General features: G+C 34.8%; 2 protein-coding genes and 3 long non-coding RNA genes across 9 annotated transcripts; all 5 read left to right on the top strand.

Annotated features, from left to right (window-relative positions):
- Window positions 1-38,197: 38,197 nt before the first annotated feature.
- LOC141667204 (uncharacterized protein At2g34160-like) lies at window positions 38,198-44,121 on the top strand. Its single transcript, XM_074473604.1, has 5 exons — window positions 38,198-38,468; window positions 40,123-40,171; window positions 42,297-42,359; window positions 43,250-43,314; window positions 43,644-44,121. Exons 1-5 carry the CDS (start codon window positions 38,352-38,354, stop codon window positions 43,740-43,742), a joined length of 393 nt encoding a protein of 130 aa, XP_074329705.1. The 5' UTR covers window positions 38,198-38,351; the 3' UTR covers window positions 43,743-44,121.
- Window positions 44,122-46,392: 2,271 nt separating this feature from the next.
- On the top strand, window positions 46,393-47,471 carry LOC141664158 (uncharacterized). Of its 2 annotated transcripts, XR_012551861.1 has the most exons (4): window positions 46,393-46,528; window positions 46,650-46,702; window positions 46,824-46,978; window positions 47,068-47,471. It is a non-coding gene; the product is annotated as an uncharacterized LOC141664158 (long non-coding RNA). The 2 variants fall into 2 exon arrangements; XR_012551860.1 differs by having other exon boundaries at window positions 46,395-46,702.
- A 659-nt stretch (window positions 47,472-48,130) lies between these two features.
- Window positions 48,131-49,350, top strand: LOC141665927 (uncharacterized). Its single transcript, XM_074471914.1, has 2 exons — window positions 48,131-48,511; window positions 49,147-49,350. Exons 1-2 carry the CDS (start codon window positions 48,131-48,133, stop codon window positions 49,348-49,350), a joined length of 585 nt encoding a protein of 194 aa, XP_074328015.1.
- Window positions 49,351-49,811: 461 nt separating this feature from the next.
- On the top strand, window positions 49,812-51,501 carry LOC141663983 (uncharacterized). The gene is made up of 3 exons (XR_012551767.1): window positions 49,812-49,955; window positions 50,060-50,973; window positions 51,070-51,501. It is a non-coding gene; the product is annotated as an uncharacterized LOC141663983 (long non-coding RNA).
- Window positions 51,502-53,985: 2,484 nt separating this feature from the next.
- Window positions 53,986-58,866, top strand: LOC141668606 (uncharacterized). Of its 4 annotated transcripts, none has more exons than XR_012553113.1 (6): window positions 53,988-54,258; window positions 54,708-54,758; window positions 54,860-54,979; window positions 55,510-55,660; window positions 56,722-56,866; window positions 58,464-58,866. It is a non-coding gene; the product is annotated as an uncharacterized LOC141668606 (long non-coding RNA). The 4 variants fall into 4 exon arrangements; XR_012553112.1 differs by lacking the exon at window positions 58,464-58,866 and adding an exon at window positions 57,436-57,647; XR_012553111.1 differs by lacking the exon at window positions 58,464-58,866 and having other exon boundaries at window positions 53,986-54,258; window positions 55,510-55,870; window positions 56,722-57,647.
- Window positions 58,867-72,089: the final 13,223 nt, after the last annotated feature.

The following is a 72,089-nucleotide window of genomic DNA, read 5'->3' as shown; positions in this document are numbered from 1 at the left end:
ACAGAACTCCCAGTTCCTTGCAAAGGACCAATAACTCAGGGGGAGTTTCAACCAATCAACACTCTATCTCACATCATGACAATACTGAGGCCACCTCATCTAGAGTTAATCTACCACCTCAAAGGAAATGGACCAAGAATCATCCCTTCGACCTAATCATTGGTGATGCAACATCTAAGGTGCAAACTAGAAGGGCTACTCAAGATGAATGTCTATACAGTAGTTTCCTATCACAGGAGGAACCTAAGAGAGTGGAAGAAGCTCTATTGGATCCAGATTGGATTTTAGCTATGCAAGAGGAGCTAAATCAATTTGAGAGGAACAAACTATGGAAGCTGGTACCCAAGCAAAAGAACAAGAGTTATATTGACACAAAATGGGTATTCAGAAACAAGATGGATGAAAATGGCATTGTCATAAGGAATAAAGCTAGATTGGTTGCCAAGGGCTACTCTCAACAAGAGGGAATAGATTTTGATGAGACATTTGCAAGACAGGACTTGAAGCCATCATAATTTTTCTATCCTATGCAGCCCATGCCAATTTCAAAGTCTATCAAATGGATGTTAAGAGTGCATTTTTGAATGGTGAATTGGAGGAAGAAGTCTATGTGAGCCAACCTCCAGGGTTTGAAGATCCAAAGTTTCCAGACCATGTGTATTATCTGTTGAAAGCACTCTATGGACTAAAGCAAGCACCTAGAGCCTGGTATGAGACTTTGTCAAAATTTCTCCTAGATAATTACTTCACAAGAGGTACTGTTGACAAAACTCTTTTCTTTAGAAATGTTAATGGCTCTACAATACTTGTTCAAATTTATGTAGATGATATTATATTTGGTTCTACAGATGATAAACTTTGTAAAAAGTTTGCTAAGTTAATGCAAAGTAAATATGAAATGAGCATGATGTTGGATTTTTAATCGCAGCGGGGCGTGGAAAAACACTTTTACACATACAAAATCCAAATAAAAGCATATAAATCGTGAATAAAAATTCGAGGGATCGAATCTAACCTTTTAAAATTAATTCGGAGATAACGATCAGAGATCCTTAGCAGTTGCTCCTCAAGTGTGAAGCACTCCACCGGTATCCACCAAGAAAACGACTTTTAGGAGGAGGAGGAGGTGGAGAGAATTTGGTTTTCTAAAACTTTTGGGTTTCTGGGGTTAGAATAAAATAGGGTCTATAATAGTGTATTTATAGGCAAAATTTTCAGCTGAAATTTTCCCATAAATATTATTATTATTATCCCATTTATTATTCTCATTAATAATTAAAACACCTTTTAATTATTAATCCTTTTTCTAAACACTTTAGAAATAATTCTCTCTCTTGATTTAATTTCCAAAAATTAAATCCTTAATTAATAATATTAAGAACTTTTCTTAATTAATTTATAATCAATTAAATCTCATTTAATCAATTATTAAATTTGCCAATTAATTATTTATTTCACAAATAAATAATTATTTAGCCATTATTAATTAATTCCTCCACCATTAAATCATTCTCTTTTTATGGTGTGACCCTGTAGGTTCAATATTAAGCCGGTAGTAGAAATAAATAATAATAAAACTATTTTATCATTATTTATATAAATTCTCTAATTTATTAAATATGATTAATTAATTAATCACATTTATTCTACATCGTGAGTGATGCTTCTCAACATATCGCGACTATCCGGATAATATGAATTCACTGCTTAGAATACCAAGAACTTGTGAGTGAATAGTTACCGTACAATAAACTCCTTCTACCCTACAATGTCCCGATTAAATACAAGGCATGGATCTCGTGTCAAGCCTATCTAATTCAATCACTTGCTTACCATTTACTATGCGTAGTTCTATGCAAATTAGAAACTCTTTTCTAATTTCATTTACTCTGGCCAGAGATTCCTGAACTAGCATAAGTGGATCAGCCTTGAACATTCGCTTCCTTCACTGGAAGGGGTAGATCCTTTATTGATCATACACTATCTTCGTGTACAAATTCCTATATCCAGAAGAGCCCTAATAATTGTCCCTGGAGACTAAGAACTAAACCAAAGCATAGTTCAGTGTACACAAGATGACTATGATGACCTCAAGTCTAAGGATACTTGTACAACTATCACTAGGTGAACAACTGCTGACACGTGAGTGAACTCCATCAGTTGTTCAGCTGTGCGAGTCATGTTCAGTGAACTTATTCTATAATAAGCACCTACATACTAGCTATAGTGTCACCACACAAATGTCTATGAGAACAGACATCCTTCATAATGAAGCAAGCATAGTATGTACCGATCTTTGCGGATTATTAATTACCAGTTAGTAATCCTATGACCAGGAACTATTTAAGTTTAGAGTTATCATCTTTTTAGGTCTCACTATTATGATCTCATCATAATCCATAAAAAGCTTTACTCTAAACTATGGTATATCTTATTTAAACACTTAAATAGATAAAGTCCGTAATAAAAACAAAACAAGTCTTTTATTAATATCAATGAAATCAAAACAGATTACATAAAAGTTATTCCTAAATCCTCATACATGATTGGACTTAGGACATATTCCTTTCAATCTCCCACTTGTACTAAAGCCAATCACTCTGGTATCTAATACCCATCCTGTCATTATGACGATCAAAGTGACTTTCAAAAAGTAGCTTTGTGAGTGGGTCTGCTATGTTGTTATGTGTGTCAACTATAATTCAATACAATACAAGAAATGTTACCGCGCTCCCACTAACCCTTTTGTAGACGCATGGTTCATCTTCGTTTTTTATAAAATCAAACTCTTTGATTGTCTCATCAAAATAAATGTTCCATCTTTCGAGAAGCCTGCTTTAAACCACATATGGTTCGCAGCAGCTTACACACTAGGTTTTCATTTCCCTTGGAAAGAAAACCATCTGGCCATCTGCCAGATTTCATAGTCGTAGTAAGCAGCAATCGCAAGCAAAATCCGAACTGATTTTAACAGGGCTACAGGTAAAAGGTTTCATCAAAGTCAATCCATTGCCTTTGTTTGAATCCTTTTGCCACAAGCCTGGCCTTAAAGGTCTCCACCTGGCCATCTGCTATAATCTATCTCTTGTATACCGTATACATAGATTCCATTCTGGATTTCATGGCACTATGCCATTTCTCTGAGTCAACACTACTCATAGCCTCATTATAGGTCACAGGGTCGTCATCATCAATGATCGATAACTCATTGTCATTCTTAATGACAAGGCCATATTACCTCTCAGGTTGGTGAGACACTCTCCCTGTTCTATGAATGGGCTGTTCCACAAAAGGTTGTTCAGTCAGAACAGGTATTTCCACTTGATCCGTAGTAGTTTGTGCTTCTTGAACTTCATCAAGTTCAATTTTGCTCCCACTGTTTCCTTCAAGGATAAACTCCTTTTCCAAGAAGGTAGCATGTCTGGAGACAAACACCCGATGATCGGTGCAAAAGTAATACCCTAAAGTCTCTTTAGGATATCCCACAAAACTACATTTTCCGGATCGATATTCCAGCTTATTTGGGTCAACTTTCTTGACATAAGCTGGACATCCCCAAATCTTAACGTGTTTAAGACTCGGTTTCCTTTCTTTTCATATCTCATACGAAGTTTGAGGAACAGATTTTGGAAATCACCTTATTCAGTAAATATGCTGAGGTTTCCAATGCATCACCCCATAGGAATACTGGAAGATTTGCATAGCTCATCATGGACCGAACTATGTCTAACAAAGTTCGATTTCTCCTTTCAGATACCAATCTGGAGGAGTTTACTGGGAGACTATACCATTTACTTTGAGATAATCTAGAAACTCTCCGTTCAAGTATTCACCACCTCGATCTAATCGAAGAGTTATAATACTATGTTTGGTTGTTTCTCCACTTCATACTTATATTCTTTGAACTTTTCAAAGGCCTCAGACTTGTGTTTCATCAAACACATATCCGAATCCAGATCTATCATCTATGAAAGTAATGAAGTATGAAAATCCACCCATGGCTTGCTTAGACATTGGTCCACATACATCTGTGTGTACCATTCCTAGCAAATTTGCAGCCCTCTCTCCATGTCCACTAAATGGAGACTGCAGTGCCACTATAAAGTGAGATTTTCATCATCCCTTTTCTTATATTAGTTTGTTCAATCTGAAGTAAATTATGTCACATATATTCAGACCATTATTTAAAGTACCACATCCATAAAGAATATTATCTCTAAGAATAGAACATTCATTATTCTCAATAATAAATGAAATTCCACCCAAGTCTAACATGGGAATAATATTCCTCACAATCGAGGGAACAAAATAACAATTATTTCAAACAATAGTCTTGCCCGTAGGCATATGTAAATGAAATGATTCTACATCTTCAGCAGCAACTCTTGCTCCATTTCCCATCAGTAGAATCACCTCCTCTTCCTCAAGAGTCCTACTTCTCCTTGGTCCCTGCAACAAATTGCAGATATGAGAACCACAGGCGGTATCTAATACCCAAGTAGAAATGAGATATTCACTTCTATCATGAACATACCTGAATCAGAAGCGGTAGTCTCACTACCCTTCTTCTTCAATTCTGCAAGGTAAACCTTGCAGTTCCTCTTCCAGTGCCCCACCTTGTTACAGTGAAAGCAAACAACTTTGCTCTTGGGGTCTTCAGCTTTTGGTGGAACCGGCGTTTTCTCACCTACTTTCTTCTTCTTGGAAGAGTTCCTCTTCCTTTTCTTAGGATTGGAACCTTCACCAATTAGAAGAACAGAACTCTTCTTAGGGGAAAAATTCGATTCCGCAGTCTTCAACATGTTGTGGAGTTCAGGCAGGCTGACATCCAACTTATTCATGTGAAAGTTCACAACAAACTGCGAGAACGAACTCGGAAGCGATTGCAAGACCAAGTCTTGGCTCAGCTCCCCATCCATGGCAAAACCAAGTTGTCCAAGACGTTCAATCAAATTGATCATCTTAAGTACATGGTCATTCACAGATGATCCCTCAGACATCCTACAACCGAACAGCTCCTTCGATATCTCATATCGAGCTGTCCTCCCTGCCACATCATACAACTCTTGTAGATGCATGAGGATAGTGTGAGCATCCATATGCTCATGTTGCTTCTGTAGCTCAATGTTCATGGAAGCTAGCATGATGCATTGAGCAACATTTGCATCATCTATCCACTTACGATACACAACATGTTCATCATTATGCGCATCGCTAGCAGGTTCAGTAGGCTTAGGTGAGTCAATCACGTATTCCAGCTTCTCAATCCTGAGAACAATTCTCAAGTTTCGAAGCCAATCAGCATAATTAGGACCAGTCAATTTATGAGCATCTAGTATGCTCCTGAGTGATAGTGCAGAAGACATAATGTACAAAGTAAATCTGTAAATGATAAACACATAACAACACTTAGCAAATATTCGATTTCATTTCAAAACACTATATGAATCGGGTCTTTATTCATAAGTGGCTCCCACTAGTTTTCCTAATTTATTCAACCCCCTACATGAAAAATTAAGCATTCATAATGCTAGTGGGAATAGGGATCCTACATTCCATTGCACAACCCCGGCTGTGGCACGAAACGCCATGTAATGTTCAATAGGCAGATAACTCTTGTCAATTACATCTAATGTTATTCCCTAATCAAACTTTAGCCTCTTGAATAATTCAGTCACGGCTGTGGCACGACAAACTCAATATTCTAAGTCAAGTCTAACCCAACATTCCGTACAATTGAATCAGTCCCCAAAGGCCCACGGCTGTGGCACGTAACGACCTTTAGATTCTTATTCAATGTACACATCTCTATGTAATAGACAAGTATTTCTTATTTTGAAATCAAAGCCCTCGGCTGTGGTACGAAATGACAATGATTCAAAAATAAGAACTACTTTCTACCATGTTGGAAGGCTATGACCGACACAAGCCCGTTGTGTCATTGGCTAATTACTACTTGATATTATTTAATTTTAGAGGGATTATATTACGTTACAATCATAATCATATTATAAAGAGATTCTTCCTTTTAAATTAAATATTTCAAATCAATAATCAATAATCAGACGATTCCCAGATCGGGTGGAGCATTGTCAAGAGGCGTCACTTAATAACCCTTTCTTACAGATAGAAATCTGTTGTTGACAGAATCATCCTTTCTCTCATATCGAAAATTCATATTCAATTACGTGTTTCACAAACACAAGAATCTCATGATTGTATTCATAATATTATTATTAAGGTTATGAAACAATTTCACTATACTAGGTTGTCTAACAAACGCCTTATGTTCATTTAAGTTCACCAAAATCTATCATCGCATGATAAACTAAGCATATATCACATATATAAACATGAATAAACATCAAGGTAGGCATGTTACATCATCTAGCACATTAGTCTAAGCATTATACATCTCTACGTATCACATGAAGCATTTAAAAGCAATTAAAACAGTCAAAAACAGCTTTAAAACACTTCATGGAAATATAAACAGTTCAAAACTTTTATATAAACTAAAATTGATCACTCCATTAGATCCGTCTCAGAAAAACGAATCCAACGGTATATTGCACGCCCAAAACGGAGTTACGAAACTCCCAGAAAATCAATTTTAATATCAACAGACGGGCTGTAACGCATTACCGGAATGCGTTACAAGCCCTGTAACGCATTCCGGTGATGCGTTACACCCCTTTTCAGCCATTAAAGGCTGTAACGCATTCCGCGAATGCGCCATAGGTAATGTGTTACACCCCTATATTTTTTTTTTAATTCAGCCACCGCAGTCCTTTCTCGATCAGCGTGCCAGACAACTGTTGACAGCCGTACTTGCTTCTCTTTACTCCCATGCCTCACAGACAACAAGCAACAGAGGCACAGCATATATATATATAGCAGATAATATATATATATACAACATATTATATATATATATGATTAATTACGAATTTAATTTTAAGAACTTCAAAAATTCATAATAAAAAATCTATACATCCTAAAATTATGAAAAAAAAACCCAGACGATCTACAACACTTGTAGAACCCAGATCAACATTCAAAATTATTCTGAGAAACGATTTATCATCAGACAAAATTAATCCATAATATAACTTGTAAAAATCATAATTAATTCATACAAGCATATAAAATTCTGAAATTTTTACCACAGATCTATATGCATACAACCTATGCTCTGATACCATTGTTGGATTTTTAATCGCAGCGGGGCGTGGAAAAACACTTTTACACATACAAAATCCAAATAAAAGCATATAAATCGTGAATAAAAATTCGAGGGATCGAATCTAACCTTTTAAAATTAATTCGGAGACAACGATCAGAGATCCTTAGCAGTTGCTCCTCAAGTGTGAAGCACTCCACCGGTATCCACCAAGAAAACGACTTTTAGGAGGAGGAGGAGGTGGAGAGAATTTGGTTTTCTAAAACTTTTGGGTTTCTGGGGTTAGAATAAAATAGGGTCTATAATAGTGTATTTATAGGCAAAATTTTCAGCTGAAATTTTCCCATAAATATTATTATTATTATCCCATTTATTATTCTCATTAATAATTAAAACACCTTTTAATTATTAATCCTTTTTCTAAACACTTTAGAAATAATTCTCTCTCTTGATTTAATTTCCAAAAATTAAATCCTTAATTAATAATATTAAGAACTTTTCTTAATTAATTTATAATCAATTAAATCTCATTTAATCAATTATTAAATTTGCCAATTAATTATTTATTTCACAAATAAATAATTATTTAGCCATTATTAATTAATTCCTCCACCATTAAATCATTCTCTTTTTATGGTGTGACCCTGTAGGTTCAATATTAAGCCGGTAGTAGAAATAAATAATAATAAAACTATTTTATCATTATTTATATAAATTCTCTAATTTATTAAATATGATTAATTAATTAATCACATTTATTCTACATCGTGAGTGATGCTTCTCAACATATCGCGACTATCCGGATAATATGAATTCACTGCTTAGAATACCAAGCACCTGTCAGTGAATAGTTACCGTACAATAAACTCCTTCTACCCTACAATGTCCCGATTAAATACAAGGCATGGATCTCGTGTCAAGCCTATCTAATTCAATCACTTGCTTACCATTTACTATGCGTAGTTCTATGCAAATTAGAAACTCCTTTCTAATTTCATTTACTCTGGCCAGAGATTCCTGAACTAGCATAAGTGGATCAGCCTTGAACATTCGCTTCCTTCACTGGAAGGGGTAGATCCTTTATTGATCATACACTATCTTCGTGTACAAATTCCTATACCCAGAAGAGCCCTAATAATTGTCCCTGGAGACTAAGAACTAAACCAAAGCATAGTTCAGTGTACACAAGATGACTATGATGACCTCAAGTCTAAGGATACTTGTACAACTATCACTAGGTGAACAACTGCTGACACGTGAGTGAACTCCATCAGTTGTTCAGCTGTGCGAGTCATGTTCAGTGAACTTATTCTATAATAAGCACCTACATACTAGCTATAGTGTCACCACACAAATGTCTATGAGAACAGACATCCTTCATAATGAAGCAAGCATAGTATGTACCGATCTTTGCGGATTATTAATTACCAGTTAGTAATCCTATGACCAGGAACTATTTAAGTTTAGAGTTATCATCTTTTTAGGTCTCACTATTATGATCTCATCATAATCCATAAAAAGCTTTACTCTAAACTATGGTATATCTTATTTAAACACTTAAATAGATAAAGTCCGTAATAAAAACAAAACAAGTCTTTTATTAATATCAATGAAATCAAAACAGATTACATAAAAGTTATTCCTAAATCCTCATACATGATTGGACTTAGGACATATTCCTTTCACATGATGGGAGAGCTAACTTATTTTCTTGGTTTACAAGTTAAACAAGTTAGTGGTGGAATTTTCATTAGTCAAACTAAATACATTTATGATCTTTTAAAGAAGTTTGACTTAATGGAATGTTCATCTGTAAAAACTCCCATGGCCACTGCCACTAAACTTGAATTAAACAAGGCTGAAAAGTCTGTGGACATTACAAGCTATAGAGGCATGGTTGGTTCACTTCTATATTTAACTGTCAGTAGACCTGATATAATGTTTTCTACATGTCTTTGTGCTAGATTTCAAGCTGATCCTAGAGAATCTCACTTAGTTGGTATTAAAAGAATTTTCAGATTTCTCAAAGGGACTCCAAATCTAGGAATTTGGTACCCTAGAGAGTCTGGTTTTGATCTAATTGGCTACTCAGATGCAGATTATGCAGGTTGCAAAATAAACAGGAAAAGTACAACCGACACCTGTCAATTACTAGGGAATGAGCTTGTGTCATGGTTCAATAAGAAGCAAAATTTTGTTTCTACATCAACAGCTGAGGCTGAGTACATTACTGCTGGTAGTTGCTGTGCACAGATATTATGGATGAGGAATCAACTATTTGACTATGGGCTAAATGTCAATATTCTGTGACAACACAAGTGTCATTGCCATTACTGAAAATCTAGTGCAGCATTCAAGAACCAAGCACATTGACATCAAGTACAACTTCATAAGGGAACATGTGATGAATGGTACAGTGGAACTTCATTTTGTTCTAAGTAAAAAACAAATTGCAGACATATTTACCAAGCCACTTGATGAATCAACATTCACAAGATTGGTAAGTGAACTATGTATGCTTAATTATTCCTAAATTCATGTCCTAATTATAATTTGTTTTGTAGCCTGAAATGAATTTGTTGCAAGAACAAAGTTGGCTTTAAGTAAAGTTTATTCTATCAATGGATATTCCCTATCCGTTGAAAGTCAAAATTGTTCTATCAACGGATGTCCATTATCCATTGAAAGACAAATACATTTCTGATAATTTTATCCTTCAACGGATAAAACTGTGTTAATCTTCAACGGATAACTGTTTACCTCATCCGTTGAAGTGCCACATTAGTCGTTTTGAGTGAGTCACAGCCGTTGATTCTATTTTCTTAACCGTTGATACATATATATATACAGTTGTATGTATTTGTATTAAAGGTAGTTTTTAGAATACATACAGTTTTTCTTTTATTCTCAAATGGCTGTAATTCACTTAAAAATATATTGTTTAATCATTCTCTTTATGTTTTAATTTGTGAAAGTATACAAGCCCCTTTGAATTCTTATTTTCACTTTACGCTTTCTTGCAATTTTCAAAAGCTTTTACTCTCTTTCTCTCCCAAAACTCTCAACTTTTCTCTACAACTTCTACCCACAATAATGGCACCAGTAGTAAAGATAATGTCCCAATCTGGGTTTGTCTATGAGAAAAATAAATTCGTAGCTTTGGTGGAAAAGAATGAAGCCCACTCAGATTATCACAAGATGATGGACTTCATCAAAAACTGCAAACTGAGCTATGCAATGCTGGAAGCCCCAATGATTTACTGTGAGGTAGTTGAGGAAATTTGGACAACTGCTGAGTTCAACCCCACTGATATGACCATCTCTTTCTCTCTCAAAGGTAAGGATTACTGTATTAACTGTGATGATATACAATCCTATTTTTAAATTACCTGAAAACAATGTCATGACACCACACACTGATAATGATGTATCTAGCATGTTAGATTCCATAGGCTATTTCCTTGATTCTACTAGTTTAGGCAATATTAAGAGAAAAGGCCTTGGAAAAGAATGAAGTTTTCTCAGTGATGCCTTTATCAAGGTTTTCTCAGGGAAAATTAGTAATTTTGATGCAATAACTTCATCTCTTGTTAATATGCTCTATATGTTGGTTTCTGATAGGTACTACAATTTTAGCAACTATGTTATGCTAGAATTGGGTATTAGGTTAGGTAACAAGGCTAATAGACCTCATAACATCTACTATGCTAGATTCTTTATGTTATTGGCTAACCATGTTGCTGAAGGTGGTCATAAATAATGAGAGTAATAAACTCAAATGCTGGGCACAAGAGAAGAGGGTCCTTGCAGACCTTTTAAGAATTAACCTCAATAGTCAGGTGCCATTGGTATACTTACCAATCATGGATGCACCTCAGGTAAGTGAGGTAAATACTTCTTCAACTCCTACTACTTCTAACCCCATAATTTCTTTGTCTTCAAGTGTGGCCATGGAATCTATGTTAATGCCCCAACAGGTTCCTATCAAAGCCACTAAACCTAAAGTTTCAAAATCCAAGTCAAAGAAAACCACCTCTGTTGTCTCTCAAAAGACAACAGTTGTAACACCTTCCATAAACCTTGAGGGGAGTGAACAGGGTGTTAGTGGTGAGGGGAGGGGTGAACATCAAGAAAACCCCCAGAATAAGGTAGGAGAGGTGAGTGGTACCCAAGCTAGCCAAGCCACAGTTTCTTAAAAGACTGTGGTGGTTGAAAAGGATTCAAACTCATCCCTAGTTGCATCCTCCCAAAAGGGTGCAGCTATTAAAAATAGTCCCCAACCAGGGACACAGAACAAAAGAGGGAGGGACACTGAAACCACACACTCACCTGTAAAAGCCTTCGCAAGAAGAAAGAAGGTCAAAACCCTAGTTTCAACACAGGGTGCATACACTGCACAGATACAACCACCTGTATCTATGCCTTCACAAATTCAGCTTGATGTGACTCCAACAAATGTGGAGTCACAACCCCATTCTCTCAAAATTGACACACACCAACCACCAAATTCTCCATCACCATCTCTGGATGTGGACATGATTTTCACATCAATTCCTGATTCTCCCTCTTTACAACTCAGGGAGGAGCCCCACTCAAATACTGGTGATCATCATCTTTTAGATGATTTGTTGTATCATCAGCCAATTCTTTCAGACTTAGTTGAAGAATCTGTGTCACCTAAATTAAAATTAATCCACACAGATTCAACAATTATGTCACTTTCAATTTCTACTTATTTTCCTTCTTCAACGGATATCCCTCATCCGTTGACAAGTGGTTGTTCTTCAACGGATAAGCTCAACAACAATTATCCGTTGATACCTTCAGTTTCAACTTCAACGGATATTCCTTATTCGTTGATGGTCTCTACACATACAACTGAATTAACTCCAAGTGTAGAAGATATGGTTACTGTACAATAACTTCTAGGGTTGAGGGAAGGGAGTGAAAACTTGAGTGAGAGGCTGGGTTGCTCCTAGGCAAAAGGAGAGCTTGAGAGTCTAAATATGCATGCTATTTCTTCCAGCATGGCAAAAGAAAGTGAGAGGAGTACCACCTTAGTAGGTGAAAGTGAGGGTGTAAGGAGTGTGAGCCAGGGGGAGCCCCTGATGCAAGAAAAGAGAGAAATTGAGAGAAAAGCAGGTACAAGAGATATAAGGGTGGATCCAGCCATTGCTAGTGAGTCAATAATTGTGGATGATGCTGAAAAGGAAAGACAATTTCAGGAACATTACAAAGCTGTAATTGATAACATTTCCTTGGATGCTGACACTTTTACTCATCCTGTGTCAGCCTATCAACTGTTGGCTACTCAGGGCAATGAGGAGGCAGAAAAGACTTTAAATCTAGTAAATACTTCAGAATCTCTACAAAGGGATAAAGCTGCTGTCAATATGATGCCTTCTACAGCTGGTGAGCCATATGAAGAATTTGGAGTAAATTCTAATGATGATGACTCTGATTCTTTTGATGGAAGCATGAACTTAGGGGGAGATGAAGGCCCAAGTTCTATTCCAGAGTTACCTGAATGGGCATTGACAAAGGAGTCTACACCAGGGCATTTCAATGTATCCTTAGTCAAACAAGTCATGGCTATCCAAAAGGCAATTCAGGAAACTTCAAATGCTTGCTATTATTCAATCCCACTTAGATTCTCTACATCTCATGAAGCTACAACAATTAAGACAGAATCTAAGTGTGGATGAACTCAAGAAGGATATAGCTGACTTGAAGTCCTACAATACTGAGAAGCTGGATTCAATCATGCCCTTTGGTACAATGCAGAAATTGTTACTGAGACTTAGAAGAGAATCAGATGCTGAAAAGAAGATGGCCAAATTGGAGGAAAGAGTTCAAGTTATTGAAAACTCTATGGTCACCATTCTTCACAATTAACAGTCTCATACTAGTCTTCTAATGCAACTGGCTAAAGCACAGGGCTTGACCCCTCTCCTTGATGATAAAAAAAGGGGGAGAATAAAGGGGAAGGGGAAGGGGAGCCATCTACACATATACAAATATCAAAAGTGCTAGTTCCAGCCATCACTACTTCTCCAACACTTTAAATCAAAGGAAAGCTTGATGGAATTGATCTAATCCAGCTAGTAGCAGCTGTGATGAAGGTGAAAGAGCAAAGGAGAAGAATTGATGAAAGGATGCAACAAGTGTTTGGCTCTACAACTACAAAATCCTTATCTGTGAAACATAGCACAAAAGTTGAGCCAATCATTATGGAGCACAAGCCAGTAAGGAGGAATAAGGTTGGAGAAACTTCTTTAAGGAACCTGAAGGTACTCAAGCCAACCACTAGATTTAACAAGGACTCTACAAAGAACCCTCTAAGATTTGCTCAACTAAAAGAAGTGGATTTTCCTCTTCCAAAGCCTGATGAAGACAAAGTTTTGGGTGGTAACATCATAAAGCACAAAGAGACCAAGGATGTAGTGGAAAGAATGAATATGGCTATCATCTATAGAGAGGGAAAGAGTATCTGTGTGATACAAGGACATCCCAAATTCTCAATAGCCAAGAGGGAAGAAACCATGAGGTTAAAGGAAGAAGCTAAAAAGCTGAAGGCGGACAAAAGAGCACAAGCAAAGCTTGAAAAATAGCTAAAGTCAAGTCAAATTGAAGAAACGAAGAAGATTGAAGACAAGAGTGAAGAAGACAAAACTGAAAGCATAAATGTGGATATGGGGAATATGGTTGGTGAGAGTGTGGAGGAAAGATGTGAGGAAAGAAAGGAATGGCAGAAAGGGAACAAAAAGAAGGTCAAGGCAAAAAGGAAGAGTGGAGATGACACTGAGGAAACCCAATCAAAATCTAAACCACTACCTTCTATTCCTGAACCTGTTGTGGCTGATCCCAGTATAAATATCCATGGTGAAACAATCATCCCAAAAGAGGAACCTATTGATTGGGACACCATCAAATTGCCTACCTTCTTAACTACTTCTCCACCACCAAAGAAACTGAAAAGAAAATCCAAATCAACACCCCCCTAACCTCAAGTAAATTCACTCAAAAACATAAACCTAAGCCTAAGCCACAAGCCTCAAAGGATGATTATATTCATATTTGTGACATAAAAGAACATACAGATATTGAACTCTTCCTGGATGAGCTGGAGGAAGTAAGGGGAATAAATGCCTATAGATAGCTACCAGAAAGGCTAGTGTTCAGGTATAAAGGAAGTGTGGAAAGGACTTGGCCTCTTCAAAGAATTCTAAGTGAGGGCTATTCTACCTTGATTAGAGTCTACTCAGCTATCAAAAGGGATACTGGCTTTACCAGGACTGCCAAAACTGAGATTCTCAACAAGATTGCCAGCATAAAGAAGAATCGGTGGGAGTCAAATTCCTTGCCTAGAACTTTACTCATCCCTGAGCATGGAATTACAATTCATAAATCACCTCATTGGTTGATGGAGTTCAGAGACAATAAAGGAGTCGAAAGATTTTTCAGACTTGAAGACCAGCTTAAAATTGCCAGTAATGAAACTCTCAAGGACATGCAATCTAAGTTGGATATCAGTGAAGAAGATGAAGCTGAATTCTACAGACAACTCCAACTCCAAGTAGAGGAAAATGATAGGAGGCTAGGGAAGAAAACAAGAGAACAAAGGAAAAGAAAATGATTTGCTCAGACTAAAGGAGCACCCTTGGAAACACTGTAAATCTTCAATTCTATCTCAGTACATACACTTTTGCAGCACTTTTGAATTTCTACTTGGTTTCAACTCATATATTTGTTAAATGTTTTGTTATCATCAAGTTAACCCTGAATTTATGCCTATAATTCTAGTAGACATAAATAGGGGAGATTGTTAGGAATATATGTATTAGTTTGATGATAAGTTAAACAAAATACTTAAGTACAAATCTAGTGTTTATAGCCTCAACGGATAAGACCATCTTGGTTATCCGTTGATGAAGTAGCATTACTTAGAAATAAGTTTAGTATTGTAGCACATTTCAGTCTCTGTATTTAAGTTATAATTCTTAGAAGTTGTGGGAAATTATAAGTCATGTTGACTACTAGTGGATATGCAAATAGGAGGGCTAATTGTAAATATTTCATGTCTTGTAATTTTGTATAAATGAAGTAGTTGTTAGGTCCCAATTTGTTTGTAGAAGGGGGGGTTGAATGCAAACAATACCGTTTCGTCGAATAAAATGCGGAATAAAATTGTGAAACAAAATTCAAGTTAAATAAAACTTTTATTAAACTTGAAAGGTGTTACAACTACGGTATCGGTTACAAGGGATTAATCTCAAATCAATTATTACAAATTTAGAATAAATTCGACATGAACTTTTTCTATTTTTGTAATTAAAAGATCAAATGCTAAAAGCGATTTGAGATTAAGTTCTAGGGATTTTAATCCGCTAGATAGATATACAAGAACAAGATAAGTATTTCTAGTTGATTGGATTTAACTTTACAATCTAGAAAATTGATCTTGAAGTTGCAGAATAGATGAAATATTTTTCTGCTGCTTTTTCTTTTGTTCTTGTGGTGTGTTCTGTTTGATTGCTGCATAAACAAAAAGTCTTCTGCTTCTTTTATCAAACAGCCGAGATGAATGAACTGCAATGACAATTCTTTGAACCAGCATGACTTTCGGTATGACAATTGATTGTCATACCGATTGTTACATAAGTACAATTCAGATTGTCTTGCAAAGATTAATAACAGATTTTTAATCTAATAAAAATTCTAACAAGACAATTAAATGAATTAGCATGACTTTCGGTATGACTATTGATTGTCATACCGATTTTCATATTAATACAATCCAGATTGTCTTGCAAAGATTAATAACAGATTTTTAATCTAATAAAAATTCTAACAAGACAATTAAATGAATTAGCATGACTTTCGGTATGACTATTGATTGTCATACTGTAACGGCCTCAACCCCGGGTTAGGAGTTGACGTCACTAACAAAATGAAACTATAATTATAAGACAACTACTTACTTTATTTCAATATAAACAACTCTTCCACAAGACCTTTTCCAGGTTCAAGTATAACTTAGGTTACACACTTATTACAAACCATCTTATTAAAAACAACCTGCCATCTGTGACTATTATTCTATAGCAACTCACAGACCACACTTCCCAGACACAACCTATTCAGAGGAGCTCGACACAGGAGGAGTTGGAAACTGGCCCTTAGCAAAACAGCAACATCCCCTAAGCATCTGCAATGCGAAAATATACAAACACATTTGCAAGAGTGAGCGATCAACCGCTCAGCAGTACCACTATATGATTACTAACTAAAACAGTTTATAATAAACAATTGTAGGAACAGAAATTACAACTTGATAGTGGAAAACTAGTAAAACAAGTGTAAATAGATAAAAACTGATAAACTGTTGAAACTGGATCTTTAATAGCTAGCATGCTCTCTAAACATTTTATTAATAGTGCTGTGTAAATAGCAGGATTAAATTTAGCATGCTACTTACATTTCCAAATTATTTGTCCCATCGCAGGACCTATAAAACTAATTGTTCCTTTACGGAAACCATAAAACTTGTCCCTTTTCGGGAACCTCAAAATCGCTTGCTCAGATATACATGCATTGGATGATTCCTGGTGAGACAGCTGATCAGGCTATCATATGAAACTTGTTCCGGAACTCAGAGACTAGCTAGGTCTCTGTCACGCTGGGCTGGTGGTTATAATAGGGTGCGCAACCACTTCGCCTCTTACGCTAACTTCCAGGCCGTTACGGGCCTTCTGCGCACACTCATCCAATTATCTGATCATTTTTTATCCAGTTTTCCAATTCACTTACCTATCTCTTGTTAAAACAATTATAATACAGCACATTTTCCCAAAACATTTCCATTTTATTCAAAGCTTAGAGATAGGTATTTTCAGAAGTTACTTTTTCCCCAAAACACAAGTTAATAAAATAATTTGAAACCCAGGGAATACGTAACTTAAATCATTCTGTTCCAGTACGAGAATAAGACAACATTATATTCATATATACTGAACCACAAAGATATGATCAGGGGTACTTGCATAATATGAATCAAATTAAACGTCACTTGAATGATAAGTGAGGTTAGGGTACTTGCCTTAATACGCTTTAACACTAATTTCTGACTGGCTTTGCACTGACCGGGATGCTAAGGATTTCAACTGGAATCTACAGGAACCAAAATACCCTAAATTAGACGTCCGAATAAGCTTGACTATCCTTGCTAACAATCTACCCATATGTTAACAAACCCAACTCGTAACATTTTCAATATAATAATACACGTATCAATTAGGGTTCACGTCTTCAAAAGCCGGTTCAGTGCTCATGTTCGTAATATAGGTATATTTGTCCTTTTACGAAATTAGGGTTATCGGTTTCGAAAAGTATTCCATCGCAACACATAATCAGGTTTTGTACAAAATAGTTACATATAATCGATCGACGTTCCGATAGCCATTGGGTACGACCTCGTATTTCCGTAATTTAATTTTCCGAAAATCGGGCAGCACCCCTTTATTTATCGGACTACCCGTCGAACATCCCGACGTCCAAACAAACACAACTACAATCAATCGCAATTTAAACCCAACCACCGATTTCAGTCATCAATATCAGTCCAAAATTCTCAGTTACCAATTAAATATAATTATTAATTATTAGCCGTGTTTTTATGGTTTAATAGTATTTTATTCGTAATTCGCACCTTAGATCGTATTTTGTATTTTAAATTGTAGGACTCAGATCGAATCATCATAGTCCACCGTCGGCTCGCCGAAGCTCATCGCCGACGGCGATAAAATTTACGGGTTCCCGTTTATACCGGGTATCCTACGTAAATTCCATCGATTAATCTATAATCCTCGCATATAAATTATTTATTTCACGAAATCAATCAAATAATCTTTCCTGCAAAGAAGAAAAAAAATAAAATAAAATTTTTAATCAGAATAATTCGAACCAAGGCAACACAGGGCAACACACTCGCGTGCTAAGCACGCGCCACCACAACAGAAACGGGGAAGAACACGGCCAGAACATGCCAGAAAATATCACACAACACACACACTCTGACAGCCTGAAACACACACGATTTCACACACACAGAAACGTATACATACAGCAAGTATGTATATACATAAACATGAAGCAATCGGTGAATCAATAGAAAGGAGGGCGACGATCTCGCCGGAAAACAGAACGGCGCGGTGACTTACCGGAAGCAAGCAGCGAGAGGAAGAAAATAAATCGAGGAGAACAAAGAACGAAAGGGATTAAGGGAGGAAAGAAATTCAGAAGAGAAGAGATTAGAGACGGAGTGAAATCGAGAGGCGAGAGAGACAAGAAGCTGATGTTTAGAAAGAGAGGAACTAGGGATTAACTGGGAAAGGGAATGAAATCGGGTTTATTTACCCGGTTTCTTTTCCTTAATACCGCAACTGACACACCGATCTATATAATCACGATACACTTCCCGAACAGAACGAATTGAAATAGTCTTAAAATAAACCTCAAAATTCCAACAATATTTAAAATTGATAATACACAACATTTTTATAATTTTTTTTTTTTAAAATCATTTTGAAATCGCACACCAGACCCGCATTTAACAATCTAACGAGTTCACGCACGGTTAAATAAAAGCCAAAAATTTACCGGAATAATTTTAAAATTCTTGAAATAATTAAAAAGTAATAAAATAAAATTTTCATAATTTTTGAAGAATTCAAAAATTATAAACTGATTTTTACAATTAAAAATATTCATAAAATCATTTAAGGGTAAATAATCAATAAAATATTGATTTCTAAATTTTAAAAACTCCTAGAAATAATTAATAAAGTTATGAAGCCATAAAAATAATTTTAGAGATAATCCCCATATTTATGAAAATAAATCTTGAATATAACCACTTTTAACCATAAAACAAATAACACAACGCCACAACTAATTACACCAACGATCCTCGAACACCCATAATCACACATAATTAATAAAATATTAATAAAAATAATATTCAACTGACAGATCCCATACACATAACTTATTTAATAATTACACATTTAAATATTACAAAAATGTACGAGTCGTTATATTCTTTCCCCCTTAAAAAGATTATGTCCTCAGAATCTGATCTAATTAAACAAATGAGGATGTTTGTCAAGCATATCTGACTCTAATTCCCAAGTGGACTCTTCTACTCGAGGATTCCGCCACAGTACTTTAACTATAGGAATAGACTTATTTCTAAGAACTCGCTCTTTACGATCTAGGATCTGGATCGGCCGTTCCTCGTAGGATAAATCTGGTTGAAGATCGATTGGTTCATATTCAATAACTTGATTTGAATCAGGGATATAACGCTTCAGCATGGACACATGGAATACATTGTGGATATGTTGTAATTGTGGTGGCAATGCCAACTCATAGGCAACCTTACCAACTTTCCTCAGTATTTCAAAAGGTCCAATATATCTAGGACTTAACTTACCTTTCTGTCCAAATCTAACCAATCCTTTCCAGGGCGACACTTTTAGCAATACCAACGATCCTATTTCCATCTCCACATCTTTTCGATGAAGGTCTGCGTTCTTTTTCTGTCTATCTTGAGCTGCTTCTAACCTTTTTCGAATTAATATAATTGCAGCCTTAGTCTGTTGAACCAATTCAGGGCCTAATAATTTCTTTTCTCCTACTTCATCCCAATAAAGAGGGGACCTACACTTACGTCCATACAGGGCTTCGTAGGGCGGCATTCTTATACTGGCATGATAACTGTTATTATAAGAGAACTCAATCAGGGGCAAGTGTTCGTCCCAATTTCCTTTAAAATCCAAAGCACAAACCCTTAACATGTCTTCTATCGTCTGAATGGTTCTTTCACTTTGGCCATCTGTCTGGGGATGGTAGGCGGTACTCATTTTCAATTTAGTCCCTAAACACTCCTGAAATTTCGTCCAAAATCTGGAATTAAATCTTGGATCTCGATCCGATACGATTGAAACAGGAACTCCATGCTTGGTAACAATTTCATCCAAATATAATTTAACTAGCCTGTCCAAAGAATACTTTTCATTGATCGGAAGAAAATGTGCAGACTTGGTCAATCTATCAATAATTACCCAAATTGCATCATGGTTCGATTTCGTCTTTGGTAGTCCTACTACAAAATCCATCGCGAGTTCTTCCCATTTCCACTGTGGAACATCCAACGGTTGTAACAATCCACTTGGTCTTTGATGTTCCGCCTTCACTGTCTGACATACATGGCATTTGTTAACCCAACTTGCAATTTCCTTTTTCATTCCTGGCCACCAAAAGTGCATCTTCAAATCTTGATACATTTTAGTGCTTCCCGGGTGAATGGAAAACTTGGAATTATGAGCTTCCCGCAATATCGCATTTCTTAGTTCAGTTACATTGGGAATCCATATCCTCGAGGAAAACCTATACATACCCTTGCTATCCTTTTGTGTGCAGAGTTCTTCTCCAGTTAAACTATCTAACTCTCGATTCATCATTTCTTCCTGACACTTCTGGATCTTGTCCATCAATTCTGGCCGAAAAGTGATCTCATACAATTGTCCTTGATTTTCGTCTGTTACTCGAACCTCAATTTCCAGCTTCTCCAATTCTCTGGCGAGGTCCTCGGAAATTTTGATTGCATTCAATCTTTCCTTCCTGCTTAGGGCATCTGCCACTACGTTGGCCTTGCCTGGGTGGTAATTAATAGAACAATCGTAATCCTTAATCAGTTCTAGCCATCTCCGTTGTCGCATGTTTAGATCCTTCTGAGTGAATATATACTTTAAACTTTTGTGATCTGTATAAATTTCACATTTTTCTCCGTATAAGTAATGTCTCCACAGCTTCAACGCGAACACGATTGCGGCTAATTCCAAATCATGCACTGGATACTTTTGCTCATGAGGCTTTAGCTGTCTGGAAGCGTAGGCAATGACTTTATCATGTTGCATTAATACACAACCCAAACCTTTCAAGGAAGCATCACTATAGATCACGAAGTTTCCTGTCTCATCTGGCAATGCTAATACTGGAGCTGTTACTAACCTCTTTTTCAATTCTTGGAAGCTTTCCTCGCACTTCTCTGTCCAATTAAACTTCTCATTCTTCCGGGTCAACTTGGTCAATGGAGTTGCAATCTTGGCGAAATCCTTTACAAATCTTCGATAATAACCTGCTAACCCAAGAAAGCTTCTGACTTCTGTTGGAGTCTTTGGTTGTTCCCATTTGGATATAGCTTCAATCTTTACGGGATCCACTTTAATTCCATCTTTTCCTACTACGTGACCTAAGAATTGAACTTCCTCCAACCAAAATTCACACTTCGAAAACTTTGCGTACAACTGCTTCTCTCTTAGCCTTTGCAGGGAAATCTTCAAATGATTAGCATGATCTTCTCTAGTCTTCGAATAAATGAGGATGTCATCAATAAATACAATCACAAACTTATCCAAGTATTCTTTATACACCCGATTCATTAAATCCATGAAGGCAGCTGGTGCATTGGTCAATCCAAATGACATTACTAAGAACTCATAATGTCCGTATCGGGTCCTGAATGCAGTCTTTGGTATGTCTTCAGGCTTAATCTTTAACTGATGGTAGCCTGATCTCAAGTCAATCTTCGAGAAACAACACGCTCCCTTAAGTTGGTCAAACAGGTCATCTATCCTTGGCAGGGGATACTTGTTTTTAATGGTTAACTTGTTTAATTCCCGATAATCAATACACAATCTCATACTTCCATCCTTCTTCTTTACGAATAACACTGGAGCACCCCACGGGGATATACTTGGCCTAATCACGCCTTTGTCCAATAATTCCTGGAGTTGCTTAGCTAGTTCTTTCATTTCCACTGGAGCCATGCGATAGGGTGCCTTTGAAACTGGTTCTGCTCCGGGAACTAAGTCTATGGAAAACTCAATTTCACGATCTGGTGGCAATCCGGGCAATTCATTTGGAAAAACATCTGGGAATTCCCTTACTATTGGAATCTTATCTAAATCAAGTACTTCCTTCTCCACATCCACCACATGTGCTAAGTAAGCTTCACATCCTTGTCTTAACAATTTCTTCGTCTGGAGTATCGAGAGAAATTTCTTTTCTTGCCTTTGTCCTTGATAAGTCACCTTAATATTATCCTCAGTAACCATCAAAATTTTCTTCTTCTTACAATCAATGTTAGCCTTATACTGGGACAACCAATCCATTCCCAAAATCACGTCGAACTCTCCTAGCTCGAAGGGTATTAGATCAGCCGAAAAAGAGTATCCGTGGATTTCCAATTGACACTTAGGGCAAAACTGACTCACTGAAACTTTATCCTGATTGGCTACTTCTATAGTCAAAGGTTCAACCAAATCTTCTAACATTAAGTCCATCTTAACCACACAATTCTTTGATATAAAAGACTTAGATGCTCCTGAATCAAATAAAACTTTAACAGGTACGGAGTTGAGAGAGAGCGTACCTGCCACTACGTCCGAGTCCTGAGCATTGGACTTTTTTGTCATTTTGAAAGTTCTGGCTTTAGCTGTGCTGGATGCCGGTCCTTGAGATGCAGTACCTTGAGTAGCTGTCTTACAATACCGAGCAACATGTCCCACCTTCCCACAGTTGTAGCAAGTAACTGCGGGTTTCTCTATATTACATTCAGATGCGTAATGACCCTTTTGATGACATTTGAAGCACTGAACATCCCTTTTGCACGGGCCACTATGTCTCTTCCCACATACCTTACAATCTCTTACGGAATTTGATGACTGAGCTGGAGTGGAGGCAACTGAGGTGGTAGCAGGCCTAACCTGAGAAAAATTCTGTCTTCTAAATCTTTGATTTCTGTTCTGGCCAAACCTCTTCTGAAACCTCTGACCGAACCCCCCTGGATTCGTTTCACCAGTGATGCTTTCAGATTTCCGCTTTTTATCGCCCTTTTCCTTGGCAGCCAACTTCTGGTCACTTTCAATTACCAGCGCGGCCTGAACTACGGAGGAATATGTCTTGAGCTGCAAGGCTACAACCCCACTGCGAATTTCTGGCTTCAGTCCCTGCTGGAACCTCTTTGCTTTCTGAGCTTCAGTATTCACATACACAGGCACCAATCGGGCCAATTCCGTAAACTTTGCCTCATACTCAGCCACACTCTTTTCATCCTGCTTCAATTCCAAAAACTCAACTTCTAACTGGTTCTGCAAACAGTCCGGAAAATATTTTTCCAAGAACAACTCTATAAACCTGGCCCACAAGACAGGGCCTTCTCCCTCCATGGCACGGGTGGATTCCCACCAATAATTCGCTTCACCCTTGAGAAAATAGCTCGCATAGTCTGATCTAAGATTATCACTTACTTGCGTAAGGGTGAAAGCTTTCTCTATTTCCTTTAGCCAAATCCTAGCAGCAACTGGGTCCACCTCGCCCTTAAATTCTGGAGGCTTTACCGACTGAAAAGATTTAAAACTCACAGTTTGGTTCACTTCTCTTTGCTGAGGTTGCTGCTGAAGCTGCAGCTGTTGTTGTTGAATTTGTTGTTGCTGCTGCTGTATGAACTGCTGCTGTTGTTGCTGTTGTTGTAGAAATAGCTGTTGTTGCTGCTGAAATTGTTCTTGCTGCTGAGCCATTTGATTAGACTGTTGGCGCAGCAAATCTAGAAACTCACCCATAACTGGGCCCCCTTCAGAAGCTCTGCTAGAGGAATTGGGTGGGATATTCTTCTTGGGTGGCATTCTCCTGAATATAGCAAATGATTTTTAGTTTAAAAGAATTGCCCCCGGGTAGCAACATTTTCATGTGCCAAGAGAATACTGCCGCAAAAAAAAAATATTCCCACCCTCATTGAGTTGGGGTCCGACTGTAATGAGTGGCTAGATTTAACAAAATCAGCAACAATTGCAACAATAAAATAACAACAGTAATAACAAAACGACACTAGCAGCATGCAACAACACCTATAATATAACACTAACTAAATTCACATGGTCGAACTCGTTCTGGTGGAAAACTATCTAGGAATCCTTATTGGCTACTACCAATGGTACATATACCAGGGAAAACACACTAAAGATTAGGGCAGTTCCAAAATCCTCAAAATATGCCAGGGTTACGCCTTCGAACCCTCAACTAGACTTTTAAACTTGCTCCTTTAGATGTGAGTTGCTGATTCACTCCCTATATACCAATATTACCCCTTTCCGACTCTACTCCTAACCTAAATCAGGGACTCAAACCTGTAGCTCTGATACCAACCTGTAACGGCCTCAACCCCGGGTTAGGAGTTGACGTCACTAACAAAATGAAACTATAATTATAAGACAACTACTTACTTTATTTCAATATAAACAACTCTTCCACAAGACCTTTTCCAGGTTCAAGTATAACTTAGGTTACACACTTATTACAAACCATCTTATTAAAAACAACCTGCCATCTGTGACTATTATTCTATAGCAACTCATAGACCACACTTCCCAGACACAACCTATTCAGAGGAGCTCGACACAGGAGGAGTTGGAAACTGGCCCTTAGCAAAACAGCAACATCCCCTAAGCATCTGCCATGCGAAAATATACAAACACATTTGCAAGAGTGAGCGATCAACCGCTCAGCAGTACCACTATATGATTACTAACTAAAACAGTTTATAATAAACAATTGTAGGAACAGAAATTACAACTTGATAGTGGAAAACTAGTAAAACAAGTGTAAATAGATAAAAACTGATAAACTGTTGAAACTGGATCTTTAATAGCTAGCATGCTCTCTAAACATTTTATTAATAGTGTTGTGTAAATAGCAGGATTAAATTTAGCATGCTACTTACATTTCCAAATTATTTGTCCCATCGCAGGACCTATAAAACTAATTGTTCCTTTACGGAAACCATAAAACTTGTCCCTTTTCGGGAACCTCAAAATCGCTTGCTCAGATATACATGCATTGGATGATTCCTGGTGAGACAGCTGATCAGGCTATCATATGAAACTTGTTCCGGAACTCAGAGACTAGCTAGGTCTCTGTCACGCTGGGCTGGTGGTTATAATAGGGTGCGCAACCACTTCGCCTCTTACGCTAACTTCCAGGCCGTTACGGGCCTTCTGCGCACACTCATCCAATTATCTGATCATTTTTTATCCAGTTTTCCAATTCACTTACCTATCTCTTGTTAAAACAATTATAATACAGCACATTTTCCCAAAACATTTCCATTTTATTCAAAGCTTAGAGATAGGTATTTTCAGAAGTTACTTTTTCCCCAAAACACAAGTTAATAAAATAATTTGAAACCCAGGGAATACGTAACTTAAATCATTCTGTTCCAGTACGAGAATAAGACAACATTATATTCATATATACTGAACCACAAAGATATGATCAGGGGTACTTGCATAATATGAATCAAATTAAACGTCACTTGAATGATAAGTGAGGTTAGGGTACTTGCCTTAATACGCTTTAACACTAATTTCTGACTGGCTTTGCACTGACCGGGATGCTAAGGATTTCAACTGGAATCTACAGGAACCAAAATACCCTAAATTAGACGTCCGAATAAGCTTGACTATCCTTGCTAACAATCTACCCATATGTTAACAAACCCAACTCGTAACATTTTCAATATAATAATACACGTATCAATTAGGGTTCACGTCTTCAAAAGCCGGTTCAGTGCTCATGTTCGTAATATAGGTATATTTGTCCTTTTACGAAATTAGGGTTATCGGTTTCGAAAAGTATTCCATCGCAACACATAATCAGGTTTGTACAAAATAGTTACATATAATCGATCGACGTTCCGATAGCCATTGGGTACGACCTCGTATTTCCGTAATTTAATTTTCCGAAAATCGGGCAGCACCCCTTTATTTATCGGACTACCCGTCGAACATCCCGACGTCCAAACAAACACAACTACAATCAATCGCAATTTAAACCCAACCACCGATTTCAGTCATCAATATCAGTCCAAAATTCTCAGTTACCAATTAAATATAATTATTAATTATTAGCCGTGTTTTTATGGTTTAATAGTATTTTATTCGCAATTCGCACCTTAGATCGTATTTTGTATTTTAAATTGTAGGACTCAGATCGAATCATCATAGTCCACCGTCGGCTCGCCGAAGCTCATCGCCGACGGCGATAAAATTTACGGGTTCCCGTTTATACCGGGTATCCTACGTAAATTCCATCGATTAATCTATAATCCTCGCATATAAATTATTTATTTCACGAAATCAATCAAATAATCTTTCCTGCAAAGAAGAAAAAAAATAAAATAAAATTTTTAATCAGAATAATTCGAACCAAGGCAACACAGGGCAACACACTCGCGTGCTAAGCACGCGCCACCACAACAGAAACGGGGAAGAACACGGCCAGAACATGCCAGAAAATATCACACAACACACACACTCTGACAGCCTGAAACACACACGATTTCACACACACAGAAACGTATACATACAGCAAGTATGTATATACATAAACATGAAGCAATCGGTGAATCAATAGAAAGGAGGGCGACGATCTCGCCGGAAAACAGAACGGCGCGGTGACTTACCGGAAGCAAGCAGCGAGAGGAAGAAAATAAATCGAGGAGAACAAAGAACGAAAGGGATTAAGGGAGGAAAGAAATTCAGAAGAGAAGAGATTAGAGACGGAGTGAAATCGAGAGGCGAGAGAGACAAGAAGCTGATGTTTAGAAAGAGAGGAACTAGGGATTAACTGGGAAAGGGAATGAAATCGGGTTTATTTACCCGGTTTCTTTTCCTTAATACCGCAACTGACACACCGATCTATATAATCACGATACACTTCCCGAACAGAACGAATTGAAATAGTCTTAAAATAAACCTCAAAATTCCAACAATATTTAAAATTGATAATACACAATATTTTTATAATTTTTTTTTTTTTAAAATCATTTTGAAATCGCACACCAGACCCGCATTTAACAATCTAACGAGTTCACGCACGGTTAAATAAAAGCCAAAAATTTACCGGAATAATTTTAAAATTCTTGAAATAATTAAAAAGTAATAAAATAAAATTTTCATAATTTTTGAAGAATTCAAAAATTATAAACTGATTTTTACAATTAAAAATATTCATAAAATCATTTAAGGGTAAATAATCAATAAAATATTGATTTCTAAATTTTAAAAACTCCTAGAAATAATTAATAAAGTTATGAAGCCATAAAAATAATTTTAGAGATAATCCCCATATTTATGAAAATAAATCTTGAATATAACCACTTTTAACCATAAAACAAATAACACAACGCCACAACTAATTACACCAACGATCCTCGAACACCCATAATCACACATAATTAATAAAATATTAATAAAAATAATATTCAACTGACAGATCCCATACACATAACTTATTTAATAATTACACATTTAAATATTACAAAAATGTACGAGTCGTTATACATACCGATTGTCATATTAATACAATCAGTTTGCCTTGTTTCAATTTAAATAGATTTAAACCAATTAAAATTCTGTAATTCCTTAATATTAATTCTAAATTAATTAATCAATTTAATTCAATTAATTAATAAATTAATCCTTGCAGATATAATTTATTTTCTTAATTAAATTATATGACTTAATTAATTAATGGAGAATTAATACTAACGCTGAGCAGCAACCATTCTTCTGACAATCTTCTGAAAGTCACTGAGACTTATGAATCAATTCCGTCACTTCAATGTTGACACTCGATGTACTGTCTGGTTCATGAGTGACTAACTTCCGTGATGTTTCTTCATGTCTTGACTTTGACGCTTTGATTTTCTTCAGATTAAATCCTTGTAATTAATGATACTCTGACGAGATCTCTGTCACTTGATTAAATCCACGATCTTGATTTATATCACTGAGGCATGATCAACTTCTTGAACTTCTTCCAGTGAATTAACTCCTCAAGTATGTAGATGAACCTTGTTTCTGAATCCTTTGACAGATATTACTTTGCGAGATCTCTCTGACGGTCGATCCACTATTTACTTATTACATTCTTATTTGAGTTGAGTTGAATCCTCGAATATACAAATAGGTCTATGACATATGACTTACAATCTCCCCCTATTTGTTTGTTAGACAATAACACACAAATACCTAGAGGATAACTCAACTAACAAATAAGAAAAAGATATAAACATACATGCAAAGTAAATAGCAGAAAAGTTCTGGATGAGATTTAACATTTTCCAGATTCCAAGTAGATGTTCCTCTAGACTGAACATATCTTCAAGTAGTTCCATCTTCATTTGTACAACCACATTTCCTGTTGAGAAGCCCATATCTCTTGCTTCTCCCCCTATGAGAATCAACTGATTAAAGAAGATCACCTTCGTTTTACCACCTCTCCCGTACAATAGGATCCGCAGATAAAAACCAATGGTACTCCCCTAACAGCTTCTTCCCTTACTAGGAAATCACCTTGTGTTTACCACCTCTCCCGTACAATAGGATCCGTAGTTACAAACAACAATGGTGTGGTGTAGTGTACATATAGGATCTTTTTCTTCCTCCCTGCTATTTCTCCCCCTTAGTTGAGGAATCCTCGAAACTATTACTTAAGCTTTTATCTCCCCCTTAAAGAAGGAATGTATGCCGTCGTCTGAAGGAGTTCTCATATTTCACTTGGTTGGAAAAGAAATAACAAGTAGTTTCTCTTTCTTCCTCACTGTGAGTGTGTGATTCTGTTTAGTGTACCTCACATGTGTTTCACTCTTCTCTCCACTCGTGTTTACACTCATTCTCACAAGTGTATCACTCCTCTCATAGCTCCATATTCCAGCTGTACCTGCAAGGAAAATTACCTTAGCCATCCTTAAGGAGGTCACAGGTGGTGCAATGGGAGTTCACAAATCCCCATCCTTGTTAAACTCGTCAGATGAATCTGAGTCATAATTTACAAGTTGCTAGTTTCCCTTTTAGGGTTCCAGATTTGAATTCTGGGAAGGTAAACAATGATCCAAAGAATTTAGCATAAAGATCAAGGTTCCCTTCTAATGTCTGTGAAGACATTTCCTTGTGACTCATCAGGTAATATCTGAATCATTGTCAACAAGTTGCCGATCTGCACCTATGTCAGATCCACTATCCGCAGATGCATCCAGGGGATTTAAGCCTGGGGAGGTAGACACTGACCACTGACATATGGCTTTTGGATCAGTATCCTCTCCTAACACCTGTAAAGGCAATTGGTCCACTAACGAACCTTGAACAATCGAATCTGACCTTAAAATGGTCGAAACTCTTGTTTCCGTCAACTCATCCTTTGTGTGTGTAACCTCTCCTTGTGCATCAAGAATTGTTTATGTTTGAAGTGGTGACACTACATCGGATACCTTGGCCGACAGGCAAAATTCAATAGACTCACCCTGTTGAGAGAATGAATCTAGTAACTGTTTTTGTGCCTTTTCAGCCATTACATCTTTTTGAGAAGATGTATGGGGGCTAGCAGTTGTCTCGGTTTAAATACTACTCATCTATGTAGGAGACAGAGCTACTGGGTTGACTACAAAACCTTCCTTATGTGGTGCACTAGGCACTATCTCCCTCACGCTCATTCATACTACTTTTAGTGGTAAAAGAGTGTTGGTTGGTTCTGTTTTTGTGTTTGTCTTTATAGTCTGGGATAGACGTTGTGGGTTTTCAACCTCATGACTGTCAATGAAAGAAAGTCATTGGAGACTGAACCTGTATCATAGAACATATGGTAATAGAGAGAAAATGATTTACAATAGTGATTTCAAAAGATTTTACATGAAATAAGAAATCACTAATGTAGAAAGAAGTTTAATTTTTGTTTTTCAAAATGAATGAGTTTTTGATAAAACATTGATCACTTAGGGTAAAGTATAAGTAATTCTCATTCATGTCAAAAGCTTACAAATATCTGCAACATAATGTTAACAACATATCATTGACCGATACTTGTCAAGTACTTTAGATACTAATTGTTATGTTGCATAATCAATATACCACTGCACATATAAAACAATATGATTGTGCTTAGTGATAAGATAGTTATAAATATGACGACTCTACTTATTCATATAAAACTGTAACTGCAGTTAGAGTGCCATACCATGTCCTTGACGATTGCTTGAGCAGTATACTAGTTCATACCAACCTGAAGTGAGATTGTGAAGAAGAGATTGCATAGTCCAATAGATCTGCAGCTGCAAAGTCCATGAACTGTGGTGCACTGACTTCTTCTTTTAACTCACCAATCAGGAGTACACTTGTACACATCTTACTAGAGTACAATTCCAAGTGTAATGTGCAGCAGGTGCCTGATATGTCGTAATATTCTCAAGTCTCGTCACTGGTGCTATATGTTAGATATTGCTTCCTGATAATAACCTAGCACAATATACAAAATTACAATGATAATATTCCCAGCTTGCAAACAGCCATATCCCTCAGATAAACCTTTGCTGTTATCTCCAAAGGTAACCAGGGGGCCAGCTTTCTCAATCCACATTTGATAGCAGGGCTCTATCTCCGGTCATATGTCTTGATGATCCACTTGTCAAGAATCCACACTACCGGTTACACCTGTATACTGCCCTGCACTTCAAATGGATTAGACCTTCTTCGGAACCCAAACTTGGTTGGGCCCGGCATACTTGTAGAACTGTCCTTTGTCAGACAAAACAACATTTTTAATTTTAATTGTCTCAACTTTCTCAATGACTGAACATTTGACCTTGTAAACAGCCTTAATAAATTTCTGTTTAAGCTTAGGCACAAATGTCTCCTTTCTAGCCTTAGAAGGACTAGCAGTCTTAGACTTATCATGCTTCTTGTTATTCACATGCTGACGAGGAGTAGTCTTATCATTAGACACATGCTTACCATTAAAATAAGCATACATCATATTAAAAGCACAAGACATACAATTAGCAACACCACATGCTTTATGAGAGTGATTAACAGCAGGTAATTTATGCATGGTAGACATGGCATTATTGTTATCCAACTCATGTGTGTCTGAGTTAGTCTCAGTTGCTTTCACAACTTTGACTGGAACTTTCGACTCACTTGACTTGGAAACAATCTTCTCATAAGCATGATCCTCAGCACGTATTTCTTCTTGAATAACAGAAGAGGTCGCATCAAATGGTTCAGCAATTGATGCTTTATAGAGGGGTTCATCAACACCCTTAAGCACATGTGGTACTTCCCTCCCTTTAGCACAGACATGAGGAGGGGAGTTTATGCCTAATTCTCCAATAGCAGCATTGTAATCATATCCTATTCCAGATGTTTGATTAACAGCTTGCTTACTGTAGAACTCTTTAGCCTTCGAACAAGAATTGAAGTAGGCTCTAACCTTAGTCTCAAGACCGGTGATCTTGTCTTTGAGAATAGTTTCGAGTTTTCTATAACAGTCAACTCTATTCTCTAGAAAAGATACATGTTCTTTTAATTTGTCTTGATTAATGTGCACAAGTCTTAATTCATTGACCTCTTTCTCAAGGTCTGTGATCTGTAAACTTAACAGTTCATTATCACGACGTGCACAATCTAAGTTACCTCTTAGATGATAAACCATTTCAGCATCAGAAAGTTTTACCTCTTTTCTTGACAATGAAGCTTTTCCATCAATAGCCATAAGAGCAAGATTTCCTTCTTCTTCATCTTCACTATCAGTATCATCCCAGCTTCTTCCCTTTGCCAGATAAGCCCTTTCAGAGTTCTTTCTTACTTGATTTGGCTTCCTACATTCTGTGGAAAAGTGTCCCAACTCATTGCAGTTATAGCATCTAATGGTGCTTCGATCAACCATCCCTGTTTTGTACCCACCACTGCTGGTGTTAGAGGATGAAGATCCACCTTTCTGGAATTTGTTGTAGTTGGACTTGTACTTAAGCTTGGGATTCCTCTTGAATCTGACATGGGAGAATCTCTTGACAATTTGGGCCATTGATTCATCTTCCAATTGCTCCAGCTCTTCCAAGGAATAAAAATCATCACTTGATTGATTTGTAGTAGGAGGATCATATTCTGCTACTAACTCATTTTCCTCACCCTTGGAAAACTGTACCATTCTTTCTAACTGTTGAGATTGTTGTTGTTGTTGACCTTCAGCTACAAGTGCAGTAGATGTGCTGACCATTCTATCCTTCCCGTAGACTTCCTTCTGTTGAATCTGCTCCAACTCATAGGTTTTTAACACTCCATAGAGCCTGTCCAAAGAAATCTCACTCAGATCTCTAGCTTCTCTAATGGCAGTGATTCTATGTTCAAGATGAGCTGGTAGTGTTAAAAGGAACTTTTTGTTGACCTCCCTGATTGAATAATACTTTCCATTGATGTTCAGGTTGTTGATCAACGCATTGTACCTCTCAAACACTTCAGTGATTCCTTCTCCTGGATTAGATTTGAAGTATTCATACTCAGAGGTTAGGATTTCTAGTTTGTTCTCCCTAACTTCCTCTGTGCCTTCATTAATAATCTCAATAGTTTCCCAGATATGTTTAGAATCTTTACAATTCATCACATGTCTGTTCATTAGGGGATTAAGGGAATCTACTAAGATTAATTGAAGGCTAGCATCCAGGGAAGCTTCATCTATTTCAGCAGGAGAGAAGTCCTCAGGATCCTTCACATAAGTTCTCGCTTTGGTGATCACCACATCATTCTCTATTACCTCTGGTTCAATAACCATAGGAATTTTTGGACCCTTCTTCAACACTTGCAAATATTTGGGATTAGCAACCTGTAAAAACAGTAGCATCTTCTTCTTCCACATCACATAATTTTCTTTATCGAAAAGTGGAATTTTAACGGTTCCAACTTTTTGTGTAGTCATTATGAATTTTTGAGTGAATAAAAATTCAAGAAGTGAAAGAAACACAAAAGTCTAGGATCTTGATTTGTACGTTAATCAGAAGGCTCTGATACCAATTGTTAGGTCCCAATTTGTTTGTAGAAGGGGGGGTTGAATGCAAACAATACCGTTTCGTCGAATAAAATGCGGAATAAAATTGTGAAACAAAATTCAAGTTAAATAAAACTTTTATTAAACTTGAAAGGTGTTACAACTACGGTATCGGTTACAAGGGATTAATCTCAAATCAATTATTACAAATTTAGAATAAATTCGACATGAACTTTTTCTATTTTTGTAATTAAAAGATCAAATGCTAAAAGCGATTTGAGATTAAGTTCTAGGGATTTTAATCCGCTAGATAGATATACAAGAACAAGATAAGTATTTCTAGTTGATTGGATTTAACTTTACAATCTAGAAAATTGATCTTGAAGTTGCAGAATAGATGAAATATTTTTCTGCTGCTTTTTCTTTTGTTCTTGTGGTGTGTTCTGTTTGATTGCTGCATAAACAAAAAGTCATCTGCTTCTTTTATCAAACAGCCGAGATGAATGAACTGCAATGACAATTCTTTGAACCAGCATGACTTTCGGTATGACAATTGATTGTCATACCGATTGTTACATAAGTACAATTCAGATTGTCTTGCAAAGATTAATAACAGATTTTTAATCTAATAAAAATTCTAACAAGACAATTAAATGAATTAGCATGACTTTCGGTATGACTATTGATTGTCATACCGATTGTCATATTAATACAATCCAGATTGTCTTGCAAAGATTAATAACAGATTTTTAATCTAATAAAAATTCTAACAAGACAATTAAATGAATTAGCATGACTTTCGGTATGACTATTGATTGTCATACCGATTGTCATATTAATACAATCAGTTTGCCTTGTTTCAATTTAAATAGATTTAAACCAATTAAAATTCTGTAATTCCTTAATATTAATTCTAAATTAATTAATCAATTTAATTCAATTAATTAATAAATTAATCCTTGCAGATATAATTTATTTTCTTAATTAAATTATATGACTTAATTAATTAATGGAGAATTAATACTAACGCTGAGCAGCAACCATTCTTCTGACAATCTTCTGAAAGTCACTGAGACTTATGAATCAATTCCGTCACTTCAATGTTGACACTCGATGTACTGTCTGGTTCATGAGTGACTAACTTCCGTGATGTTTCTTCATGTCTTGACTTTGACGCTTTGATTTTCTTCAGATTAAATCCTTGTAATTAATGATACTCTGACGAGATCTCTGTCACTTGATTAAATCCACGATCTTGATTTATATCACTGAGGCATGATCAACTTCTTGAACTTCTTCCAGTGAATTAACTCCTCAAGTATGTAGATGAACCTTGTTTCTGAATCCTTTGACAGATATTACTTTGCGAGATCTCTCTGACGGTCGATCCACTATTTACTTATTACATTCTTATTTGAGTTGAGTTGAATCCTCGAATATACAAATAGGTCTATGACATATGACTTACAGTAGTATCAACTGATAGATTAAAGGCCTTCAACGAATGAGAAACAAAGCATCAACTGATGTCTCTAAAGCTTCAACGGATAACATCCATCAACGGATGAGTGCATCAATGGATAAAGTTTCAACTGTTAAAGCATCAACGGATTTCACTAAAGCATCAACGGATAAAGCCATCAACGGATGAAAGCTTTAACGGATGCTCAGTTCCATAGCAGTTGATAGTGACAATTCATAAGCTGACAGAGGCACATGGGTTGACAGAGACAATTGGAATGTGGTAGCCTCTTGGAGGAATCAAGAAAAAGCAACATTTCCATTCTGGTGCAAACAAGGAAGTATTCAAAGATTCACAGATTATCTTAGATTGCATTGGATAGAGAAATGAAGAAGAAACATGTGAAGAACTATTTTATAATTATATTTTATCTTTGTCTTCACTTGTAAACTTGGTGATATATAAACCAAGTTGCAGCTAGTAATTAGGTGTGAATTTTCCAGAGCTGTTTAGAAAAACATAGAGAGAAAATCATCTAGTTTGTACTAGGAAGCAGTTGTGAACAATTCTTTGTATCACATATTTTCTGAAATACACATCTCTGGTGGAACAACAAATCCACCAGAAAAGTTTTTAAAGCCTTTGTGTTCTTTACATTTGTGTCTTGAATATACATCTGTCTGCACCTGCTCAAAGCAATTCACACACATCTGTTTATCATATACTTAGCTTTTGAAACTACTCAAAACTTGAAAAAGTTTTGAGATTTACATTCAACCCCCTTCTGTAAATCTCATTGTTAGTTCCTTGGCAATAACAATAAATTGTTGTAATTTATTTATTACATAATTTTAGTTTTGAATAATTATAAATATATGTTATTTAATTAATCAATTGACTCACTATATGTTAATAATGATTATACATGTACATAAATCAGATATTTAGCTTATAAATAATTGAAACCATCGTAATTTTCTAAGATATTTAATATACGATAATTTACATGCTAACACAGACACATATAACTTAATCTTATTTTTTAACATGAGTGTAAAAAAACTAATATTTTTCCCAACATACTTTCAAAAACTAACATTTTTCATTAAAATCAACTTTTATATTAATAGTAGTGTAAATTTTACATTATTTTATATTATGATTGCAAGTAATTCTGAATTCAGTTATTCATTTTTATCTTTTTAAATTGAGTAAATTAATTGTAAGTTAGTAGAAAACTCAGTAATAATATAGCCCACTACATATAGTTTATTTAAATAAAATTCAAAATTTTTGGTCAACTCTGTATTCAACATATATGTTAAATTTTTAACTTTTTCTTTGTAAACATACCAACGACATTCTACATATTAAGTTTAATTGTTTCATTTTAAACGTACACCGACTACCCTATTTATATTCATTCATTAAATACAAATTATACAACACAAACACGAATATATATATATATATATATATATTTTGCTTAATGAGCTATATTGGAAATATTGTGTAATTTAATAATGTCTTGTATGAAACTGATATACATTATTAAATAATCAACTTGTATTTCATGTACGTTAGACATTATACAACATTTACAAATAAAAAAATAACTAAAAACATTAGAATTACATGTATGAAAAAACTCTAGAAAATAACACGTGCCTCGGGTTATTATGCTAGTTACCTTAAAAAGATTTGACTGAATTACCAGATTTTTTAATATGATCAAACAGGGTCGTTCCATTCCATATAGGGGCCCGGGGCGAAATCGAAAATAAGTGCCCTAATTTTTTTCCATAATCTATAACCAAAAGTACTCATCTAAATATGTTAATGTCACCAATTCACGTAGAAACAACACGAATATACTGTCAAAAACTATAATTAAAAATGCACAATCTAGAGCATCCCTGTGCATTACACGGGTTTTAGAGCAATCGATCAACTTGATCTTTTCAAATGCTCAATGACGGCAATTCAACAAATATGATAGCCCCTTACTTGTATTTGGATCAGGTTAAATATGATAACTGCATAATGTAATGAAAGTACGAAAGGAAAAAATTGAAATAACTTGAGAAGAAAATTAGCATTCTTAAATTAAAAACTATCTATACTCTTTATTAATAAGCGAAACAATGTATATTTTGTTGCCAAAAGTACCAAAGTACCAAAAGTACCAAATTTTGATACTTATATGACATAAGTTGACTTCTATTATCTATCAACTTTGTTTTTAACACAACTCTACTTCTATTCTTTGTAAAATAACTTATATTTATATTTTAATTTTAGAAAAACTATAAACTACTAACACGAATTGACTTATATTATCTGTGAATTTTATTTATTAATAAATTATATTAAAAAATTATTAAGTTACGTTAAATTAAGTAAAATAACATATATTTACTTTTATTTTGAAAAACTACTAACTACAAAGTAAACTATTAACACGAATTGACTTTTATTCTCTGTTATTTTTTGCAGTATTATTTTAAAAATAATTAAATAATAACAAATTACTTTAGTAACATTTATTAACTTATAAATTGAAAATTATTGATTTAACGATCGTATTTGTTACTGTCCATCACAATGTTTATATACTTTAAATTAAAAAAAACATATTTTAACATTAACAAATTTATGGTCTGTATTTAGATTATATTTAGTATTATTAAATTAAGTTTAATAACATCTATTTACTTTTAATTTGTAAATTAATTTTTATCGATAATTAAGTAATATTAAATAAACTATATTGAAAAGGCTAATTATAAGGTAATTATCAAATTTTATTAATTAATATTAAATTGTTTAAAGAACAGATATTTGGTTCATAAGATAGAAATATCTTGGTACTCACTAAAAAAATTATACAACTATTTTTAAAATTTTATGTAATAAAATCTCAACCGACAAAAATTAACTTTTACTCTCTGTAAATTTTATTTTCCTTAAATTTTTATTTGTTGCTGAACATCCAAACGTCGGTTTACTTTAAAATCATCGTATTAGTAAGTTAACATGTCAGATATATATATATATATATATATATATAAGTAAATAATTTGGTGCATGCATAACTAGAAGTATTAGGTGAAATTTTAGAGTTAATTTAACTTCGATTTTTTTAACTACATATTTTAAAAGTATTTTATATATTATATTTAGATCTGTATTTTGCACGGATTATGAGTTTCAGTTTTATGCAAATAATAATATAATACTATTATTTTTAATTTCGGGCTCGTGCTTCGCACGGGTTACTAACTAGTATTATTAAATCTTAAACTTAACCTATAAATTAAAAATGAAAAGCTCAGGTTTGTAAAATTTTAAAATAATACACACTAAAATTTACAACTAGAAAAGTACAAGCACATATTTATAATATTTTTATTTTTATACGAAATGTATATATAATATATATATATATATATATATTATTAAAATTTTCTAAATTTTGAGCCCTCTAAATATATGGCCCAGGACGGTTCACCCTCCCTCAGGGCCGGCCCTGGGATCAAATTACGGATCACATTCTTAATTTTACCCTCTTCACTCAAATTTATATTCGCAAAAATGATTTCCGATCGGACAGATCGGGCCGGGTCCAATTTATTTTTGCTCGTGACAGGCCTAGAAGAGAGCCTACAGGTTTTGTATAACAGAAGTATATTTTACAAGTGACCCTCACATGAATTTGTAGCCGTCGTCCCAATCAATACACCGAGAGGTTAGGGTTTTCAAGAGAGAGATATGGAGGCTGTCACCGAAGGAATTAACAATATCAACATCGATTCTCAAAAGAAGAGCAATCGCATTCAGGTTTCCAACACCAAAAAATCTCTCTTCTTTTATGTCAATCTCGCTAAGGTATCCTCTCTCTCTCTCTCTCTCTCTCTCTCTCTCTCTCTCTCTCTCTCTCTCTCTCTCTCTCTCTCTCCCTCCTTATGTATTTCCGTGATTGTCTATGTTTATATAATTTGTATATTAGATCAGTGCTATTACTGACGCGGCTGTATGTGTGTTTTATTATCAAATTCGTTATTGAATGTTTAGATTTGGGAGGGTTCTGTGTATTAAGAGCATCAGACTTTCCTTTTAAGCACTTGTATTGTATGAGAGAGAGAGAGGGAGGGGGAGAGAGAGACCGATTTCTTCATTTTACATTTTTTCTTATTAATTGGATATTATTTTGCTAACAAAAAAGGTTTTTATCATCTTTTTTGTTAATCAAAAGGTTTTAATTGTTATAATTGTGTGTGATATCTTCTGATTTCAATTGATCAATTTAAATTCTAGTAGGCCTAAGGTGGAAATGTTTCCAAAAGTTAGTAGTTTAGGATATGGTAGTTTTAACTTTAGCATATCAAAACGGCCAAGTTTATAAAAAGGAAAAAAGCTGAAAAGATATGGTAATTCGTCTGTTTATAGTTTAAATATAACTATCGTGACGCTAAACTTTAAAATGAGTAACTATTTATAGTTGTGCAGCCCTGCGACCGACATGTCATTTTTGAGAGATTAATATAGAAATCAACTGTTTCATTTGTATTTTTGCTTTAAAATTTAGAATGCTTAGTTACGTTCTTAGTGGCCAGACATAGATATGAATCGTTTATAGCTGTATAATTATTCCTGTTTGATTATTTGAAATTAGAAGAACCTAGAATCTTACATCTCAAGTGTATAGTAAAAATTCAATGCAGGACAAGATAGTTAGGATGATTTTTTTATTTCTACAATCATACCTACCTTTAGAATAAATTATGTTCGTAAAATATACAAGACCAGTACCCCCACTACAAGGAAAAAAATAGAGGCATGAGTACAATCTATAGAATGATTTACTTCAAATATAATCGGGCATGCCTACGTGCATATAGGATTACTGCAATAATAAAAAATATCAATTTCCTTAATTAGAAAAACATATGTACACTGCCAGAGACGAACATTACATGACTCTACATAGAAATTCACAAAAGTATTTCCGAAGCCATGGCGGATGAAAGATTCCATTTCAAGTTAATAAGGTTAAGACATGATATAAATTGACTAATTGAGGGCTAATATTTTCAGTAACCAGGTTATTCATTAGTGTATGTTATAATTGTGACATGCAAGTATAAATATATGAGGGTACTTTATATAAAGCCTGACTTTTCAACTTATTAGTTCAAATAAAATATGCATTATTAATCAAACCAACCAAGTTGATAATAAATTGTAAGTAAGAAAGTTACTTTTATATGTAAGTTCTTAAATACAACGCAAGTAATATGCAAGATGGCCCCACAGAGTGTATATATGTATATTTCCTGACTGGTGAAAATATACCCTCTAATTGTAGAGCCAAAAAGCAAAGTTTAGATACACATTTAAGAATAGTGAAATTGACAACACTAAACAATAATTCAAATTTGAGATACTGTTTGTGTTTCCTTGTGAATGTCTCTGATGCTTGTGTGCCGGAAACACATAATTACCAATGTTTTCTCTTATTCATTTTCACATGTGTATGCAGAGGTTCTTGCAGCAGTACAATGAAGTTGAACTTTCTGCACTTGGAATGGGTATTATATCTAATTTCCCTTGCTTTTGAGCAACAATGTACATTCATTTTTGTCTTTGTTGTATTGCTTATAATGAGTATGTATTGACAAATCATGTCCCTGAGGCATATTAGAAACTCAGCTATATTTTTATCACATAACATGGGATGTTAGAATGCCTACGACTGTTCTGTTAGTTCATTGCGCACATGCAGTCGTTCCTACTGTGATTGCTTTAGAAGTTGAATCTTATTGGTAAAGATGGCTACAGTGTGAATTTAACCTCATCTTGCGTAATTGCAAAAGGAACTAGGATTCTTATCCAGACCTTTATTATTTAGAGCGGTGATATACGTAAGCAGACACCTTTAATTGCATCAATCACTTATTATGTAGTGATTAGGGCCTCCACCATGAAGTGGGTTTTGCACACCATACATTTTCTCTATAGCCAGAAAGAAACTATGTCTTCATGCTTTTTACTTTTTACATAAGGAGTACTGAAGAATTTTGAAGCCTACTGGTTTCATCCAATTGAACAAGCATGAAAGATGACGAGGTGTGGTAGCAGAAAATATTGAGCCCCATACTTGTTTAAATCCGAGAGGCGTTTTAAAAAGAAGCGTTTAAATGGAGTTGAGAGTTTAAGAGAAAGAACTCAAACTAACTTTGAAAACCTTGGAAGTGGAATCTTGGCAAACATGTGCGATGATGTTGGTTGCTTTTTGCCCATATTTATCAAGAGCAAGTAGAAAAAGTAGACAATAGTCAAACAAGAGTAACAAAAATGGCTTATACCTGGATAAGAGGAGAAATCTGCTCGAAAAGGACACAGGCGTTTCGGAGAAGACAGAGAAAAGAATGCAGGGAAGAGAAGGGTAGGGATGGCAAAATAATCTGATCCGACGGATTCCCGATCCGAAATCTGAAATTTTGGATTTACCGAACCCGATTTTTTGGATTTGGATTTAGATATGGATTTAATTTTTAAACCCGAAAATTTTTGGATTTGGATTTGGATATTATGTATACCGATCCGAAATCCGAAACTCTATCCGAACCCGATCCGAACCCGAAATCCGAAAAAAACCCGAATCATTATATATATATTAATTATTATATATATAATATTAGAATTTTATATATTACACATTATAATATATATATATTTTAATAATATACATTAAACATATTATTATATAATTTTTAGAACATATATTTTTATATTTATGTTAAAAATTAACTAACTATAAAATTTAATTAAATATAATTATTCAATCATTTAAATGGGTGATAAGGTTTATAAGATTAACAAAATATCTTTTAGTAATAAATTTAAAAAACTGGGTATCAATTGAGTTGATTTTTTAAATATTAGCTATACATATAATAACACAATTAATGATGTGGTGTAGTGGTTGAATATGACACATTAAAACTCTTTCTCTATAAGTTGCGTGTTCGATCTCAAGCACTTGCAATATCAATAATTATACAAATTTTTCAGATTTCGGGTTCGGGTTTCGGGTATGAATATCCAATTCAAAAAAAATGCGGGTTTCGGGTATACCCGAATCCGATCCGAAATCCGATGGATCGGGTTCGGATATTCATTTTCGGGTATTTTTCGGGTTCGGGTATGGATAAACTTTTCGGGTTTGGATATGGATTCTGCAATACCCGACCCGATCCGACCCGATTGCCATCCCTAGAGAAGGGTAGAACAAGAAATTAGGGAGAAGAAAGAAGGGTTCTGGGGATGAACTAGAAGTCTCTGTGAGAGCACTTGTATTATAGAAAAAGTTATATTTGTACGAGTAATATCTGGATACAAGCTACGAAGCTCGTTATGTAAAATCCTAAATATGCATCATTTTATACCAAGTAGAATGCCATTTGGTTGACTCATCATTTTTTTGAGGTTGCATGCTGTTGACTAATCTGATACTTCCCTGTGAAACCGAATTACTGATACTGTGGAGGCTTCTCAATTTTGAAATAAATAAAGATTGTTTAACACACATTATAAGCTAAATTATGTGCTCATTTCATTTAATTTCAAAAATATTGTTTACTAAAGTATGATTTTGCTTTCTTCGGTTTCTGTGGAATGTGGATCTAAACTAATGTCTTGTGTCATCTACAGCTATTGCTACAGTGGTCACTGTTGCTGAAATATTAAAGAACAATGGATTTGCTGTGGAGAAGAGTAAGATATTCGCTCCAAATAATATCTGTTTGTATGTGTTTTTGTGAATATTAAAAGAAAAACAGTCTATATATATGTGTATGGCGTGAGTGTGTATATGCCAGTGTCACCTTGTTCGATTATATTTATGTTTCGCTTGTATTAATATATGCAACTACTAATGAATCTAGTAAAAAGCTTTCATGATACCTTACGAAGGCTTTGTTGGTGGTGACTATTGAGACAGATGCAGACAGAACTTTTGGGCCAGAATTTTACTGCTAGTAATATTTTCATGTATTCATCCTTGCCAACAGCTAATTACAGTTCCATACCCTCCCTATGACTTCCACATAATGTGCTCAATATATTAATCTGTTATCACAACCATCAGCCCAGCATGCAATATTTCCAACAGAGTGAATTTTTAACATCTTCGAACTCAATTTCAGTAGCTTTAACTGCAATTAGAGAAGTTTTTCGGGTAAAACGTGAATAAGAAATGTGAAAAAATATGCCAAAGCAGACACGAGAATTTAGAGGAATTATAGTTTGTACCTTCTTAATACTCTTTTATCGTAATAATCTTAGCATCTTTATTCTCTAGTTCCAATACTACCATTACCAGAAATCGCAGCTATATAGGCACTATACTGCACATGCTAACATTGTCCATCTAAGTCATACATGATAAACTATGGGGATTTTCCTCTTACTGTGATCAAATTGTTATATTTCACTTTGATAAAGGTACTATGTAAGCTTAGAGAGTCTAGTTACCTACTTGAAAGTTCTTCTAGTAAGGATACCACTTGGCAACTCAGGAGCTGGTGTAGTTACAGGAGTGATATAAATCATCTTTGTCTGGATGTATGTTATTGAGTTCTTGTCTTCTGTTTTTTTATGCTCAGAGATCAGGACACTGACTGTTGATATGAGGGATAATCCAGGAGCAAGGCCTATTCCAAAGGCAAAGGTAATATTCAAATGCAATTTATGATGAGCAAGCAAGGAAAGTAATGACAGGACGAAGAATTGCTATATGCATTTACATAGACAGCAGTTTAAGAATGCTTCCAGATGTATTCATTATTGTACTCATTTTCTTCTAATTATAACTATATTAATTAATTGTTCTCAAGACAAGTGTCATATGGAATTATGTCTAGCCCATTTGTTATATATTCCTGCACACTGACTCTAGATCTTTATTCAAAATTGAGGCTGTATTTACTGTCAAATATACATGATGTACATTCTCCTATTTTTTGGGTTGAAGATAGAGTGAATGTTTTTATTTTGTAGATTGAAATACTGCTGGTTAAGACGGAAAAGTTTGAGGAGTTGATGGCCGCTGAGGCAGAGGAAAGAGAATATGCTGCAGATGGCGAGGAGCAGAACTGAGCTAGATGGGCAGGACTGAGCCTGATGTTACTCATCTCTGATAATGAGCACAAGTCAGTGATCTTCCCCTTGCTTGCTCTAAAAAAGCCAAAAAAGAGAAAAGAGGAAAACCAACTAAAAAGTTACATAGCTTATTACTTGGTTGTATGAGTTGTTTGTAAGGAAAAAATGGTTATTTTACTGGGTATATCCCCTTTTGTTGTTAAGTCTCTATCGCAAAGGGTTTCATTGGCAATCAGTTCTGTTGCTTTAGATTTCTCACCTGCACGGCTGCTTTAGAATTTATATTCCAAGCTTGTAATGAATAAACTATCTGACAAATCAAATGTGGGTAACCACATTAGCATTTCTTTATTATAGTCCTATGTTCTCTTTTATAGTTACCATCTTCCCGTGCTTAAGCAACTTTGCAAATTGGAGTAATTTTTTGATTGACATAGGCAATGTTCCAGCATTTGATACTTATTTGGGATAGTTGGATGCATCAGTAGTTTTATTTACTTTAAAGTATCGGAAAGCTTCCAATGTGGATGCTAGATTCTAACAATGAAAGAGACTGCAACTGTCAATTGTAACCTTTGTTTCAAAGGATTAAGCATGGGAATATGGGCTAGATTCTAACAATGAAGAGACTGCGATTGACAGTTGTTATCTTTGTTTCAAAAGATTAAGCATGGGAATATGGGGTAGTAACCTCGATTTATTTTTCTTTGATGTGTTTGTAATTTAATCTTTGATTACATTGCTTACTGGATTAATCTTCCTCGCCCTTCAATAATATGCGTACCTTTTTATTTTGGATTTACTTCATTTTACTAGAATGGCAAAACTGGGTTAGAGGATGTGATTAGACAATTGTCCTCCCTATTGCATTTGGAGTTCTATTTAACAAATAATAGCTTCTAACCCATATATGAACATAAAAATAGTGAGAAAAATTAAACAAGTAACTTGCATTTAGTAATGACTTGTTTTTTTTTTTTTGAAAAATTGAATTTAGCGATATGTGATTCAAAGCAGTAGGAATAGACCAAAAAGTACAGTTTTGGTAAGATTCAAGGGGCCACTACAAATAACATTACATAACATTAGCGTGTTGCATTGCAATTTGCAAACGAAAAAAATAACTAAACTAAACTAAGTAAAATTACTAAGTAATTTAGCAAACTTTGTTTGGGTCCATCCCATTCTCACTTGCAACTAGAACCAACAACAAAAAAAAGAATAAAACTATGCTATGATTTAGCTTCTTATAATTTTAATTTATAATAAAGAGAATAAAACTATGCTATGATTTAGCTTCTTATAATTTTAATTTATAATAATTCTGCCCTCTGTTCCTCTATATAGGAGATGAGTTGGGTACAAAACCACACATTTTGTATCTAAATACAAACTGCGTGTTGTGCTCTGAATTTTCTTATATTTTGAATTTTTGGAGAATTTAGCTTCAGCAAATTACTAATAAGATAATGATTATTACTGCTTTTTAATGATTGTTGATTGTTGTAGATATATGAAAATTAAGTTGGTTGAACGATAGACATATAAACTATTAATTTTAGTAGAACAAACTAAAATTTAGTAATTATTTGATTCGAATTATATTAAAATTACAAATTATAATTAAATTATGCTTAAATTATAAGATTACGTTATCATTGGAGTACTATAAGTATATGATGGTAACCAACATAAAAAAGCTAAACCACTTTCATTGTATAAACTGATTAACCCGACTAACAAGGTAATTACATTTTCATTCATGAAATTAAATTAAAATTAGTTTTGAAAAAATAAAATTAAATATGTAAAAAATAACTAAAAACATAAAACGTAAAACATTGAACTTATAATTTATATCTTAATCAGAATAAAAATAAATTAAAGATTATCCAAATCAATATCAATATATTCATAATCTCTACTATTACCCATTATTTACTCATCCATATCCATTTTACACTCTTTTTCTTTACACAAACGGACTATCCATATTTTGCATGATTTTTTTTTTGTTATTTTACCCATTTTAACGTGGACTATCCACCAGTGTTCTGAAAAGCGCATTAAGCGGCCGCCTAAGCGGAATCAGACCATTAAGCGCTTCGATTTTATACTAATCGGAGAATTAAACGTTTTTAAAGATTAAGCGGCCTTATAAACGGATTAAGCGGTAATTAAGCGGATTAAACATTAATTAAGGGGTCAAACCGATTTTGACTTGTAAATTTTTAAATTTTAAATATAATTTTTTATTTTAATAAAACAATGATCTTGATTAAAAAACAAAAATATATAAGTTTTTAAGAAAAATTTATATTTATATTCTTGATACTTTATTTATTTTCATTATTTTAGTATTACGCATATTATTATTATATATATAATTTAAAATAAATATTATTTATCCGCTTATAGAGCCGCTTAAAATTCCGTTTAAGTGTTCGCTTAACCGCTTAAGTGCTAGAAAGTCTTCCCGCCGCTTACGACCGATTTGCGCTTTTCAGAACAACACAATCCATGGATCTTATTAATTAATACTCCATAATTCAAACGTATTTTTAGGAACTAACTGTAACTACTATTTATTTGAATTGTGATGAGCAGGAATTAAGCTTTCATCACTGTTTTTTAAAATGAATGCATATCTGTATTGAAAATCAAAAATGGATGCCACTACATCTTTCATCATCGACATGACCGTATATTCTTAAATTTCAGTGAGATCTTCTCTGTCCTCAGAACCTAAAATCTGCTCAACGGATTGTCAATGGAGAAGCCTGGTAATTCCTTAATTGATGATGCCTTTAAACATGTGTTTAAAGAGGACCGTTAGTTTTGTACAACAACAAGGTTACAGGTTTTAGAAGGCATTGTTAATATTATTTGTACGTTTTGTTTTAGCATGTACTAAGCGTCGTCCTCTTGATCCGGTGTCTCCTAATTCGCACAAGAAGGTATGGCCTTCATACTGTTTGTTCAAATTGCTATAAGATTTTATGTTCTCACGTGAATATAAGTTCTTCATGTTTCCGATTGATTTTGAAATGTATCATGTTTCCTGTCATATGTAACTAGACCACCAAAAGAGAAAAATTAGGAAGAATCAGATGAAAGGATTTGGAGAGCAAGTTACACCTCATTCCGGATCAAATCAAGATAGGTATACCATTTCACGCTTCTATTTGATAAGGAAAATCAATATCCAGGCGTCTTCAACACACCACATTCAGGTATGTCCCTATTTTATTAACAATGAATGTTGTACAAGTGTAAAAATGAAATGCAACTCCGTCATAACCCTAATTTTATATTTTTGAAGGAAAATATTCATCACAGTCTACCATCCTACTCCGTTTGAGAGGTGACTCAAAAAAGTTGATCTAACTCAAGTCAGTCAGTGCAATCAACACACTTCATTCCCAACCTATATTTTCTTCAAATATATGTTCCCATCCAAATGGTTGGTTTACAAATATCCATAATATCCGTATCATAATTTATACGTATAGTTTTAACCCGCATGTTCAATTTTTGTTTAAATTATCTCATTATATTTTCAGCATTAGTCAAACCACTTACTCCATCTGAAAGTAGACTTCAAACCGTCGACTTATCTCAGATAAGTGCGTGCAGTAACGGAGATGCCGACATCCTTTACCTCTAAAACATTTTCACGTAATCATGCAACAGGTCATTGTTTTAAGAATTATTGTTTACATTTTGAAGGTGGTTCAGTCCAATTACGAGAATTATTAAAAGGGGAAGGTCATCGAATTTATATTATAACTTTCATGTTCATTTTTTGTTTGAATTATCTCATTATATTTTCAGCATCAATCAAACCACTTACTCCGTCTGAAAGGAGACTCATGATCGTCGACTTATCTCAGATAAGTCCAGTAACGGAGATGCCGACCTCGTCTACCTCTCAAATATTGTTACGTAATCATGCAACCGATCATTGTTTTTAGGCTTTTCAAGGATCACATATATTCAGGTTTTGTCTGCATATAACCATACGTGTAGCTATTTTTATATTGAATATAACAGTACAGTTAAACCTCTTTAAAGTAATACCCTTGGGACCGGGAAAAAATATTACTTTACCGAATTTATTACTTTATCGATATAATAATATTTTATTACTTTATCGATAAAGTAATATTTTATTACTTTACCGAATTTTTATGTTTACGTGGTACAGTATAATATATAATGTACGTATAAAAACATCTAAGATTCAACCATGCGATGCTGGAATTATTCGAGCATTTAAAGTTCACTATCGGCGTCGTCTATATTCTAGCATGTTGCAAAGTCTTGAAGTTAATGCAACAAATCCTGAAAAAGTTAATATCTTGAATGTTATTAGTTTTGCTAACATGGCTTGGAATATTGATGTGAAAACAACCACAATTGCAAATTGTTTTCGGCATTGCAAGATTCGTTCAGAAGAAAATGATGAACAAGAACTTGGAGAAATAAATGAAGGTGTCGAAGGATTAAATGAAGTTATCTCTAATTTACGATATAGGAATGTGATGGATGTCGAGCATCTCTTAAACTATCCAAACGAGAATGATGCGGTTATGGAATCACCTACGGATGAAGAAATCATTGAGTCGGTAATGAGCACTGATGAAGGGACTGATCCTGAACCCGACGATAGCAATGTCATCCCAAGCGTGTCATCAAAGGAAGCATTTCAAACACTCACCACTTTGAACAATTACTTGTTACAACACGAGCAAAACATACCAGGAGTTATTTTTGCTTTACATAAAGTCAAGGACGAGATTAATTTTGGCTTTGGTGGAAAGAAGAAACAAGCTACAATAGATTCATATTTTAATAAGAATTAAATTTTGTAATCATATACATTATACAGTATATATATATATATAATTATGGAATTATTACTTTACATATTATTTGGACCCTTAATGACTTTCGAATTTTTTATTATCTTATGCTTTTAGCGAGAATATTACTTTACAACATTGGCCCAAGTTGGGACCGATGAAAATTATTACTTAAGCGAGGTTATTACTTTATCGGATATTACTTAATCGAGGTTTAACTGTACAAAGCAGACTAGACCTGCGGAGGGGCGGAGTTGATCATATTAAAGGTGTTGATACATTATATTATTTTTTACATATGACTGTTTATGAAATTTTAAATATAAATAGCCATGCTATAATTATTTTTTATATTTTGAAGGTGGTTCAGTCCAGACTTCAATTACGAGAATTATTAAAAGGGGAAGGTCACGAATTTAAAAAAAATCCAACCTGAAGGATCAAACAACCTTACACTGCATCGCATTACACAAACCCCGAGAAGCAATGTTTCAATGAGTATGTTTTTTTTAAATTCTATTGTATAAGTTGAACAGGCTTTTGAAATCTTATCTGATTTGTCAAATGATGCAGAGACTTCTAGGCCTATACAATCTTCAAGTCGGTTTGACAGTAGTCGCACACATATTGATTCTCGCGTCTTACAAAGTTCAGAAACTGTAGAGAAAAATGAAAAGCGAAAAACTGTTACGGTCATAATTCCACAACTTGAAGAATTAGGAATCCGACGTCCAGGTTAAATTTTGAGTTTATACTAAAAAAATCATTTAAACACCACATATCATATCTTCTTGTGCACCATTACTGACTATAGTTTGTTACTTTTAATTTATTAGTTTGGTTTCCAGATTCGAATGGTATGTTTTAAATTTAGTATGTAATGCTTTAATTTTTTGCATTTTTTTGTCCAAAAAAATGAAACCAAAGCAAACCAAACCAATCATATGTAGATGAAAATCAGGATGATGAGAATACATACAATGTGAAGAACTTACTCCCATCATTTAACCAGGAAGGTGAGGAATTGTTTGACATAGATCCTCATTATGATCAGTTTGTATCTGGTATGGAAAATATAAATTTTCCTGTTAATTGTATGTTTTGTTTTTAACTCATATATTTGGAATTTTAAGCTAACATTTATATCACATACGATATGATTCATATTAGACGATAATGATGATGATGATGATGATGATGCTCAAGGTATTCAACATTAAATCATATTTAACCAAAATATAATATCTCACGTACAGTTCTTTTGGTTGATACACCTAACATGATATTTCAGAAAATGTTCATAGGGGTGAGTATCTTTCCGACAGTGAGAACGAACAAGACCTTGGTATGTGTTTTTGATTTCATTCAGTTGTTTGTCAACCTTTTTTTACAGGAAAAAACTTTTCTTTACAAATCATTAGATTGATATTTTTAAAAACTTTTTAACAGACATGTGGGATGGCTACATGGACCTTGGTCCACCTTCTAAAGTTTGTCGGAAGTGCAACGCAAGAATGTGGAACGAAGAGCGGAATAATAAAACATCAACGAACAGGTCATTAACATTTTCTCTGTGCTGCAAGGATGGTCAGGTTAAACTTCCTGCAAAAAGAGAGCATTCTCCTTTTCTTGCTCATTTGTTGTCACGAGGCGAGAATTTTGCACACTTTATGCAACACATAAGGACGTATAATTCTCTTTTTCAATTTACATCTATTGAAGGAAAAATCGACCGAAGTATTAAAAATGGACATGGTCCATGTTATTTTAAGCTTAACGGTCAGAATTATCATCTAATTGGAAGTCTGAAATCTAAAGAGGGACAATCACCGAAATTTTGTGAGCTTTATGTATATGACACGGAAAATGAAATTTAAAATCGGATGGACGCGGTGCCTAGATCTGATGTCCTTGATCCAGATATTGGACAAGGTTTGTTGCAGATGTTGGATGAAAACAATAAGTTGGCAGAAGGTTTTTGGTATGCACATGATTGTTTGAATCTTCTCGAAACTGATGAGTTCAGTCTTCTTCTAGTATCGTCCAAGTCAGTTTCCGGAAGGCCAAATCAAGTCGGTCCATCAAACGAAGTTGCTACTCAATTTATTGGCGACAATGACGATACATGTCCTTTCCGTGACAAATGTTTATGAAAAGGGTTTATGAGATATGTAAACATTTTATGCATCTTCAGTATCCTTTACGTTTTCCATACGGAGATGACGGCTTCCACGTTAACATTCCCTTGCACAGTAAAAAAGAGAGTGTCCCTTCCGAGACCGACAATGATCAGCATCCAGACGACACTACTGTTACAATGAGGGAATATTACACCTACAAGTTAATGATACATCATGACGAGGGTATATTCTTCATATAAGATATTTATTATTACTTTTAATAAATTTAAAACTTTTTTTATACTGTAAAATCTAAGTTTCATCCACACACGTTTTCAGGAATGAATTTGCACCTTGGTGGACGTTTATGGCAATAATTTGTAGTAGATGCTTTTGCTGCAGTTGAGCAATACAGGTTAGATTGGATTAGAAACCACCAAAGTACTATCCATTCAGATCTTTACAGGTCTATCCGCAATTAAATCAAGAAAGGAGACACCGAACCTGGAAATATTGGGAAAAATGTCATTCCAACAGCAATTCACACCGGTTCACAAAGGTATATGAACCAGTATTTCAAGGATTCTTTGGCAATTTGTCGCACAATTGGTCATCCATCTTTGTTTTTGTCAATGACTTGCAATACACAATGGCCTGAGATCAAGTACATGATGGAATATATTCCAGGAGCTAATGTTGCGGATAAACCAGATGTGATAGCTAGAGTTTTTAAATTAAAACCCCACCAATTGTCGGACCTGATAAAGAATAAAAACTATTTTGGGAAATGCATTGGGGGTATTAAAATTTCTTTGTTCTTTACACTTACAAAATATATTTTTGTATACATATATATATATTTATATATATATACAATGCCAAATTATTATAAAAAACTTTTTGTGCCCTTTTGTTTTTACAATTATGCATGTTATCGAATTTCAGAAATGTGGCCTTCCTCACCGTCATATGCTTATATGGTTGCATCCTACTAGCAGAACTCAGAATGTTAATCAAATTAATGAATTAATATCTGCTGAGATACCAGATACAAAACTAGATCCTATTGGTTTTAACATCGTACCTAATTTTATGATTCATGGTTTATGTGGAAAAGATTACACATACTCACCATGTATGGTTAAGGGAAAATGTGGTCGGCATTTTCCAAAGAAGTAAGGATCATAAACATAGTAGGATTTTATACCATATAAACTCATTATAATATTCAACATATTAAATGTGTCATGATGTACCATAAATGTATTTAATTTTCAGGTACAATGCACACACATTTTTTGATGATTATGGTTTCCCTGTATACCGACGTCGTCATACTGATTTTTCTGTAAAGAAAAAAGGAATTATTCTGGATTACCAATATTTATTGATCAAGTTTTATTGTCACGTAAACCTTGAGGTCTGTAACATCTCACATTCCTTGAAGTACTTATTTAAATATTGCTTGAAAGTTTATGACACAACTACGATGATATTGAGGAAGAAACAATAAGATGGTCAAGCATCCTCTTCTACCTCAAAACCAAAGTCTACTGATGAAATTACAAATTTCCTTGACGGACGCTACATATGTGCACATAGAAGGCGAGAAAAATGTATCATTTAAACCTAATGTTAATATGAAGGACGTTGTTGAGAAGCCTAAAAGAAAATTCAACAAGCTGGAAGCTTGGTTTGAAGCTAATAAAGCATATTCAGAGGCCAGGAAGTTCACATATTCCTAATTTCCACCGAATTTTACCTGGAAGGCTGATCAAAATAGATGAAAATTTCGCGAGCGAGGCACGTCCTATGGTCGTTTGTTCAATGTCCACGCCTCTGCAGGTGAGACGTTTTTTTTTGCGAATGATATTGATGCACAATAAATGAGCTACTTCTTATGCAAATTTAAGAACAATTAATGGCATTTTGTATAAAACATTCAAAGAAGTATGTGATGCACTTGGGCTCTTGAAGGATGATAGACAGTGGCATGTTGCAATGTTTGAGAGTTCTGTTCACGCTATGCCCAAACAGCTAAGACAATTTTTTATGCATATTTTGTCAAATAATCAGATTGATGACCCGTTGAAATTATGGAATCAACATTGGCATTCGATGTCAGAAGACATTTTATACTCAAGGCGTCGTGCAACAAGTAATATGGATCTTCAGTTGAGTGATTCTGAAATTCAAAACATATTGTTGGCAGGTACATTTTTATTCTAAGATAGATGACTCACGTATTTTTTCAGTTTTACATTTTTATTAATTAATTAAATAGATTACTATCATAAGATTCGTTTATGATGCTCAACATAACAAAATAACCTCCACATATTATCATGATCATAAAGATTATTACACTTTCAAACGTCCATTTACTTACATCAGTATGAGTATAAAGAACTTTATTAATTATATTTCACGTTCTAATTATCATTTCCTGAATTTTTTCAGAGATTGAGAAATTATTTAACGATGTTCGGAAAAGTCTAAAAGATTTTCCTACTTTGCCATATCCGGATAATAGTGTTATGCAACAAATACAGAACCGATTATTAATCGAAGAACTTGGTTATGATCGAAAACTAATGCAAGCAGAAATCTTTATAAGAATCTTAGCAAAGAACAGTTGCAGGCATACAATGCTATACTTGACAGCGTTCTGAATAACAAAGGTGGAGTGTTTTTTGTATATGGTAGTGTAGGTTGTGGGAAAACATTTTTGTGGAATACTTTATGTTGTAGATTACATAGTATTGGCAGAATTGTACTTCCAGTTGCTTCTTCTGGTATTGCAGCTACCTTTCTTCTCCGTGGAAGAACTGCGCATTCAAGATTCCACATTCTTTTGAAAATTGATCAGTACTCAGTTGCTGGAATTAAGCACGAATCTGATATTGTGGAGTTAATGAACACTACTAGAAAAAGTAGAATGGAGATTGCCTCTTAGATATCGGTTGTTGCTGACACCGATGTAAAAAGTGTTTTTACATCGGTATTAATCAACCGATGTGTTTTTGTAATATAGACATCAGTTTTTTAGCCCAACCGATGTTATAAGTCTGTTTTAAAAAATTCATCCAGCGCGTCTCTCCCGTTTCCCCCTTAGCCAAATAATTCATTCCCTCTTAAAACTCCCCCCTCATTTTTTACCTTAGCCAAAATTTCAAGTAACATATCTTCCCCCTCTTTTCAACATAAGATTAAAAAAATTTAAAATTAAAATTTATATACTCTTAAATCATAAAATAGTACAAACATTAAGTTAAGAAAATCAAAGACTTTGCACTCTCTCCTCACTCTAGCCGACTGAAGAAAACCCACCACCATCTCTCTCTCTCTATGTGCTTTCAGCGCTCTCTATGTTTTATGCTCTTTCTCTGTACTCTCGTCGATGTTTAAGGGGTTGTAGGAGGTTGTTCAAGTCAAAGTTTAGAGCTCAAGTTGGATTTTAAAGCTTAAGTCTGAGTTTAAGGCTAAGTTGGATGTTAAAGATAAGTTAGAGGTCAAAGCTTGAATTGGGTAAGCTTTAAACCCTAATTTTATAATTGGGGGTTCCAATTTGAAACCCTAATTTTTTAATTTTTTAATTAGTTGAGTGATTGTTTTTATTATGCGTGTTATATTGAGCATATTACTATATATTGTGTAATTTTTTATTTTTTAAATTGTTTTGAGTAGTGTTCTTTTTTTTTTTTTGCCAAGGTTTTGAGTAGTGTTCTAATTGCACATATTACACTAAACTGGGTAAGTAGAGTAATATGATATTTGTTGCTCTAAATTGGGTAATTTTTTAATTTTTTAGTTATTTTCACTAGTGTTCTGTAGTGTTACTCTTAACAACAAATACACTTAATGTTTACAGTGAACAACAATATGTTTTCCGATTAACGAGGTTTACTATTGCTCCAATTTTCTTCACTTTGACTAAACCAGGTTTGATTGCTAATTATGGTATTTTTATCTTACAGGTTTTGAAATGTGAGTATGCAGTCCGAGGAGAGATTGTCAGTTTGGCCCAGGTAATATGAACATTAAGGATCCTCTTTGTATTTATTTATATAATGGTCGTGTTTATACTTTTCCTTCATCTCCGAAATCAATAGATTATTTTGTATCGCAGAGATTACAACAAGACCTGCAAGAAAATGGACTTACTTTTCCTTGCTGATGGCAGATAGTTTACTGTAATATAGGAAATACTCATTCTCTTAAACATCCGCCTATTACATTCTTTATAGAGGTAGATCCCTTTTTATTCTAGAACAGTTTTCTTGCGACTCGATATTTAATTATGTCGACTCTGGTTTTAGGTGCTTGCATTATTTGAGCATCCTGCAATCATGGACAAAAGTGAAACATAGGGGTTATTTGGGTTTTTTTCTTCAATTGTCTGTTTTCAACTTTTATGTAACATATAACTTAAAATGGTGTTTGCTTTGTGTATAGATAAATCAAAATGGCACTTCTGGTAAGACACCTCTTATGCTTAGCATTATATATCACTTTTTTTGCTTCACAAGAGGCAAGCAGTTAGGTTTTGGACAACCTACCCTTTTGTTTAGTTCTGTAATATATGCAACTAATTTCGTAACCATTTCATAATGATATTTTGGTAAGGCACAATGTTGTTGTGACTTGTTTATAGATTGTTTATGAATATAATTTGGAGGGTGGATTTTTGAAATCATTTTAATGTGTGTTAATTGTCTTATTGGGTATTGATGTCCTAAGCTCTTCATCCATTCTTCTAACACAGGCAAAACTTTGTAGGTTAATAATGCAAGGGCTAATTATAATCGCGGATCAGAGAATTCTGTGGAACATGCAGAGCAAGTTATTCAAACTAACTATTGTGGAACCAAAAATGTGACCCAAGCTATGGTTCTAATAATGAGGCATTCTGATGTTGGCGCACATATCGGTAATTTGAGCTTAAAACTGGGGAAACTCTATAGCAGGAGAAAAGTATATGACTGTACATACTTTCAGTTGCCTGGTTTCTATCTTGCACATATATGTGTGATCAAGAGCAGACACCCTCTGTTTAATTGCTTAGCCATGTAGTTATATTGGTTTATCAGATGTGGAACTCCTTCCATATCTGATGTGGTTAACCAAATATTTTCCGCAGGTAAATATTTAGTTACGCAGTTATACGGTATAACCTTGATGAACGAATTGTTATTGTTAAGTTATCAGCTCTCCATAAACCTCAAGGTTTTAGATTAGAGCTTTTTTTGGAGGTTAGAGTAGAGCTTAATAAGATCATATATTATGTCACCACATCCTTTCATTACTCTGAGTACATCTTTGGGGCGATAATATAACATAATGTCCATTCGAAATATAATTTAAATAGGACCTTTCCAACCTAGTAGCCTGATATCAGTTAGTAGCTCTCTTAGAGGAGGGTTTAATAAGACCATTTATTTTCTTTACAGTGTCAAATTATTAGTTATCCTGACCCTCAAGGGGGATTAAATAAAACTGTATATTGTCTTAGCAGTTATATAATAGAATAATCTCATCAAACGAATAATATTCTTTGGTCCCAACATAATATAGTTTATTTTTCTAATCTTGATAGTTAATTAATTTTTCCTGTTCAGAGACTATTCAAGGTTTATTGTGGTTTAACTGTACATACATTGTAAGTATGATCTTTTCACTTCTACAATGGAAAATAAAAGTCTATTAACTATTAACTAACATATGCTTTTAGCACAATAAGTATAATGGTGTCTCAGATGTTGAGTTTGCAGTACATGATAAACCTGTGTTTTAGATGAAGTAGATCAGATGCATGCATTTATCATACTACAATATAAATATTATGCACTGCATGTCAGCTAATATAACGCTAGTCGGGTATTGTATTAGATTTATGTTTTATGTCTACTAATATAAGCAGACACCCTCTGTTTAATATTTAGTTAACGTTGTCGCTTACTACTTGATAAACGTAATATTTCTCTGTTTCAGAATATTGAAGACTGCAATGACTGGTTGGGCAGCAGGTCTATCTCCCGAAGAGGGAGCTGATACTGCATTCTGTCTTGCACTGCTACCAGACCACCTTGTGACTGGAAAGTTTTTGAATCCAGTATAATTAAAGACTAATTGTAAGGTACATGGTTTCATTTCAGTCCCTTTGACAAAGTCTGCAAACATCCAAAATAAAGTTCACTTTGTGTTACAATATAAGAATATTGGTTTGTGTTATAATATAATAATATTGCATGTTTATAATAAAAAATCAATCTAAGATATTAGTTAGAAAGGTGTAGCAGAACTTGTACGTTAGTTGCTCCAAATATTACAATGAGTTTAAGCCTATGTTATAAAACAAAAACTGATAAATTACTGTCTGTATTACTTTCTTCTACAGTAAAAATAATTACCAGTATAGTAATAAGTGACAAGGTGCCTAGATACTATCTACCTGTAGTACATCTGAATTTCATTGTACAGTAGTTATTCTTTCTGGTAAGTTAATATTGTTCGGTTGGTTTTTTGCACTCTGTTTAAAATTGAATTCTCTTATGCATAGTAGTAGTGAGGTTAAGGTTTGTAATTTTTCTTTCTTCTAGGATTTAAAGGTTTTTTTAATTGGCTGCTTTGTTTGATATCTGCTGGAGATATTAACATTAGATGAATTGATTTTTGACCTTGACATGCACATAAAAATAACTCTAGGGAAGACAGATGCCCATGTTTTTAAGACTCAACTACCCAGCTCAGCTGCATTGATACGTGAAGAACTAGTGAACAAAATACATTTGTTTGAGTAATGTATGAATGGTATTATAGGCGTAGCTATGAGAATTACAAGTTTTTGATTTTTTCATCATTGTAAGACTTAACTTGTTTGATTTGGTAATGATAATTGGAGTTTGATTTTAATAGTATCCTCTTTTGACATTTTTTTGGCATCTATATTTTTAAAATTTGCAACATTTATTTCAATGAAAAATGATGTTAATTTAACATAATAACATCAGTTTTAGTAGTATATATATATATATCAGTTCATCTAAAAAAACTGATGTTAAATACCACAACAGACAAAGGCTTTAGATTATGATAAAGAGTACATTAGACAACATTTTCTTACAAATTGTGATGTTAATTACAATGATAAACATCAGTTTCATCTATCATAGAAATCAGTTTTTTAAAAAACCGATTTTAAAGCTATTAGTAACATCATTTTATTACGAAAAACGATGTCAAAGGTATTAGTAACATCAGTTTTAATTAAATTATACCAGCCAGAGGCAAAATTATTGCTTATTCACCATATCTTTAAACTGATAAAAATATCATATTATAGTAATATATAAATGATATATGTTCATTAAAAATTTAACATCAAGATATACTAGTTATCAGTTTCATATTAAAAATCGATGTTATATGTCCCCTTTCACACTACTTTAAAACCGATGTTAAATGGGGGGTCTTTAACATCACCCACGAAGACATCGGATTTTTTTATTCATAGACATCAGTTTTTGGCCGATGTCTATTGATGTTTTTCTAGTAGTGGAAGCATACTAGCTTCATTATATGGGATGGGGCTCCAATGCAGCACCGACATGCATTTGAATGTGTTGACCGTAATTTACGAGATATTATGTCTTTGATTGATCCGTTGCGAGTCAGAATACCGTTTTGTGGCATAACTATCATATTTGGCGGTGACTTTTGTCAAACTCTCCCAGTCATTCCAAAGGCGTCAAGAACTCAAGTTGTTGGTGCTTCACTGAACAGTTCCAAGTTATGGGATCATTGTAAAGTGTTTTTACCACAGAAAAACATGCGGTCCTTTGGTAAAAATCCTTTTGAGATTCGAGATATTTCAGATTTTTCAAAATGGGTTCTTCATGTTGGTAATGGAACACTCCCGAATATCCATCTTGATGATATGATCAGTGATCCAGACGTTGTAATTTCGGATAAATTCCTTATAAATACAGATGACCAGCCTATCCAGAAGGTTGTAGAAAAGATTTATCCAGACATTGTTAAGAATATTAACAATCCTGACTATTTGAGGGAGAGATCAATTTTTACACCAACGAATGTAATTGTTAGTGATATCAATTCGTACATTGTTGATCAAATTCCTGGGAAGATGCACACATATTACAGTCATGATTTATTGGTTGACAATTTTGGTGATGGTAATGACTTTGGTACAACATTCCCGGTCGAATACCTTAACTCTATCAACATGCTATGTCTTTCAAGACACGATTTAAAATTAAAAGAAGATTGTGTTATAATGCTCATAAGAAATATGAATTGTATTCTCGGACTGTGTAATGGCACTAGGATGGTTGTCAGAAAATGTCTTTGTTAGGTCCCAATATGTTTGTAGAAAGGGGGATTGAATACAAATTATACCGTTTAATAGAATTAAATGCGGAATAAAAAATTGAAACAAAATTCAAGTTTAATAAAACTATTATTGAACTTGAAAGGTGTTACAACAACGGTATCGATTACAAGGGATTAATCTCAAATTAATTATCACAAATCTAGAATAAATTCGACATGAACTTTTTCTATTTTTGCAATAAAAAAGATCAAATGCTAAAAGTAATTTGAGATTAAGTTCTAAGAATTTTGATCCGCTAGATAGTAACACAAGAACAAGAGAATGATTTCTAGTGGTTTGGATTTAACTTTAAAACTAGAAATTGATAATCTTGAAGTGCAGTTGAGAGATTAAATATTTCTTCTGCAACTGATGTGTTCTTGGTTGGTTGAGTGTTTTTTTTAATGTCTTCTGCTACTTGTCTTTTTAATAATTCAATCAACAGAATCAATTGAACTAGCATGACTATCTGAGAATTGGCATGACTTTCGGTGAGACAATCTTTTGAACTAGCATGACAATCGGTGAGACAATCACTTGAGCTAGCAAGACAATTCTATAGCTAGTAGAACTTTCGGTATGACAATCTCCTGAACTAGCAAGACAATCCCACAACCAGTAGAACTTTGAATGACCTGGCATGACAATCGGTATGACAATCTGGATTGTCATGCCAGTTCAAGTTTAATTGTCTTATTGAATTAAAACTGATTTTAATTCAATTACACTTCTGGAAATCAATAATATTAATTCGAAATTAATTAATCAATAAATTAATCTTTGCAGATATAATTTATTTTCTTAATTAAATTATATGACTTAATTAATTAATAGAGAATTAATACTACTCTTGAACAACAACCACTCTTCTGAAGATCTTCTAAAAATCACTGAAAATTATGAATTAATTCCACCACTTCAATGTTGACACTCAATGTACTGTCTGGTTCATGAGTGACTAACTTCCGTGACGTTTCTTCATGACTTAACTTTGATAACTTGATTTTCTTCAGATTAAATCCCTGTAATTATCTGATACCCTGACAAGATCTCTGTCACTTGATTAAATCCACAATCTTGATTTATATCACTGAGGCTTGATCAATTTCTTGAACTTCTTCCAGTGAATTAATTCCTCAAGTCTGTAGATGAACAATGTTTCTTAATCCTTTGACAGATGTTACTTTGAGAGATCTCTTTGACGATATAACCACTATTTTTTTGTTACATTCTTATTTGAGTTGAGTTAAATCCTCGAATAAACAAATAGAATATGACACATGCCTTTCATGATTAATATTTTTCGTGTAATATAATCCCTTTAACCATAGATTAAACTCGAGGCATGTATTTAGTCATCCTCTTCAACATTTATTTCGAGTTTACTTGGTCCATGAGTAGACTATCAAGACAAATCATTATTTGAGCATGACCATGCTTTTTATAATCTCACTCAATCAAGAGGCCAATAATATTGCTCCTAATTATAGGAGGGTTAAATCCTTTATCTATCATTCATATTTCTTATACGACTCATGATATACCGATGTCCACTTTTATCATCACCCGATCAAAAGTAACTTTTAATGTAGTCAAAGTATATTAATCCTCGTATAGAAATATAATGATTTCAAATCAAAGGATCGTTACACCATTATCACTGTTAGTCTTTCTTATGACTTTATTAAACATGAAGAATCTCACTGTGGGTCTGTCCAGTACCATGTACTCTCACATGTACCTATGTATCGACTTTAGTATCCCCATACTTATAACCAATGAGATGTGGTTATCTTATCAAACAACATACTAGTCTATCTATGGATTATTATTGTCCTATATAATAATACTCGACTAGGGACCTTTAAGAATGTGATTGTTAGGTCACACACACACTGTAGAGGGGGTGAATACAGTGTATAGTACACTCAAATCGAACTTTAAGAACTTAAGTAACAGAAAACAAACTTTATTGAAACAATAAACTCTGTTACAGTATGGAACTGTTACCTCTCAGTGATGAACAAATATCACGAGAGCTGCTAGAGTTACAATGAATAATCTTCTCTAATAATAACACTTATAGTGTAAACCCTATGTCTATGTTTATATACTACACAGTTACAAGATAATCGCTAATTGATATGGAATATAATTCTGCTTCCTAAAATATATCAATCAGATATCTTTTCTTCCAAGTATTCCATTCTTTACAGAATTCCTTCTTCATGCATATCTCTTCTTATGTTTATCTTGATCTTCTTTCCTTTAATCATCTACTGTCCTTATCTGATCGTCCTTCAGCACTTAAGTTCTGATATCTATCTTCTGATGATTATCTCCTGATAACATAAGTACTGATATCCTTAAGTCCTGACTTTCAGTATAAGTACTGATCAACAGTTAAGTACTAATTTATCCTGTTCAAGTCTGAAAGCTAAACATAAAACATATTAGCCATGACATTATCAAATATATCTAACAATCTCCCCCAACTTGTAAATTAACATAATATACAAGTTTAACAGATATTTGATGATGTCAAAAACATTAAGTACAAATGCATGAGAATTAGACTAGATAACTACAACTTACAGTCCCTAAAGCTTTTACCAATTTCAACTTCTGATAACAACTTCAGTCTGTATAAATATCAGAATTTAAGCAGTTGTAGATCTTCGACTTGGCTTCATCATTTTCTGATCTCTCTGATGTCAGGAGTTGTTCTGAGATAGTTCTTCAACAAACATTTCTCAGCATATCTGAGTTCATCAATCATTCTCCTTTTGACATCTTTAAGCTCTGCAGTATCTTCACCAGTTTGAAAGATTGCAGCTCTGAGATCATTGATCTTTGCTTTTCTCAACTCCTGATGTAGTCTTATGACATAAGCTTTGTCAGACTCTAGATTGAATTCAAGTCCCTTAATACCAAGATATGTTCTGATCTGTGCAGTATTAGGCTTCATATCAACAATATCACCATTGTGATCTCTGTACTTTGGAACATATATGCTGCCAGACTTAACAAAATAAAGCCTTTTCTGTCTCTGAATCTGTTCTTTTAAGTAGTTTGCAGCAGTCCCTGTTATTCTGTCATCCACTTGAAGTAAGAAAAGTACATGCTCTAATTCTTCAAAATACTTCAATGGAATGACATTTTGTCTTATATGATAAACCCTACCATCTGTCATGAAATACAATATGATGTATTCTTTCAAGTAGGTATGGTAAACCATCTGTACAGATTCTAGTTGATTCAATCTCTCAGGAGTTGCTCCAATACCTGGTTCACTCAAGGAAGTTGGATCATTGGTAGTGTTGTGTACTCTTCTTTCATCAGCACTTCCCAATCCAGTTTTATCTCTAGCTTCCTTTCCAGTAACTACTCTTGCTTCAAAACCACTTGCAGTAGTCTTCAAAGATTGAGTCTGTTTTGCTTTAGTGAATCTACTAGTAGGAGTGTCTTTGATCTATTTTCTGATATCAAGTTAACTTGAGCTATGTCAGAGGTTACTTGCTTCTTCTGAATATCAGAACTTACAATTTCTTGACTCTGAACAACTTGAGCCATGTCAGAGGTTGTTTTAAGAACTTTTCTTGAAGTCAGAGCAAGATCATCCTTTTCATCAGTAATTTCTTCTTCCTCAGGAGGTACATAAACCTTGATAGGTTCACTAACCTTTTCTTTACCCTTGGATCTTGGATCTATCTGTGGTTGTGATCTAGCCAATGTTGCTTCAGTATGTGTCCTTTCTTTGATCACAATGCCTTTGAGTTTTGGAAGTGATTTTTTACCAGAAGCTTCAGATTTATATGTGACTTTCTCTGATTTAAGTCTGGCTTCTTCTTCCTTTAAACTTTCCAAGTCCATTCCTGGATTTTCTTGAAGAAATAACTGTCTTGACATTTCCTCATCAAGATCTAGAAGTTCATCAAAACTTATCCTTTTACCAGCATCAGAACTTATTCTTTTCCCAGTATCAGAACTTGTCCCGTGACTAGCTTGTCTTGATGTAAACCTTCTACCTTGACTATGACCGCTACCCATTCCAGAGTATCCTTGATCATCATTTCCATCATCCTTTCCTTGCAGTGTCTTGTTAGTTTTGTATTTGGACTTAATTACCTTCTCCCCCTTTTTGGCATCAGCAGGTAGTAAAAGAGAGATAAGTAATTCCACTGAGGATTGAATATCAGTAAGTTGCGATTGCTGAGAAACTTGATTTGTCCGAATTTCATCAATCTGAGCTTGTTGTTTCTCTTGAGTTTTCTCAATATAAGCAATCCTGTCAATGGTAGGTTGAAAGAACTTTTTCTTATCAATTTTCCAAACTTGTTCCTGTTTGATAAAGTTCTCCTGAATCTTGTGTAGCTCTGCATGAGTAGTTGAATGAAGACCTTGTAGATGTTTAGTACTCAATGCAGTGACTCTAAGCTGGGTTTTAAAATCATCAGAATTTAACATTTCATCAGCTTTAGTCAAGTGCTCAGCAAGATGTTTTTCAGTTGGAACACATGAAATTGAGTTCCATTCCTTAGTCCACTCCTGACCTGCAGGAGTTTCACTCCAAGGTACTGGTGCTTCCCCGGTAACAAACTTCTTTACCAGTTCAGACTTAGGAAGAGTCTGTTGAGGAGTATGTCCTGAAGGACCTGCTTCATCAGCATCTACAGTTGGAGCAGCATCACCAGTATCTCCAGCATTTGCAGCATTAGAACTTAAAGATTCAGTATCTTCTGATAAGACAACAGTGTGAGTAGCAATGGAGGCTTCAACATCCTCTAATTGCTGATCTGATACTAAGTTCTGATCAACAGCCATATCCTGATGCTCACCTAAAGTCTGATCATCAGCATCTTGATGCAGAGAAGGTGTTGTTGATAACTCTGGAGTTTGAACAGCATCAGTAACAGGTGTTGTGAAAGGATTATTTGCTGTTGGAGCTTCTAAGAGAAATACTTCAAACACAACCAAGTGTTGAACATCAATATCAGCACTTGTGCCTGGTTCAACAAGAGACACAGATGGTGAGTTAGCCTTGTCAGATACAGCTTCCTGAGATGGAGTTGATGGAGAAGAAGTGACTGGAGCAAATTCCTTGTCTTGTGAGATCAGAGATTCCTGATCCCCTTCCTTAGCTGCTTCCTCTTCATCATCTGAAACTGACCTTTGTGCCCTCTGTTTCTTGTACTTCCTTGTTGATTTGGATTCCTTGGGAGTTTCAGGAACTGTCATTCGTCTAAGCCTCTTGAGAAGCCTAGAACCCCCAATTTCAGAATCCTTCTGAGAAATCTCTTTCTCAGCTTCAGTTACAACAGGTTCTCTAGCAGGAACCGGTTCCTCAGAATCAGATTCATCTCTCAATGCAATCCTCCTTCTCTTTTGAGGTGTTTGAGGAACATTCTTTGTCCTCTTTGGCTTGGAAGATGAAGATTTCACAGTAGGTGCTGAAGATGAAGGTTGAGCAGTCTATGAAGTGGAGAGATAGGATTTGAGATATGTTCTGAGGGTAGGTTGAGTAGAATGAGAGGTAGGTACTGAGCTTGATGGATTTTGGGTGTTTGGAGTTGGATGGACATCAGAGTAAACAGATCTATAAGTATCAGGATCAGCATTTACTAGGATCTGTTTTACAGACTGAGGAATCTGTAATGGTCTAACCACTTTTTTCTTAGTATCAGCATTTACCAGGTCATTAAAGTATCGTTTTGCAACCTTAAAAGGTGGGGTTTGGGTGCTGACTAAATGAGGTTCATCAGTACAATAAGTGTAAATAAGTTGACAGAATCTAGCAAAATAAACAACATCTCGATCCTCTGTCATCCTATCCCCAATAAAACCAATTAAAGCAGTTGCAAAATCAAAATGAGTTTGATTGATAATTGCATACCCGATGTGCTGACTCATAATTGGAATAACATCAAAATTCGAATATTTGTTCCCAAAAGCTTTGGTGATGCAATCAAAGAAGAAACTCCATTCTCTTCTGATATTAGCCCGTTTCAACTGTCCAAGTTTCGTCAGACTCTTTTCATATCCCAATTCAGCCATTAACTCCCGAAGGGCTGAGTCCTCTGGAATTGAGAAAGTATAATCTTCTGGAAGATGTAAAGCCCTGCGTACTGTACCAGGAGTGACTACAAAGGATGAATCACCCACTTGGAAGATAATACTGGGAGTTCCACGTTGACCACCATCATCAAAAAGTCCAGTCCTCCAAAACCTCAGAACTTGTTGGTTTGAAAAGAATTCAGGATGTGTTAATGCATACCCAACCTCACTATGTGCAAGAAGATCTTGCACAAAGTGCAATTCAGATGGAGCTTCAGTGTGATCAAGAACTGCAGCATAGTTGTTGGGGACAAACTTAGCTCCATCAATGATTAAATCCTTTGGTGCCATGTGAAAAAAAATTGAGATTCAAGTATGCCTGTTAGGTGTTTGATTTTCCCTAAGCTTCTAAACCGAACATCAACAGCCTTAGTCCTAGCTAAGAAGCCTGACAAAGCTGATGATGAAGAAAAACAGGAAGAAGACAAGATTAAATCATTTCTTCTTCTTCCTACTCTCGACAAATAGAATGGCGAGTCTGATGATTCGCTCTTGCTGGCGGAGAGCTTCCAGCCTTTCCTCCTCCAATCGCTCCAGATGGCGATGGTAGTCCATATAGAAGAACAGGAGGTGTGTCAGTACCTCCTGTGGGACAGAGTCCCATTTCTCCTCAGGAATGGCTGTGACATGCCATTCCTGCTGCCAATCGACACAGCTTAGCTCCATATTGAAGTTTTGGTAGTTCAAAAACATGTTGTATCTGACCATTGTGTTTTTGAAAGAAGAAGTATGAAGATAAGTGTGTGAGAAGAATTTGATGGAAAGACTGATGTAAAGTGGCTGTTTATATAGGCAAGAGAATGCCAGGAGACGCAAAGAAATTGAATGCTGACAGGTAGAATCAATTCTACCTCGTCTCCCTAGACTTTGAAAAAGAATAACATTCATTGGAAAGAGGAAACATGGTTTAAAGCACACAAGAAACAAGTAACATTGGACTGTTTATGTACAAATACCATTAACCCTAACCATAGTGACTATTAATCTTCCACTTCAACATATTCAATTATTAACTGAGACTGTTATCAAATTTTATTCACAGATAAGTCAAGTAAAACATTAGACTGTAATATCAGAACTTAGACTTATATCAGAACTTAACAGTCATCAGAACATAATTTCTTAACTCGAAAAAGGAATGCCCATCTTAGTAAATCCTCATACAAGTTCTGAGTTATATACTTCAGAACTTAATCATTAGAACGTGTAACTAGAACTTGTCCTCAGAATTTGTGCAAAGTGACACAGTGACTGTTTATCTAAAATAACATAGACCACCACAGTAATTTTCATCATTCATATGGAGTGATTAGTGTGTGCATTAAGCTAAATAATAGACAAAGAGTAAAGTCTGAGTCACTTCAGTACATCTTAGAAATAAGGCATAACTAAAATTTTGCTAAAGAGCTGTCATTGTCCTGAAACCTACTGATGAATGAGTTCATGCTTGAGTCCACCTCAACTGTTTTGTGCTAATTTTATGCATCTTTTGAAATTCTATTTTACAGTGGCTTCTCAGTGTAAGTGAGTCACGACTGTTTATCAGAATTTATGCTATTATCAGAGTATTTCTCCAGTAATCATAGAGTGTGAAAAGTCACCAAGAAAATATTTTGCTTTTCTAATGCATATTTACTTAATATCAGCAATGCACTTGGGTCGTCCCTTCCACATTTTTACTCTAGATCTCAAAGGAGTATCTGATTTTATTCTTTGATCTTTTTGCTTTTTCTTTTGATAAGTGAGGTTTATCAACACTTAGTACATTCAGCAGTTTTACTAGTATCAGAACTTAACAGATGAGTAGCATTATTCTAATTTGTGACTTAGTAATAAGATATACAAAGTAAACTTAACTAAGCTCAATTATCAGAATTTGCTAGTGTCATAAGATTTCCACTGAAATAATTACTTCTTACATGGAATCATTTGTTTATTGAAGACTACTAGGTCAGTATCTAGCACAGTTATCCTCATAGGATTGGATAGGTACTTGAACAGACATATCACTTATCAGAGTTTAGAAACATATATCAGACAATAGTCATTACTTAAAGACATTTATCAATTAAGCACAGAATACATAATGAGATTAATTCTGTAAATACTGAGCATAAAGTCTGATAACACAGAACAAGACTAAGCAAATTTAGAGAAAGAACCTGAAACCATTCCAAGTTCATTTACCAATCTTGTAAAAGTAGCTTCACACAGTGGTTTTGTGAAGATATCTGCTAGTTGTTGATCTGTGGGAACAAAATGCAATTCCACTGTACCTTCATCCACATGTTCCCTGATGAAGTGGTACCTGATGCTGATGTGCTTTGTCATAGAGTGTTGAACTGGATTACCTGTCATAGCAATAGCACTTTGATTATCACAGTAAATAGGGATTTTGAAATATGTTAACCCATAATCCAGTAACTGATTCTTCATCCAAAGAATCCGTGCACAACAGCTTCCTGCAGCAATATACTCTGCTTCTGCAGTTGATGTGGAAATTGACTTTTGTTTCATGCTGTACCAAGAAACCAATCTGCCTTCAAGAAATTGACAGCTTTCACTTGTGCTTTTCCTGTCAATTTTGCAACCTGCAAAATCTGCATCTGAGTAACCTATTAGTTTAAAATCTGATTCTCTAGGATACCATAATCCCAGAGCAGCTGTTCCTTTAAGATACTTAAAGATTCTTTTTACAGCTGTTAAGTGAGGTTCTCTTGGATCTGCTTGAAATCTTGCACAAAGACAGGTAGCATACATGATATCAGGTCTACTAGCAGTTAGATAGAGTAGAGAGCCAATCATACCTCTGTAGTCAGTAATATCTACTGATTTACCGGTATCCTCTAGTTTTGTTGCAGTGGCCATTGGAGTGGATGCACTTGAACAATCTTGCATTCCAAATTTCTTCAGCAAGTTTCTGGTGTACTTGGTTTGACAAATAAAAGTGCCTTCCTCATTCTGCTTGACTTGAAGGCCCAGAAAATAACTAAGTTCCCCCATCATACTCATCTGATATCTTGACTGCATTAGTTTGGCAAACTTTTTGCAAAATTTGTCATTTGTAGATCCAAAAATGATATCATCAACATAAATCTGGACCAGAAGTAAGTCCTTTCCATGATTGAGGTAGAACAGTATTTTGTCTATTGTCCCTCTGTTGAATCCACTTTCCAGAAAAAACTGAGCTAAAGTCTCATACCATGCTCTAGGAGCTTGCTTAAGTCCATAAAGTGCTTTATCAAGCCTGTAGACATAATCTGGATGTTTGGTATCTACAAAACCTGGAGGTTGTTCAACATATACCTCCTCCTCCAATTCTCCATTGAGAAAAGCACTTTTCACATCCATTTGAAAGACAGTAAACTTTTTGTGAGCAGCATAAGCCAAGAATATCTTATGACTTCTAACCTAGCAACTGGTGCAAATGTTTCATCATAATCAATTCCCTCCTGTTGAGAATATCCTTTTGCAACCAGCCTTGCCTTATTCCTTGTAATTATGCCATCACTGTCAGTTTTGTTTCTGAATACCCACTTTGTACCAACAACAGATCTATTCTTTGGTCTTGGCACTAGGGTCCAGACTTTGTTTCTTTCAAATTCATTCAACTCTTCCTGCATTGCTTGCACCCAATCAGCATCTTGAAGAGCTTCTTCCACTTTTCTTGGCTCAGTCTGAGAGAGAAAAGAATTGTAAAGACATTCATTTGAAGTACCTGTTCTAGTTCTGACACCTGCATCAGGATTTCCAATTATCAAATCAGGTGTATGTGATTTTGTCCATTTCCTTGCAGATGGAAGGTTTTCTCTAGAACTGGATGCTCCCCCATGATCCATGCTATCTTCATTTTCATTTTCTGATGCTCCCCCTGAAACTATGCTCTCTGAGTTGGAGTCTTCAGTATTTAAATTTTCAACACTATCAGAACTTGGCTTATCAGAACTTGACGAATCAGAATTTGAAGAGCCAGATGTATGTTCTGATATTTCTTGAGCTGTGGTAGGATCTTGAGTATGCTCCCCCTGCATCGATGCATCTTCCCTTGGCGTAGCCACCACAATTTTAATAACATCAGAGTTTATTCCATCAGAGTTTACAGTATCAGGACTTAGACTTTCAGGATTTTCAGTATCAGAATTTGAGTCTTCATTTTCAAATCTCAGCTGATCATGGTCAATGAAATCTTCAAGACCAGTAATCTTCTTGTCATCAAAAGAGACATTGATAGATTCCATGACTACTTTTGTTCTCAAATTATAGACTCTGAAGGCTTTTGTAGAAAGTGGATATCCAACAAAGATTCCTTCATCAGCTTTTAGATCAAACTTTGATAGCTGTTCAGTATGAGTCTTGAGAACAAAACACTTGCATCCAAATACATGAAAGTATTTCAGATTTGGCTTCTTTTTCTTCACCATCTCATATGGTGTTTTTCCATGCTTGTTAATGAGTGTTGCATTTTGAGTAAAACAAGAAGTCTGCACAGCTTCAGCCCAGAAATAGGTTGGAAGCTTTGCTTCTTCAAGCATTGTACGTGCAGCTTCAATGAGAGTTCTATTCTTCCTTTCAACAACTCCATTTTGCTGTGGAGTTCCAGGAGCAGAAAATTCCTGCTTTATTCCATGGCTTTTGCAGAACTCTTCCATTATCAAATTCTTGAACTCAGTGCCATTATCACTCCTTAAAACTTTCACAGAATCTTTGACCATTTTATCCGGATATTTGACATGATCAATCAAGATTGATGCAGTTTCACTTTTTGTATGCAAGAAATACACCCATGTGTATCTGGTGAACTCATCCACTATGACCAACGCATACTTCTTCTTTGTAATAGACATGACATTTACTGGACCAAATAGATCAACATGTAGTAGATGATAAGGCTCAAGAATTGATGATTCAGTCTTGCTCTTGAATGAAGATTTTCTTTGTTTGGCTTTCTGACATGAATCACAAAGACCATCAGGAGCAAATACTGTGTTTGGCAATCCTCTCACAAGATCTTTCTTGACCAGTTCATTTATATTGTTGAAATTTAAATGAGAGAGTTTCTTATGCCAATTCCAGCTTTCTTCAATTGATGCTCTACTCATCAGACAGATTGCAGAACCATCAGTACTTGTTGAAAGCTTAGCTTCATAAATGTTACCACGCCTGTATCCTTTCAGAACAACTTTGCCTTTAGATTTACTCACAATTTCACAGTGTTCTTCAAAGAAATCAACATAATAACCTCTGTCACAGATTTGACTTATACTCAGTAGGTTGTGTTTAAGTCCTGAGATCAGAGCTACTTGTTTAATTATGACATTTCCAAGATTGATATTGCCATATCCCAATGTTTTTTCAATGTTGCCATCTCCATAAGAAACACTTGGGCCAGCTTTCTCCACAAAGTCTGATAGCAGGGCCTTATTTCCAGTCATATGTCCTGAACATCCACTGTCCAGAACTAGAATATTTTTTCTGTTGCCCTGCAATCACAAAGACCACTAATTATTAGTTTTAAGGACCCAGACTTGCTTGGATCCTTTGGCCTTATTAAGTTTGTTAATATTTACAGCGGATTTAGCATCAAAGTTTATGTTAACATTTTTCTTATCAGAACTTACACTATCAGACTTTGAATCAGAATTTACACTAGAAGGAACAATGGAAACTTTCTTCAAAGAAGGTTTTATTTGATAATAATCATAGTACAAGCTATGATATTCCTTACAAGTATAAATGGAATGCCATAAACTACCACAATGAAAACAAGGATTTTGTGGTTTGTATCTAACAGACTGACTCTTAACTCCTGACTTTGAAGGTAAGGAGTTAATATTCTTATTCTTCCTGCAAAAAGAAGCCAGATGGTTAGAACTTCCACAGTTATGACATGTTTTCCTAGAAGCATCAGGAACAGGTTTATAATTATTGCTTTTATTCACACCTTCCTTTCCATTCCTATTTTTCCTAGGTGATTTTACCTTGTTTGCATTCTTAACATCTTTCAGCTTATGCTTAAGCTGCTTCTTTGTCATTAAGCCTATGTTCACTTCAGCTGTCTTTTCCTGTTTTAGTTTGTCAGAAGTTAATTTCTTTGTAACTTCTGATTTTTCATTTTCAGACTTTACAGTTACAAACTTAACAGGTTTTAACTTTGGCTTTTGCTTATCAAAAGACTTAATTTCTTCAGTTCCTTTATCATTCTTATCTTCTCCATAACCTAAGCCCTCTTTCCAGTTTCCACTACTTAGCAAATTTTGAGTTGTTTTGCCAGAGTTAGTCCAAGTCCTGATAATCTCTCTTTCCTTTTCTAACTCAGTTTTTAGAGATTCATTTATTTTTAGCACTTCATTCCTAACATAAAAAACATCATCTCTATCCTTTTGAGTTTGATGGAACATGACTAACTCTTTTTCTAAGAAATCATTTCTTTTCTTAAATGCAAGATTTTCAGAAGTTAATCTTTCACATGTTAAAGTTTGATCTCTATAACTAACAAACATGGTTTTAAGATATCTTCTCAACTCATTAATATCATCAGTATGAAAAGCATAAGTAGTCCGAGGTACCTTTGTTTCAGCAGTTTCAGAACTGCTCTCAGCACTTTCTTTATCAGCATTTGCCATCAATGCATAGTTTTCCTCACTTTCAGAGTCTGAGGTGTCTGTCCAGCTTTTCTGCTTTGTGACAAGAGCCTTGCCTTTGTCACCCTTTACCTTCTTGCAATCAGGAGATATGTGGCCTTTCTCACCACAGTTATAGCATTTAACATTGGTGTAATCTCCTCTGTCAGACTTTCCTCCTCTGCCTTCAGATCTTCTGAAATTCTTCTTATCAGAACTTATGCCTTTCCTGG

The sequence above is a fragment of the Apium graveolens genome, chromosome 6 (assembly GCF_009905375.1).
Source record: "Apium graveolens cultivar Ventura chromosome 6, ASM990537v1, whole genome shotgun sequence".
NCBI classification, from domain to species: Eukaryota; Viridiplantae; Streptophyta; class Magnoliopsida; order Apiales; family Apiaceae; genus Apium; species Apium graveolens.
This window is presented reverse-complemented; position numbering and strand designations above follow the sequence as displayed.

Coding starts and splice junctions, on each gene's coding strand:
- LOC141667204 (XM_074473604.1), top strand. CDS start 38,352: ATGGAGGCTGTCACCGAAGGAATTAACAATATCAACATCGATTCTCAA. Junction 40,172..42,296: donor ACTTTCTGCACTTGGAATGG/GTATTATATCTA, acceptor TGTCATCTACAG/CTATTGCTACAGTGGTCACT. Junction 43,315..43,643: donor GGCCTATTCCAAAGGCAAAG/GTAATATTCAAA, acceptor TTTATTTTGTAG/ATTGAAATACTGCTGGTTAA.
- LOC141665927 (XM_074471914.1), top strand. CDS start 48,131: ATGGCTTGGAATATTGATGTGAAAACAACCACAATTGCAAATTGTTTT. Junction 48,512..49,146: donor ACGAGCAAAACATACCAGGA/GTTATTTTTGCT, acceptor TAAGTTGAACAG/GCTTTTGAAATCTTATCTGA.